We start from the raw sequence: 72,089 nt of genomic DNA on the forward strand, positions 1-72,089 counted from the left end.
CAGCAGAAAAGAAATTAGTCGACAACTTTGTGGAATCATTGACAGAAAATGTAATGACATGTTTAATATTTTAGTTGCATTATAGTTTCTTAATAGTTTGTTTGTCGTTGTTATACATATTAATAGTTTTACACTTAATCCGCAGGTAAAACCAATAAACGAGACCATGTTCGAAGTCATTGAACTAACCAGATCATGGGTCATCAACCTCAAGGAGAAAACATGCAGTTGCAACAGATTCCAACTTGATGAGTTACCGTGTGCTCATGCGCTTGCTGTTATAAAAGAGATGAACTTGAATGTTTACAACTACTGTTCGGGTTATTACACCACGCGAACATGGCTTGAAACATACAGCGGCTCAACATATCCGGTACACAATCACACAACTTGGGATGTGCAACAAAACATAAAAGATATCATTGTTCTGCCACCAAACCAAAAAATAAGATCTGGAAGACCAAGGAAACAAAGGTTTTTATCTGAATGGGATACAAAAAAACATAACAGGTGCAACAAATGTGGACAACACGGACACAATCGAAAGACATGCAACAATCAAGCAATAAAATAGATACATATGAAATATTTGAATTGTTTAATTTTATGTGCAAATTCAAACAGGTTGATCTGTGATGTTCTAAATACATGGGATTTCATTTTTATGAAATTTGAAACAGTTTTTTAATAGTTTCAAAATCGTTTTGTTACAGTTGCGACCCTTTCTAAAATATTAAGTACCGGAATGACTTCTTCTTTACAGTTTTAAAGGCAGTCAGTCAATAATTGATAAAACATAACTTGAATAAAGGGAAAAGGATTAATGGAATACGAAGAATAAAAATACATTCATAGCACAATTTAGGAAAAATAAAAACATAGTTTGTATTCAGTTGGTTAATAGTTTCTCCATAGTTGTGCGACCGTATATAAGAACTTGAAGAATTAAAAAAAACAAACAACTTTGGGACATACAAACCTATACAATAAAGATATTATAAGGAGTAAATGTGAAATATCCTAAAAGTTTTAAACCAGGTACATAGTATAAAATCAAATATAATACCTACATTGAAACAACAACACTAAAAATTATCTAATAATAGATTCAACAAATAACAGAAAAGAGCCACCAAATTAAAAGATCCTATTTCTTCAATTTAGATGCCTTAGAAGACTTGCTTTGCTTCTCATCCTCGCTGTCAATGCTTTCGTCAATTTTCCTTTGGCCGTACGAGAAGAAAAGTGAAGCAAGTCGGGTACGATAAACTTCGATGTCAAAGTCTGCAGGGACATCCTTTCCGTGGATAAAGAATTCAGCAAAGGCAGCAACATATGCCCCGCAATCACTATGAAAAACAGAAAGAAAAAGTAAACAGTTTAGAAACTAAAAAACAACATAAAAGAAACTTAAAAGAAACACTCACTTCTTCTGCTGAGACGCAAGACCACTAAGCTCCACGATTCTGAATGGAGCTGTAGGGTCAGAAACTGAGGCAGGAGCTTGTGCTCTATTCTTCCAGAACCCAAGTAAATCGAAAAACAAAGGCAGCAACACGGAATAAGCCTTCATCGCATTCCTAGCTGCGGCATTCATCTTCGCGGTCCTCAAAGAATTGTACAGAAACAACGTCCCTTCGTTCAAGTCAAGATGCCCAAAAACCCAATGACTTTCCCTTCTTAAATTGATGATGAATAGCACATGATCGGCTTCATACCAAGGCTTGGAACAGGGAATGCGCATACCTCGGATGTAATGCGCTATTGGGTGGGCAGCGTGAATGTGTGACATCTTAGTCTTCATTGACTTGGCCTTGTTATATTTGTGGTACAATGCTTGGATGGAATCATCAAACAGACAATCAGTAGTTGCGAAATTCAACGTCACAGCGGAAGAATATTTACCTTTTTTCCGAAGGTAATAGAATATGGTGTTCATATGCTGAGAAAAAAAACAACACAGAAACACAAATGAAAAGGTTGAACAACTGTAAAAAAACTGAAATGCAGTATCAAAACTAAAAAACATTTATAAAGCAACTGAAAACAAACTATCATAACTACAATATAAATTGGAAACTTTACCGAGTCGTTCATAAACATGTCGCATGTGGCCAAATGATAAAACCAAGTTTTATCCTCAACATAATCAACACCTAGCCTAAAACCCGGGGTAAATTTCTTTGCGCCGTCTTCATAACAATTATAATGCCTACAACAACAAAAAAACAGCAAAAAAATAGCATTACTACAGGAATAAAACTGAAAAAAAAACATAATACAAAAACAGATTTAATAAAAACAGTCACCTAGGATGTTTAAGCAATCCTTCACCAATCCAAGCGTCAAATTTTGCCTCAATCTCGGTAGATACGGGATCAGCAAAAGCATCATTAAGAGCATAAAGGCCCTTCACATAAGTCACCATTTTGAAATCCCTATCATCCCAAGCTGATTGAGAACCTGAGGACATAAGCTCCATTGGAGTGCTCCCGACATCAGCAGACCCGAAATCAACAAATGGAGATTTCAAGGTCGGAGCACGCTTCCTCTTATCCAACAGAGGTGTATCAGAGACAGTGTCCTCAGTTTCTTCATCAGTATGAAGGGCATCTGACTTTTCACCAACAACATCTGGATTGGGTGCGGGGACCTAAAAAAGAAAGAATGCATTAAAACAGTTGCAAAACATACTAGAAACTAATGAGCAACCAAAAAGAAACCTAGTTTTCTTGAAAACAATTAAAAGTAAACTTACATGGATTTTACCAACAGCCTCCAAGCCAGCCAACACAACTTGATCATCATCTATTTCAAGCTGGCTCAACCCATCAAAGAAATCGTCCCCCTTCAATCGAGACTCATCGCCCTTCAGCTTCTCAACATCCTTAACATTTTTATCACTCCCTCCAACAGCCTCAGATGGATTCACATCAGCAGAAGGAACAAGAAGAATGACCTTGTCAGCATCATCAGCATCCCCACCAACTTTAACCAACTCACCACCATCGTCGGAGTCGGAATCAATATTTTCTGGATCATGCAATTGCTTCTCATCATCCTCGGCATCATCATCATCATCATCATCATCAGCATCATCATTAGAATCTTGAGTTACTAATTCATCCGATGACTTTCCCTGTATCAACCAACATAAATGGAACTTAAATAAAACAGTAAAGAAACTTAAAAAAAAATATAAAAAAACCTAAACAATAAAATAAGAATAAATACCTCATCAGAAGGACGACGATGAATGGCATTAACCTTCTCCTGGATATCCTTAATTACAGTCATTACGGATTTGAAATTAAAATCAACAAAACACCTCAATGAAATGAAGTCCTCGGCCAATGATGATTGATTCGAAATGAGCATCTCCAGCTTAGATTTCATCCAATCAATATCTGCTGAATCAGACTTCTTTGAAGATGACCCACCCTCGAAGGATTGCTTCGCTACACCACGGTCATCAATAGATTCATCGAGAAATAAACCGTCAAGTTGAAGCTGCTGCCTCTCTTCATCAGTAGGACGCATGTTTTTTATCTTCAACTGAACAGAATAATCAAACATAATATGAGAAAAATTAAAACAATTGGAAAAACCAAAAAATAACAACATAAATAAAACTGAAAAGAAACAGTAAAGAAACTGTAAATTACCTTCTCCAAAGGTAAATCAAAAATCTTGCCCTTCAAGTCTCGAAGGGTTGGATTTTTGGTGACGATGGTGTTGCTCCAGTTCAGAATCCTTGGAATAGAAGATGAAACTCTCTTACAGAAAGAGTTCACCATTGCAGGACAACATTCATAAAACCAAACCGTGAAAACCCAAGGACATCCCAATGCCCTATACCAGCCATCATATTGGCCTCCCTTCTCTGCCTTTCTATTTTTCATAATGATCCCATGCTCGATCCTACCTTTGAATGAGTCAATTGTCAATTCAAATGATTCCCTACCCCAACAATACTCATCCCACCGACCGCTATCAACTACATCTAGAACAAACCTAGACACTTCTTTGTCAGGAGTATTGCTAAGAAGAAAACACTGAATGAAATACAAAACAGCCATTTTCAAACCAATAGGCTCATCCAAACCCCACCGACTACCCAAAAAAGCATCCTCGATGGCTTTGTGGTCAATAGTTTTTACACCACGGAAACATGTTTCTACCAATTGATTTGTTTCCTGTGAAAACAACAACTTGTTGCAATCACCGAAACAATCTAAACCAGAAATCAGGTAAAATTCTTCGGCACTAAACCGTATGCAACGACCAGCAACCTTAGCCCAAAACTCTTTAGGATTGGGCTGTAAAACTTCCTTTAGTAATAAACTATGTACGACTTGCGGATGAAAAACAAACTCAGGCATATCCAGAAAATGCCCAAACTGAGTTTGACGAAACAAAGAAAGCAAATTAACAGATAAAGTGTTCTTAATATTATCTATCACGGAATAAACACTGGTGCATACACACTTAGATCTGTAAAAATCAGAAGGACTAAATTTACAGTCCCAAACCTGCAACATAACGAAAATGGCCAAAATAAATTATAAATCCTGAATAAAACAGTATGAAAACTGTAATACAACTACAAACAAACTACAAACAAACTATCAATGACAAACAACCACACAGAAAAAAACAGTAAAGACCTGAAATCGTTTGGAAACATAAAAAAAACAGTAAACAACTAACCCTAAAGGAAATCGAAAAATACAGTATAAAAAGAACAATAAAACTATATAAAAACAACAAACAAACTACAAAACATATACAACTATAGAAAAATATAGAGCAAAGATTTGAAAATCGTTTTGAAACCTAAAATATAACAGCAAACAACTAAACCTAATGAAAATCGAAAACACATCAAAACATACCATTAACAAACTATTAAAAAACTGATAAGAAACTACAGACGACTGATTGAAAACACTAAAAACGAAACACAAAACACATAACCTGTAAGCACAAAAAAACACTGAAAATAAAGAAAGCAAAACCAAATTAAAGAACAACACCCAGACCAAAATCAAATGAAATGTTCAAAACCAACAATAAATAACTAAAAAATTTAAAAACATGAAACAAAATGCGCAAATGAAACCCTAAAATTACACAAAGCATAATGAACATAAAAACGCCAAAATCTGGGTAAAGTATAAATGAAGGAAAGGGGGAAACGAAAATAAAACTAAAAACCAACCTGAGTCCGATCTTCAGCATGTGCAATAGTTTTTTTCCCAGAAATTTCTGGAACCGTGTGCTCCTCCAAGTTGAGCTTCGTTTTCTTCGAAGAATGGGGTCTCCCACGCTTGGGCATTGGAGCTTCAAAATCAGAATCAAAATCTTCAATGATTGGGCGTTTACCCTTGGATTTGTTGGCCAACGATTTCTTGCCCATTTTTGATTTCTGTTTGAGAACTGGAGAAGGGGATGATGATGAACGAGTGATTGCCATCTTATAAATAAGATTGAAAAAAACTGAAACAGAGAGGGAAAAACAGTTGCTAAATCGTGGGCTAAGAGGAAGTTGAAAATTCGTGGATGAACCAAAAAGAAGAGGGAAAAACGTGATAAATTATGGGTGGTTAATGGAGGTTACTTGAATTCAAATGAACTTAGAAAACAGAAATGAAGAATCGAAAATGAAATGAAAAGAAAATGAAAAAAGAGAGGGAAGAGAGTAGGATTTGATTGACGATGGATGGGGAGAGCACACGTGTATGCATGGAATGATGAGTAAGTGGTAATTGTGTAATAAAAACAACTTTGTAAGTAAAAATGTAGTCATAGGCGTGTGTGAGTAATTTTGTAATAAATTGTGTAAAATGGATTTTTCATGTAAAAATTTCTTTAAAATTTAGTTTACTAGTTTTCAATATTAGTTTTAAAAAATTTAGTTTTCTTTCTTGTTGTTTGTCCTTTTTAGTAATGTTACTGTCATTGTTATTTTCGTATTTTTTATATTAGTTTACTATTTTAGCAATTTAACATTAGTTTAGTTTAGTTTATTTATTTAATTATTAATATTGTAGTATATTAAATTTAGTTATTTTATGTTTTTAAAAAAACTTAGGTGCCGTTTGGTAACACTTTTATTTTTTAATTTTTTAATCACAAAATGAAAGTAAAATTTTTGTTTTTAAAAAATTTATTTTTTAAAAACAAAAATGCATTCTATAACCACTTTTGTTTTTCAATTTTAAAAACAGAAAATAAAAGTGTGTTCTGTAAAGTTCATTTTTATTTTTTGATTTTATTTAAGTCGGGTCTAGGTCCGGGGTCGGATTCGGGTTCAAGTCAAAAGCCGGGTTTAGTGCCAGGGCCGTAGGGAGGGGATTTGGGTCCGGGTCTGGTCGTAATCTAAAAGATTAATTAAGAAAAAAAACTGTTTAAAAAAATATTGAAAGTAATTTTTTTTGTTTTTAAAATTTTGATTTCTAATTATAAAACTGAAAAGTAAAAACAGTTTTATAGAACATGTTTTTGAAAAATATTTTCACTTTTCTACTTTTAAAAACAAAAAACTGATTGAAAAAGTGTTACCAAACGCCATCTTAGTTTACTGTGTTTGTTGTTTTTTTATGTTAGTAATGTTAGGGTTTATTTTATTGTTTAGTATTGTGATGTGTATTTTTGGTAGATTGTAATTTTTTGTGTTAGCAATGGAAAAATTAGTTTACAAAATTTTATGTTTATGGTTTACTGTGTAGCTATTTTTTTGTTATTTATTTTATAGTTTACAGTGTTTGTTTGTTGTATATCATTTGTTGATTCAAGAATGAGATTTATATTTCAAGCCTGGTAAAAAGATTCAGTGAAAATTCATGTTATTTCCTAATCAAGATAACATTGTGGTTAAAAATATCAATTCCAAGTTGACTGAAGGTCAACGTAATATTTTAGGTTTAATGATGAGAATTTTAGATTTAATTTAGTTGAATTTGAAATTGTCTAGTTTACTGTGTGTTGGTGATTCTGATTTGAGTAAATAAACACACAGAAATAATTCTTTTGTTGATCAATATTTTTATGATCAGACATATGTACAATGTATACATTTAATGATTTAATATATTTATTCATTGTAATTGTAATAAATTAATATGAAATACTTACAAATTTATATAACATAATTTTATCATTATATTAATTTGTAGAAAAATCAACATAAAATAAATGTATTTTTATAATTTTTATTATTTAATTTATTATATTTGACCATTTTTCTAAACTTTGGAGAAAAATAACATTTATTTAACTTATTTATCTATTTGGGGTCATTTTCCACCTTATCCTATTGCATAATTGGAACTTAGAGTTTGTAGGGCCCAATTTAATATTTTTTTTGTTATTTATTTTACTAAAAAATAATTAGTTGTCCTTATTTTTTTTTTCATATGTAATCAATTGTATAAACTATTTTTAATATGAAGTAACTAAAATATAAATGAAATCATTTTTATCTTAAAAGGAGTAACTCATTTGAATCCTATTGATTTCATAAATAACTAAAATATTATTTGTTTTATGCAGAAAAGTAAAAATATATCTTTTACAAAGGTAACTCATTAGTATCTTATCAACATAATATGCAAATTATTAAATTAATATAAATAAATTTTTCTAAAGAATTATGTGGTAAGTTTCGTATGTTATCTTTTAATAATTTATCAAAGTTATTGAACCACTTTAACACTACTAAAGAATTGGGTTTTCTTGACTATTTTAAATAGTTCGCTAATGTATTGCCATCCGTCTCTATAACCGTCGCCTATTCAACCATCGCAAAATTTGGTAGAAAATGTGACTGTGGAAAATTGCCAGCAAAAATAATTATCGAAAGGTTAAATCTGTGGGTAATAGTAGAAACTATAGCCTACGGTTTAAAGTCGTTGACTATACTATAGCCGACAGTTTTAAATCATAGGCTATAGTGTTATAATACTTCGTTAATTCTTTTGTGCTCTGAACTGGTTGTGTTAATTCCATTTTTGGCATATTTAATTGACAAAAATATTTTATTATTTAATGTATATTTCGGCTGGCATATAATTGATATGGTTTCCATATTTGTGTAAATCAAACTTGAAAGGAAAGTTGTCTAGCTTTCCTATTTTTGGAAAAAAGGTAAAAATGGTAAGTTTGGTTACCCATTTCGTTTTTATCTAACCAGCTGTGTAATCTGATCTTGTGTTGAGTTTCCCATTTTCTTAGATCAGGTTTCTTGAAGAGAAAACCGGAGCTAGACTTTCCTTTTCTATAAAAGGAAAGTTGTAGTTACTGGCCACGATTCTGTATGTACAGAAACGGAAATTCCTGGACTGATTGAAGAATTATTTTAGGGAAGTTTCTAGTGGGTTGAGGTCTTGTTCAGACCGAATGTAAGCTGTCTATGAGATGTATATTCATTATAAATACATCTTATAATAGCTAGGTTTTGCATCTCTTTCATACACTTAGAATTGCTTTCATATCTTAAGGAAAGAGTGTCTTTGTTTAGTACCTCTCTTGGTACCTCTCTTGTATCTTTGAATTTCATTCATATCTTTAGAAAAGAGAGTCTTTGATTTGTAGAGAAGAGTTGTTCTACTCTTACTCTGTTTATTTGTTGTTTGTATTGTCTTGAGTCTGTATTCAAGTCTACAACGAAGAAGAACATCAGTGCACCTTCGGGAGAAGGGTATTTACAAGCTTTCGGGAGATTGCTTTTGAAGTCTTGCATCGGGAGGATACAAGCACACAACCTTCGGGAGATGGTTGTATAGGCTTTCGGGAGATAGCCTTTAAGCCTTGAATCGGGAGGATTCAAGCACTCTTCAAGGTGATCGAAGGGAGTTTGAGCTCTTGGAGTTTTATCAAGATTCGGTTAGTAGGTGGAATACATCAAGCTTGCGGCATACAATAAGAGGGAGTCTATTTATGCATAAGTCAATTACTTTGTATTTTTGATACCGATCTAATGAATCTTATCTCTGGGCGTGGCCCCGTGGACTAGTAACAATCTGAAAGGATTGTTGAAACCACGTACAAAAATCTTGTGTGTTTTTACTTTTATGCACTGTTTGTTTTTCTGGGTTTCTCTGGAGTTACAGAGTTGCATTCTGTAACTACGTAAAACCGTTTTCGATACCAGTTTTATTATTCCGCATTTAATTAATCATTTAATTAAATAATCAAACTGGGAATATTAAAATACGGAATTTCAATTGGTATCAGAGCAAGTCACTAAATTCTTAGTGAGATCTTGAGGTTATTCCGTTTAACTTGTTTTTTGTGAGATGTCTTTGTTTGCAGAAGGAAGTTCCATCTCTAGACCTCCTCTATTGAATGAGTCGAATTATCCTTATTGGAAGGTCAGGATGAGAGCTTTCATCAAATCACAAGATGAGAAAGCATGGAGAGCTATTCTTACAGGTTGGTCTCAACCTACTGAAAATGATGAAAAAGGTAATACTCAGGTAAAATCTGAACTCAGTTGGACCACTGAAGATGAAAAACTGTCTGGTTATAATAATAAGGCTTTACTGTCTGCAAAAGAAGCATGGGAAATCCTTCAAATTCAATTTGAAGGTACCGCTGATGTAAAGAGATCACGATTTACCATGCTTCAAACTAGATTTGATGAATTGAGAATGTCAGATACTGAAACTTTAAATGATTTCTATGAAAGATTATCTGACATCTCTAATGAGTTTTTTGCCTTGGGAGAAAAACTAGATGAATCTGTCTTGGTTCGAAAAATTGTTCGAGTTCTTCCTGACAGGTTTGATACAAAATTGCTTGCAATGGAAGAGGCAAAAGATTTTGGCAAAATGAAGGTTGAGGAACTTATGGGATCTTTAAGAACCTTTGAGTTGAATCAACAAATCAAGAAAAAGAGTAAGCAAAATCTCTCGAATGAGAAAAGCAAAGGTATTGCCTTTAATGCTTCTGAAAATATTGTTTCTGATGATGAAAATGATGATGAAATGGTTCTATTGGCAAAAAATTTCCAAAAATTCATGAAATCTGGTGGAAATAAAAAGTTCTTTTCAAAGAACCCAAAAGGTAACATTTCTGGTAACAATCCCTCTAAACCTTTTCCATCTAACAATAAAAAAGGTATTAAATGCAGAGAATGTGAAGGTTTTGGTCACACTCAATCTGAATGTGCTAATACCTTAAAGAAAAATAAAAAGGGATTGAATGTTACTTGGAGTGATGATTCTGAGAGTAGTGAGGATGAAAAAGAAAAAGTTGTCCTAACAAGTGTTTTGTCAAGAAATTTGCAGGAAAAAGGAAAAAGCATTTGCTTGAACAATATCCTGATCAATGACAACAAGGAAGAATCCAGATCCGAATCAGATGAGTCAGAAATTGATGAGGATTCCATGATTGAATCCTACAAGGTAATGTTTGGTAAGTGGTTGGAAACTAGTGCTGAAAATCGCTCCCTGGTTAAAGATAATAAAATTTTGTGTAACAATATTAATGAGTTGGAAGATAAACTCAAATGTTGTGAATCTGAATTGTCTTTAAAAGAATCAAAAATTATTTCTTTAACCAAGGAAATTGATAACATTAAAAAGAATGTTAAAATGTTAAATCCAGGTTCCACCATCTTTGAAAAAATTCAAAAATACGGCCAAACCAATCATGTCAATGGGTTATGTTCCAAATCAACCTGTGTCTAATACCACTAATAGTTTTGTTTCTGGAAGAACTGTTTCTACCTCGCAGGTTTCTGTCTCGACAGCAAAGCACTCTGTTGCTACAGAAAAGAAGCAGCACGGTAAGTTTTACAATTTCAAAGGGAAAGGAAGACGTTTCATTCCTATTTGCCATTTTTGTGGAGTAAAAGGTCACATTCGACCTAAATGCATAACCATGCATAACATGTTTAAATCTAATTTCATTGGAAATAAACATGTTTTACAAAAACAAAAATGGGTTGTCAAAAACAAATGCTTGGTAGGTTCTACTTGTTTTAAAACTGTTGCTTCTAACATGTGGTATTTTGATAGTGGTTGTTCCAAACACATGACAGGTGAAAAAGAATTTCTTGTGAACATAAGACCAATGCCTTCGTGGAGAAGTTACATTTGGTAACGGTCTTACTGGTAAAGTCATAGGAATGGGAAATCTCAAGTTCGAAGGGCTTCCTAAACTAAAGAATGTCATGTTGGTTGAAGGACTAAAAGCTAATCTACTTAGCATTAGTCAGATTTGTGATCAGGGTTATCTTGTGAGCTTTGATAGCAATCATTGCTATGTATATAATATTCTTGATGAAATTGTGTTACAAGGGCTGCGATCTAGTGATAATTGTTATACTCTCACTACGCATGCCACTTGTCATTCTGTCATTGAAAATGTTACTGACCTATGGCATGAAAAACTTGGGCACATTCACTTTAAAAATCTGAAAAAATTATCTGTTTCAGGGATTGTTCGAGGATTACCTAAATTAGGTAAAGAGTCATTGGGAAAATGTGGTCCATGCCGCTTAGGTAAGCAACTGAAAATTTCTCACAAGAGTGTCCCAGATGTGAATACTTCTAGAGTTCTCGAACTCTTGCACATGGACTTAATGGGTCCAATCCAGGTAGAAAGCTTAAATGGTAAAAGGTATATTTTTGTTTGTGTTGATGATTTTTCTCGATTCTCATGGGTGGATTTTTTGAGAGAAAAATCTGATAATTTTGAAGCTTTCCAATCTCTGTGTTTGAAATTACGAGTTGAAAAAGATTGTAACATTGGCAAAATTGTTAGGATTAGGAGTGATCATGGTAAGGAATTTGAAAATACCGTATATGATGAATTTTGTAAAGCTAACGGTATTTCTCATGAATTTTCTGCTCCTAAAACTCCTCCACAAAATGGAGTGGTTGAAAGAAAGAATCGTACTCTAACAGAAATGGCTAGAGTAATGTTGAATAGCAAGAAGCTCACAAAGCGCCTTTGGGCCGAAGCCATTAACACTGCTTGCTATACCATCAACAGAGTATTCTTGCGTCCAGGTACTCACAAAACACCATATGAAATCTGGAAAGGTAAGAAACCAAATGTAAGTCACTTTCATGTGTTCGGATGTAAGTGTTATATTTTACGAGATCGTGATTACATTGGTAAATTTGATTCTAAAAGTGATGAAGGTGTTTTTCTAGGATATTCCACAAATAGTAGGGCATATCGTGTGTATAACATGAGAACCCAAACTATTATGGAATCTGCTGATGTTGTTGTTGATGATCTAAAAGATTTTTCTGAGTTTTCCACAGAAGAACAGATTGAAGATTTGCTTGAAAAGCCTGCTGCTGAGGAAAAGGAACCTGACAAAACTTCAGAAGCAGTCGTCGAGGTTACTGTGCAGGAATCTGTTGCTACAGAAAATCCAACAACAAAAGAATCTGAGTATCCTTTAAATTCAATCACTGATCCAATACAGAGGGAACCATCCTCCAGGGTTAAAAAGAATCATCCTTCAGATCTCATCCTTGGAAACTTGGATGAGAGCATGGTTACAAGAAGAAAATATGCCAATATAATTCAATTTTTATGTTCTATTTCTTCTTTAGAACCTAAATCTGTAAAAGAAGCTTTAATGGATGAAGATTGGTTTTTAGCTATGCAGGATGAGCTTCATCAGTTTGTTTGAAACAAAGTCTGGAAAATGATTCCAAGACCACCGTTTGTGAACATCATTGGAACCAAGTGGATCTTCAAAAATAAGAGTGATGAGTTTGGCACTATCATTCGAAACAAGGCAAGGTTGGTTGCCCAAGGATACACTCAAGTTGAGGGTGTTGACTTTGATGAAACATTTGCTCCAGTAGCTAGACTGGAATCGATCAGGTTACTTCTTTCCATAGCTTGCATTCTTGGTATTAAATTGTATCAAATGGATGTCAAATCCGCTTTTTTGAATGAGCTGTTAAAAGAAGAAGTGTATGTGGAACAACCTAAAGGGTTTGAGGATCCACATTTTCCTGATCATGTTTATAAGTTAGACAAAGCATTGTATGGTCTAAAACAAGCACCACGTGCTTGGTATGAGCGTCTAACTGAATTCTTGCTTTCTCATGATTACAAGAGAGGAAATGTTGATAAAACACTTTTCATTAAAAACATTAATTCTGATGTGATTGTTGCTCAAATATATGTTGATGATATTGTGTTTGGCTCTACCTCTAACTCTGAAGTGCAGGTTTTTGTTTCCCAAATGCAAAAGGAGTTCGAAATGAGTATGGTAGGTGAACTCACTTATTTTCTCGGTCTTCAAGTGAAGCAATCAGATGAGGGAACTTTTGTCACTCAAAGCAAGTATGCAAAGAATTTGGTGAAAAAGTTTGGCCTTGAGAAAGCCAAACATACCAACACTCCCATGAGCACAACTTTGAAATTAAGCAAAGATGAACAAGGAGTAAAGGTAGATCAAACTTTGTATCGAAGTATGATAGGAAGTTTGCTTTATCTTACTGCTAGTCGTCCTGACATTTGCTATAGTGTTGGTGTTTGTGCACGTTATCAGGCTAATCCCATGGAATCCCATCTTTCTGCTGTGAAAAGAATCATTCGCTATGTAAATAGCACTATTGATTTTGGGATTTGGTTTTCAAAAGACACTAATTCTAACCTTGTTTGCTTTAGTGATGCTGATTGGGCAGGTAATGCTGATGATAGAAAAAGTACTAGTGGTGGATGTTTCTATCTTGGAAACAATTTGGTTTCATGGCATAGCAAGAAGCAAACTCAATCTCTCTGTCCACAGCAGAGGCTGAGTACATTGCTGCGGGTAGTTGTTGTACCCAATTGTTATGGATGAAACAAATGATGGCAGATTATGGGTTTGATTTGAAAACTTTAACCATCTTTTGTGATAACACTAGTGCTATAAACATTTCTAAGAATCCTGTTCAACACTCTCGCACTAAGCACATAGACATTCGTCATCACTTTATTAGAGAGCTTGTGGAAAATAAAATTCTTGTCTTAGAATATGTTGAAACTAGCAAACAAATTGCAGATATTTTTACTAAAGCTCTTGACTCGGTCCGATTTATTTCTCTAAGGAAATCCTTAGGGGTTTGTACTGTTTAATGCTTTTATTTTTCCATAGTCCTTGATATTTGAGTTGTCTTAGAGTTCATAATGTCTTGTCTTTGTCCTAGAAGAAAATTTCAACCTTATAAGAATTTCAGTCATTATTTTATTGCTAATGTTGTAATATTATGATGTCATACAGGTTTGTCAGGAAAATTGTCCACTCCTCACAGGAATATTCAGGTTCATCAAACAGTGTTATGTAAGCTACCATTTTCGAATGATGTTGTTCAAAAACTGTGTGTTCAAGCTCCATTGGATGAATAGAGCTACCTATCTCAATGTGTGAAAGCCATCTCTGAGTAAGTTGGAACTATGTAATTAGGAGTTATGTAGAAGATACGCTACCATTGAAAAGGGCTACCATTGAGGTAGTGTGACAGCGTCTCCTATGGGTACAATTTATCAGAAAAAGTCTTTTTGACAAATTGGGCAATGTTCCCTGCTTACACTTTCACACACTAATGCTTGACACAGTTTGTGGTAAAATTTGTTTATTCTCGAAAATGGTGTTATAAAGCTATTACATACTGTTTGATGTGCTTTAATATTCTTGGTGATGGAGTCAATTTTTCCTGTGAACCGGTATGACCTCATTCTATTACTTCATTAGTTTGATAAAATAATTTCTGATTATTCTTATGAGTTTGATTTTTTCATCAGGGACAAAGACAAATGGACATTGTGAATTCTAGTTGCAAAAATATCAAGGTTATTTTATTTTTCTGTCTTTTAATCAAAAAATTAAAAAATTAAAAAAATTAAAAAAAAAGGTTCGTGATCGAGTAGTCAAGTGAGCTTTGTTAAAAATTTTGTTATTTTTTTGTTATGTTTCATTATGTTCTTAGACACAATTTTTGCTCTTAAGTGGTGATTAGTGCTTTTGTGTCTTGGTGTGTTCTCTTGTTCCTTATTTGCAATTTTTTCTTTGGGGGGCATTTTCTGAAAAAAAATAAAAGAAAAAGGGGGGCATATTTTTTTTTTTTCGAATTCATTTTCGAATCCTTGTAAATATTTTTCCTTTTATTTTTTTTTTCATTTTATGGAAACATGTTTTAATTGTATTTATTTATTTAGAATGTTTCCTTTATTTGTGGAGATTCGGTCTTTTTGGTGTGTATAGGAAACTTGTACTTAAATAATTAATTATTTTTTGTTTCCTTTTTGGTGGCAATTTCGGATTTGGTGGGGTTTTTATTTCTTAGATTTTGTGGGAATATTTGGTTTCCTTTTTCCATTTAAGGAAACTTTGACTATATTTGAAAAACCTTTTTTGGTTTCCTCCTTTTCTTCTTCCCACGTGGTAAGTAAGGTAAGTAAGTTACTTTCCTTTTTACAATTTTTTTCTTATTGGGTAATTAATATTGAAATGTTATATATGCTTAACCACCCATTCACCCACGATCACCACTCTCTTCTTCCTTCATTCTTTTTTTTCTCTCAAAGGTCTAATTTTTTCTTCAAAGTGAAAGAGTGTTGTGTTCTAGGGTTTCAAAGAAAAATGGCCAAAACTAAGAATGCTCAACCGTCCAAAAAGCCCTCTCGTGGCTCTGCCTCTGCTTCTCCGGTCACCCCGCCTGCGCCGCCTGCACCAGCAACCGGAGCTTCTGGTTCGTCTTCTGCTCCGACGAAGTCTGCCAAGAAATCGAAGACCCAAGCTCGAAAATCAGTGGCAAATTTCTCATCTCCTCTTGTTGGTGCCTCTCCTATTGCTTCTCCAACACCTGGGTTGGGTGATCATGATGAATCCCATTCATCCGATCACACATTGTCGAAGTCCTCTTCTTCGAATGGTGCTCCTAATGTCGACCAAGCTTTGGTGACTTTGCCCACGGTGAGTTCTCGAACAAGGTCCAAGGTTTCCACTCCTAAAAAGCCTGAAGTGGTTAAATCTAAAATTGCATCCAAAGGGAAAAAGGTGGTTTCTTCATCTTCAAAAGGCAAAAATCTCAAGGAGAATCCCCCTTCGGTCTCTTCCTCGGATTCTGAACCAGAAGAAAGTGAGGGGGATCATGATTCAGAGGGCTTGTCCGATTCAAGTGAAGAATTTGTGCCCAAAGATCTTCCTGTTGTTGATGATTCTGGATCCGAGAGTGAAGAACCAGAAACTGAACCTGTCACTACAGAATCTGCTCCAATGCCTCCTGCTGTTCCAAAGAAGGACAAAGGAAAAAGGCCCATTGTCTCTAATCCTGTTCTTCCACAGAAAAGAAAGAGGCCCTCTGGTATTTCTCTTGATAACTTCAAGCCTCACTCTCATTATTTTTGTTATAATGATCATGCTAGAGATATGAAATTCTATGAGAATAGGAATTTTACTGTGGAGAAAAATTTTAATGTTATTGCTCATAAGCCTTTTGGAATGTATAACATGTTGAAAGAAAGACAATGGGTAGATACCTTGATCGGTTTTGATGGGTATGTGGATAGAATTGTGAAGGAATTTTATGCTAACATCACTGATGAGTTTCTCGATGAGGACTCTTTCATGTTTGGCAAAGTTTTTGTCAGAGGACACTGGTATTCCTTCACTGTGAAGGATGTTGCTGAGGCTCTCAATTTGCCTATGGGAATTGAGCCAACTGATGTGGAGTTTGATCGTCAAAAGGTGTTCGGTTATCTCTCTGGTGATAATGAAATTGAACTCTCCGACACCATGCATATGTCTCAACTCACCTATCAACATGCTGCTCTCATGAGGTTTGCCCTATCCAATTGGTTTCCTTGCTCCAATCCGGTAAATGTTTCAAATGAACTTGCTTTCTTTTTATATAAAGTTTCAATTGGTGCTAAAATTGATTTGGCTGACATGATTTGGGAGCAAATTGTCTCTCTTCGAAAGGGTAAGAAACCTAGGCTCAATCTCATTTTTCCTCACTTAATCTATAAAATTTTATCTGATCAAGAGGAATTGATTCTTGAGAATGAATCAATTGAGATGCCTGCTGTTGGAACCACTTTCAAAATTCCTGAGAAGCCTCCTCAAGGAAAAGTTGCTCAAAGAAAGGCTCGGTACGCCTCCCCGGTCTTACAATTGATCTCGCCGTTTGGATCTGCTTCCACTTCTGCTCCTACAAAAATGGCAGAATTCAACTTGCGTTTGGGAAGAATGGAGACAAGTCAGGCCTTGCTTCTTAGGAAGATGGACAGCATCATGAAATACTTCCGACCCAATGATGATGAATAAGTGGTTCAATCTTTTATCTTTTGCTTTTTATTAATGTTTATTTGAATTTATGACTTTGTTCTTGTTTGTTTTTGTTATCTTTGGCTCCTTGATAGACAAAAAGGGGGAGTAGTCATATTTTTTGGATTCATTGAACTCTTTGTTACAACTCTGGACCCTTGGTTTTAGGGGGAGTTGCTTGGTTGTGGTTTAACACTTTTCCGTTTAAAAAGTTGTTTGTGGTTTAACACTTTTCCGTTTAAAAAGTTGTTTGTGGTTTAACACTTTTCCATTTAAAAAGTTGTGTTCTTCGGTTTGCAAGCTTTTCCGTCCAAAAAAAGTTCTATGTTTTATGTGTTAGAGAGCTTTCATGCAGGGGGAGTATTTTCTATACTCTTGTATCTTTAAAAAGCTATTTGCTTTGGTTTCTAACACTTGATGCAGGTTTTCTCATAATAAAATGTTTTGTCAATCAAAGTGCCAAAGGGGGAGATTGTTAATTCAATTTTTGGCATATTTAATTGACAAAAATATTTTATTATTTAATGTATATTTCGGCTGGCATATAATTGATATGGTTTCCATATTTGTGTAAATCAAACTTGAAAGGAAAGTTGTCTAGCTTTCCTATTTTTGGAAAAAAGGTAAAAATGGTAAGTTTGGTTACCCATTTCGTTTTTATCTAACCAGCTGTGTAATCTGATCTTGTGTTGAGTTTCCCATTTTCTTAGATCAGGTCTCTTGAAGAGAAAACCGGAGCTAGACTTTCCTTTTCTATAAAAGGAAAGTTGTAGTTACTGCCCACGATTCTGTATGTACAGAAACGGAAATTCCTGGACTGATTGAAGAATTATTTTAGGGAAGTTTCTAGTGGGTTGAGGTCTTGTTCAGACCGAATGTAAGCTGTCTATGAGATGTATATTCATTATAAATACATCTTATAGTAGCTAGGTTTTGCATCTCTTTCATACACTTAGAATTGCTTTCATATCTTAAGGAAAGAGTGTCTTTGTTTAGTACCTCTCTTGGTACCTCTCTTGTATCTTTGAATTTCATTCATATCTTTAGAAAAGAGAGTCTTTGATTTGTAGAGAAGAGTTGTTCTACTCTTACTCTGTTTATTTGTTGTTTGTATTGTCTTGAGTCTGTATTCAAGTCTACAACGAAGAAGAACATCAGTGCACCTTCGGGAGAAGGGTATTTACAAGCTTTCGGGAGATTGCTTTTGAAGTCTTGCATCGGGAGGATACAAGCACACAACCTTCGGGAGATGGTTGTATAGGCTTTCGGGAGATAGCCTTTAAGCCTTGAATCGGGAGGATTCAAGCACTCTTCAAGGTGATCGAAGGGAGTTCGAGCTCTTGGAGTTTTATCAAGATTCGGTTAGTAGGTGGAATACATCAAGCTTGCGGCATACAATAAGAGGGAGTCTATTTATGCATAAGTCAATTACTTTGTATTTTTGATACCGATCTAATGAATCTTATCTCTGGGCGTGGCCCCGTGGACTAGTAACAATCTGAAAGGATTGTTGAAACCACGTACAAAAATCTTGTGTGTTTTTACTTTTATGCACTGTTTGTTTTTCTGGGTTTCTCTGGAGTTACAGAGTTGCATTCTGTAACTACAGAAAACTGTTTTCAGTACCAGTTTTATTATTCCGCATTTAATTAATCATTTAATTAAATAATCAAACTGGGAATATTAAAATACGGAATTTCAGGTTGATTTTGAAGAGTATACGTACATGTCAAAAAGATTACAAATAATGTGCCTAATTTAATAGTTGGTAAATATTTTTCTATTTCCTTTTCCAACTCTTACAAAACTAAATCAAAATAGACACATACTCATCTTCTTCCCTGCCATAATTAAATGTAAACATCCAGATATATATATGTATGTATATGCATCTTAAACGATTCCAAACAAGGAAAAGATATTTATAATTAAACAATCTTGTATCATCATAGATATATACCATGAGCATGCACCACATCTAAAATAATTACCTCCATAGATTAAGCGAACAGAAACCAAAAAAAGTAAAAAAGAAATGAAGAGAAAAAAAGAGTGAGTGCCTTGAACGTAAGGGTTCGAAAGTGTAAAAGAGAGAGCTTGAGAGAGTCAGAGTAAGAAGTAGGATTTGGAACCAAAGAAAGGTAGTTGAATCGGAGTGAAGAAGTAGGGGTTCGTCTAAATGGAGGCTCGAACGCAGGAAATGAAGTCGTTGCCGAACGAGAGAGGGGGAGAGAGTGGATGGAGAGAACGAGGAGCGGTTGCTCATGGTGGCTCGGTCACGGAGGAGGACGAGGCACAACTGTAAAGAGAGAGAAAGACATTTGAAATTAAAGAAACATCTGAAATGAGATCTGAGTGAGATTGGAGTTATATAGTATGCCCCCTTTAGCCGACGGTTAATAACTGTAGACTAAAGTATAGCCGACGGTTCTAACCTTCGATAATTCCAAGCTATGTGACGGTGTAGAATTACTGGTAATACATAGCGACATTTATAAGCTATCGAAAAGTCCAAACTATAGTTGATAGTTTTACACACTCCGTGATTTTATTAGCGATGGTCCCCCAAGAAAGTATTTTTAAGATTGACATGAATAGTGGTTTTAGTAGTAGTGTAAACATATCTGTCCCTAAGAATGTCTACTGCCAATGAAGCTTCAATTGTGTTTTAAAATCTGATGTTTTATTTTTTCCAAAATCAAAAGTATTTGAAAGAAGACCTTCCCAATCTTATTTTGACAGATGGTATTATTGTGCTATTGTAATACCCATAGATTAAGAATCGGATTAGCAAATCCTAACTAGTTAAATGTGTATTTATTATGGAATTATATTATTATATAATTTATTATAGGGAGTTTTCAATAATATACTTAAAATTAATTTTATTTATAAAAATACCTTTAAGAAAATTATTTGCATAAATACCGTTGTGCCACGTCAGCATACATACCGAAATTTAAAATAATTACCGAAAATGAAAAAAAAAACTAGAAAAATCGCGTTTCTAAAAATTTTCGCTTTTTGAGAGTTTTAAAAAAAGTAACCATTTAGTTACTTTTGTTGTGAATAAGATATTAATTAGTTACTTTTTCATTAAAAAATTTATTTCAGAATTTTATACATATATAATAAAATAATCATTTTAATACGTGAGAAACATATATTTTTCTGTCTCTAAAAAGAATGACTAATATTAAAAGTAAGTTTTTTGTTTCTTTTTTATACTTTTAGGCTATATTATGTTATTTTATTGCTTAAGATACCTTAAGGTTCCTTTTCCAAAAAAAAAAAAAATGCCTTAAGGTTACTTTTTTTTTAATGTAACTCATATGAAGTTTACTATTCAATTTATTTACATTTTTTTTTATTAATTTATTAAAATAATTTTATAAAAATAAATTTATTTTTATTTAATATTATAATGTCTAAATATAATAAGAATAAAATATATTTTTGTGGAAATGGGGTTTTGGGGTTTCTCCGAATTTTTCAGAAAAACATTACATTTACTTTGGTTCTCCTTGGACTTGGAGGGTTTGGAAGTGGGCAACAAGGGAGCCGATTTGTGGGTTCCAGAATGACTTAAGGGGCCACGAACATGCATTTTTGACGAAGCAGCAGAAGAATGAGATAGGAAAAACTTGAGACAGCCTCGGGGAGCTTCGATGGAGATAGAAGAAGATGGCTCAACAGTGGTTTTGAAGATGGCGGCATTGAGATTCTACAACGGATTCCGAATACTCTGCTTCTGCTCATTCTTTTTCTTCCTCCGATGAGTCTTGGTCGTCGCCGCGGACGATGACGATGCCGGTGAAGGAGAAGGTTTCGTTGGGAGCTTGGATGATGAGAATGGTCGGCTCATTAATGCGAAGTGGAACAATTGAAACGGTATAGGTGGAACGGTATAAAACCCTATTTATTAAAACAACGTCAAATTCTTAATTAAAATGAAAACAACGGTTCCTGATGCAAATAACTCTTTATTATATGTGAATTAAATTGGAAAATGACATGATAAGACCCCGTTGGTGAGCCAAGGGCATTTTTGTAATTTTGACCCGAGAGGGGTAAAACTGTAAATTGAATTTAATTGCATGCTTATGGACTATATTATTATATAGTATACTTGTTGTGTCCTTTTTCAGGTGTTTTCTGACAAGTCGGTGCGGTATAGTCACAATCGGGTATTTCGGGCCGAACCGGGTTCGAGGCCGAAATACATTTTTGGGATTTTATATTGGCATTTTATGGTTGAGTGAATAACTTGAAATTTATTTGAGTATGTATGTGATGAAAATGACATTTTTTCCCTTGATTTATGTATATGTCATATATAGGCCCTAGGGGCATTTTGGTCTTTTGACCCATTAGTTAATTATCATCAAAAAGGGAATTTTGACAAAATGAGAAATTCATTTTTTGGTTTTTTTAGCCCTAGCCAAACCCCCTTTGCTCTTCCTAGTTCATCATTTTCAATTTTTGCTTTAATCTTGAAATCTTGCTTGGATTGGAGTTAATTGTTGGTGATGGAAGCTTGTGGGTGATGGTAAGCTTCAAACTTTGCTACTCTTGAGTTTAATTCTAAGTTTTGTTTCTGAAATTCATGATTAGAAAAGCATGTCTTTGGGTATTGAGTGTTCTTGGATGCATGTGAAGTGGATTGGAGTTTATAAATGATTATTTTGTTGTTTGAACTTGTTTAATTATGGGCTATGCATCTTTATTTATTAGTGAGTTTTTAAGGTTGTTTTCAGAGGTATAAATTCAGATATTTTTAGCCCTATTTATTGTTGTTTGGATTAGTAAAGCTTGTTGTGATATTCAAGCTCTTGATTATGTAGTTGAGTTGAATTTTGCTCAAGTGTTGAGCTTGTTTGGATTATTGTTAATCTGATTATAGAATGCTTATTTTGTTGAAGATTTAGACCTGATTGAGCTATTGTTATTGTTTAATTGTGTGGATGAGCAAGTTTGAGTTCAAGAACTCAAAGCTTGCTCAACAATGGCACTTTTTGATTCTTGGTACAATTATTGTATTTGAGCTGTAAAATATGTTTAATATGTTATATGTTGATGCTCTGGAAAGTTTTGTGGTGATTGGGGAAGATTTGAGTAGGTTATGGAGGCTTAAAAGTTAAGATTTGTCGTGTTTTTTTGCTCAGACAACCGGAATTCCAGTTTGTTCAAGGCTGTTCCAACTGGAATTTCGGTTGGACTATATCGGGGAAGGCTGAATTTTGTTTCGGCCATAACTTTTGACTCAGGACTCCATTTTGGACGTTCTTTATATCGTTGGAAAGATCGCTTTGAGCTCTATATGTTTATTTATATTTTGAATGCCAATTTTATATTATGTGAAAGTGGATTTAGGGATTAACCCTATACTTGTGAATCCCGGAAATTGTGACTAGGATTATCGGCACTTGGTCAGGAACACCCGGGGATTTTGAATCTCCACGTTTGCAGGACATCAGGTAAGACAGTAGTTGCACGTAGAGATATGCGCAGTGGCACTTATATTGAATATTATATTTATGATAAATTACAAAACCGAGATTAGGGTTATTACCCTAAAGTGAGCGGTTTAATGGCCTAGGGTTATTACCCTAGTAATTATTAATGTGTAAATGCTATGCCATGCTAAATATATTGTAATAAAGAATTATGCACTCAAGGCATAATTAAGTTAGACTCGGTAAATTAGTACCTTGAGTTTGATAATAATGCGGTCTAGGGTTATTACCCTAGAATATATATGAAGGTAAGAAAGCGATGATGTACAATAATATTGCTAATCAAGTGAAAGCATGAATTAAGGTTATTAATCTCTATAAGTGTTATTTTGAGCATGCAATAATATGTTATATGAGTGATTATTTGGTATGCAAGTTAGGGTTATTACCCTAAGATTTTATATGTTATAGTGTATATTGAATGTATGTATATATATCAAGAGTTATGTGTATAAGACATAACTTGGTTAGACCTGGTATATATCATCAGGATAAACCACTCAAAGAACGTAATGTATGAATTATGTATATATGAATAGGGTTATGCGAGCAAGGCATAATCAAGTTAGACTTAGTAACTATAACCGAGATAAACCCTACTAAGGCCTTATTGTAAATAAACGTGTGAGCGTAACACGTGGATCTATGTGTTGGGTTTTGTGCCCTAAATAAAACCTATTTCAATATAATCAGATTTACTTATTAATAAAGATCAGAAATAACATTTTATGTTGCATGGTTCACATGATTTATTTCATGATTATATGCATATAATGTATGAATTCTATTTAAGTACAGAACATATGAATTTGTTAATGATTATAGTGTTGTCAGCACAGTGGAATATAATCTTAATTATATGTTCGAAAGTTTATTCCCTGATTTGTCAGTTCACTGGATTTAGACTGGCATGATAATCAACGATAGGTATTCTTACACCTTGGATAAGTGTTATGTCCTTTCTAGTGCACTGGAAAAGTTTACCAGTATCGGATGTATGGAGTATACATCGGAAGGGACCGATATTGAACTTTGATTAGATATATTAAAATTTACCGTAATATCTATTCAATTCAATATCACCTGTGGATCCAAGATCAAATGATCTTAATCCTGATATGGTTAGGTTCGATCTCAAGAGTATTATACACGTTCTTTGATTTGTTAATTAAGCCTACTTTTGGGTCAGGGTGATACGTACATTTTGGGAACATGATAGTATAATTGAGTGGGAGCACTAACATAAATATGGAGTCTATAACTTCTATAGGAATTTAGAAGTGAAACGATGATATCCTTCGAGCTTAGCTAAACAGAGATAAATGGTTGAGATCTCATTTCACTTCGCTGAAATATCATTTATACAGAGCTAAGTGTTTTAAGGATAAAATACATTGAAGGTGTAACGGTAATTTAGTTCCTATTCAATGTAGATCATCTATTAGAGGGTCATTGATCAAATTAGGATTATAACAATGGATAACTAATAGCGTATCTATATCTTGGAACATATAGAGCGTTCTATATGACTGAGAGTGCAATTCCAAGTTATAAGTGTGGATTCAATAAGGAATTAATAATTTAGGGAATTTACTTGGTAAATTCGGTTCAACTTATTGGAAGCTCGGTTAAATAGGCCCATGGTCCCCATACTAGTTGAGACCGTACTGCTTGTAAGACTCAGTTAATTGATTTTGATTAATCAATTATAATTCTAAAGTTAGACTATGTCTACTTTATGAATTTTCACTAAGCAAGGGCGAAATCGTAAAGAAAAGAGATTCTAGGTTTATTTATTAATTAAGAGACTTTATATGTCTAAATTAATAAATATATTAAATGACAATATTATTTAATAATGATTTTTAGTTATTAAATAATTGGAATTGACATTTAAATGGTTAAAATTGGAAAATTGGCATTTTTGAGAAAATGGGATTGAAAAATAACAAAATGGCAAAATTGAAAAGTGAGGCCCATTATCCCTTATATGGCCGACCACTTTGTATAAGATTTACCATTTATATTTTTTATTATTTTAATGCCATACAATTCTAGCCTAAACCTAGATGGCATTCTATAAATAGAAAGTGTTGGCTTCAGGAAACTATGCACAAGCATCTCATTCCTTTCAGAGAAAACTTTCTAGCCACCACTTCCCTTCTCTTTTCCTCTTCAATTTCGAACCCTAGTGATAGAGTAGTGCCCACACACATCAAGTGGTATCTCAATCATAGTGTGGAAGATTGTGTAGAATCCAATCAACAAGAAGGAGAATCAACATCAAAGAAGGAGAGAAAGAGATCCAGGTTCAGATCTTGATTATGTTCTGCTACAGAAAGGAATCAAGGGCTAGAGATCTGAACGGAAGGAGTCATTATATTCCGCTGCACCCAATGTAAGGTTTACTGAACTTTATATGTGTTCATTTTGTTGTTTTAGAATTCATATTAGGATGTTAATGAAACATACATGGTAGTAAATCTAGATGCTGGTAAAATATTTCCAACAACTGGCACCAGAGCCATGGTAAATATTGTTAGACAAACATTAGACAAACATAATAGTGTTAGATCTCGAATGATAAATATTGTAAATGCAACATCTAGCTGTTCATCAATTGATGACACCTTAGACTAGTATTTACAATATGAAACAAGAAGATTGTATAAATAAGATTACTTTGACTCTCGCTAATCGGAGCATCGTTGGATTCTTATGTCAATACGAATTTATCCTAATTCCTCTTAGCTTATTCATTTCGAATTAGCTCAATAACATATCATTGGATGAATGGTTTATAAATCATTTCATGTCATTCTATATTTTCTCTTAAGAAATGAAATGACGCATATGATTATATTCCCGAAATTCTATCCCAAAATGATATAAATCCTTAATCTTACGTACTTGTATGGGCAAATCAGACTTAGAGTTAAATTAGTAGTGGTGGTCCAAGAAAGAATTACTCATTATATTTGGTATAAATTTAAGTCTTTCACTTTAAATTTTAGATTCTAAATAATTTTTTTTAATACAATACAGTTTCACTTTCACAAGTGTTTAATAACCAGTTTCTATCAATGGATTCAAACTGCATGTTAGTAAGGAATATGAGTTTAGTATTCTGTGACCAGGATCCACTTGCACTATTCTAAGAACTCTTTGATTAACTAAACCTAAGTCATCAAAGACTACAACCACATTTTTTTTTAAATCTATGGCATTTGTATCTTGTTCATAGTGGTTTTGACAAGATCAATCTCTGCAAAGAGTTAATATGCCTATATCCACTGAAAGTAAGTTCATCTCATACGCAGATGGATGTACATTCAGGGGTGGATATGAGTTTTTTGTTATATTCTTAAAACAATCACTCTAGATTTTACCTTAAGCAAAAGAAATTTGAAATGTTTGAAAAATTTCATGAATTTCTAGCAATGGTAAAAAACCATCAAGGTAAGTGGTTAAAGATCTTGCAAACTGATAGGGGTGGAGAAATAGTTAGTAGATATGCAGTTCAAAGATCATTAAATTGATTTTTAAATTATATCCAAACTTACCTCCCCAGAAGAAATTCTTTTTGCATATTGATGATTAGTTACTAGTCGTTGCCTAAGTCCTTCTATGGTAATACAATTTCAGAATGATGCAATGGTTGGGTATTTAGTGAAAACCATTACTAGATTCATGGATGACCTAATCGAAATCTTATGAAAAGCTAGAACTGTTAACCATGGTTTGCATGTTTGTTAGCTATTCTAAGTGATTAGGGGTGGACCATCCCATAGTCATTAGATAAGAAAGTGTTTGTTTATACAAATACTACTTTTCTAAGAAAATGACTAAGTCTGAAAAACAAAGTAGCAAATAAAGGAGATATTTTTTTTTTGATTCCATAAGTGTTCTATCATCTTATTCGATACAAGATGATCCCACTGCCTCTGTTGTCTTGACACAACTGAAGAGGTCAATACCATTTAGTTTTCTTAGACATAATTCACGGTACCTTGTCGTAGTGGGAGGGTTTCATGGAACTCACTCTTCTTATGACTTGGAAGACACTAGTGATTAAAATCCATTGTGAGTTTCAATAAGTAATGGATTGTCAAGATAAGAAACTAAGAAGAAAAGCCATTAGATTTATGGTTTGATCCATTCACATGGAGTAACCTAAAGTTTTCTTTTACAAGGACATAAAAGGAAATTTTCATTAATAAGTCTATTCAATGGACTTAACAAAACTTCTTGTTCCTAGTATTATAGGTTTGAGTTTATCTAAACCTATGGCTTATGGTATACCTGGTAATTACTTACTCTAATGCAAGCAACTTACTTTAGTAAGATGCTGAAGCATTCTCTTTTTAATGGAAATTTATAGAAGCCTCTCGACTTCTAGGCATAGATTTTATTTATCTAAGGAAAAGTCTAAACTATTCCAGAAAAGATAAAGCCATGAAAGAATTTCTTAAATTAACAGTGAGAGGTCTCAGATATGCTTTAGTATGCCTTAGACCAGAAACCTGCTGTTGAGTGGGAGTAATGAGTAGGTATCAGATTAATCCAGGAGAGGAACATTGGAAGACAATCAAGTAAATCTTAAGATTAAGAAGAGGAACTATATGTTAGTCGATAAGGGTGTTTTTAAAACTCTTAGACTACACCACATCAGATTTCGAGACTTGCCTTTGTGCTAAAAAGTCTACTGATGAGATGGTGATTACTCTTGGGGTGGAGTACTGATTTTGGAGAAGTGTAAAAACCTACCTGAAGTCTCTAGGTCTACCAGAGAGAGACTGAATGTTAAAGATGCAGGAAAGGTACTTATTCAGTCTAAGAAAAGTTCTATACATATGTGGCACCGTTCCAACTTGTCTTAACTACTAGTGTTATTTCCTGATTAACCAAAACGTAGTTGCCAAAAGTATAGAATCCAGTATCCCAAGAGAGTAGACATATAGAGAGGAATTTCACAATATCAAGGATTTTGTTATTAAGGAAGAGTAATGGTGGAGAAAAAGGTTGTGGTTAATTCAACCTGTCAGATACTATTACGGGGAGTATACTACTACTACACTTGATTTGTATATCAAGGTGTTGAGATTATTTGAAATGAACATTTTGTTTTATATTAGTGCAAGTGGGAGTTTGTTGGGTTTTGTGCCCTAAATAAAACCCATTTCAATATAATCAGATTTACTTATTAATAAAGATCAGAAATAACATTTTATGTTGCATGGTTCACATGATTTATTTCATGATTATATGCATATAATGTATGAATTCTATTTAAGTACAGAACATATGAATTTGTTAATGATTATAGTGTTGTCAGCACAGTGGAATATAATCTTAATTATATGTTCGAAAGTTTATTCCCTGATTTGTCAGTTCACTGGATTTAGACTGGCATGATAATTAGCGATATGTATTCTTACACCTTGGATAAGTGTTATGTCCTTTCCAGGGCATTGGCAAAGTTTACCAGTATCGGATGTATGGAGTATACATCGGAAGGGACCGATATTGAACTTTTATTAGATATATTAAAATTTACCGTAATATCTATTCAATTCAATATCACCTGTTGATCCTAGATCAAATGATCTTAATCCTGATATGGTTAGGTTCGATCTCAAGAGTATTATACACGTTCTTTGATTTGTTAATTAAGCCTACTTTTGGGTCAGGGTGATACGTACATTTTGGGAACATGATAGTATAATTGAGTGGGAGCGCTAACATAAATATGGAGTCTATAACTTCTATAGGAATTTAGAAGTGAAACGATGATATCCTTCGAGCTTAGCTAAACAGAGATAAATGGTTGAGATCTCATTTCACTTCGCTGAAATATCATTTATACAGAGCTAAGTGTTTTAAGGATAAAATACATTGAAGGTGTAACGGTAATTTAGTTCCTATTCAATGTAGATCATCTATTAGAGGGTCATTGATCAAATTAGAATTATAACAATAGATAACTAATAGTGTATCTATATCGTGGAACATATAGAGCGTTCTATATGATTGAGAGTGCAATTCCAAGTTCTAAGTGTGGATTCAATAAGGAATTAATAAGTTAAGGAATTTACTTGGTAAATTCGGTTCAACTTATTGGAAGCTCGGTTATATAGGCCTATGGTCCCCATACTAGTTGAGACCATACTGCTTGTAAGACTCAGTTAATTGATTTTGATTAATCAATTATAATTCTAAAGTTAGACTATGTCTACTTTATGAATTTTCACTAAGCAAGGGCAAAATTGTAAAGAAAAGAGATTCTAGGTTTATTTATTAATTAAGAGACTTTATATGTCTAAATTAATAAATATATTACATGACAATATTATTTAATAATTAATTTTTAGTTATTAAATAATTGGAATTGACATTTAAATGGTTAAAATTTGAAAATTTGTATTTTTGAGAAAATGGGATTGAAAAATAACAAAATGGCAAAATTGCAAAGTGAGGCCCATTATCCCTTATATGGCCGACCACTTTGTATAAGATTTACCATTTATATTTTTCATTATTTTAATGCCATACAATTCTAACCTAAACCTAGATGGCATTCTATAAATAGAAAGTGTTGGCTTCAGGAAACTATGCACAAGCATCTCATTCCTTTCAGATAAAACTTTCTAGCCACCACTTCCCTTATCTTTTCCTCTTCAATTTCAAACCCTAGTGCCTAGTGATAGAGTAGTGCCCACACACATCAAGTGGTATCTCAATCATAGTGTGGAAGATTGTGTAGAATCCAATCAACAAGAAGGAGAATCAGCATCAAAGAAGGAGAGAAAGAGATCCAGGTTCAGATCTTGATTATGTTCTGCTACAGAAAGGAATCAAGGGCTAGAGATCTGAACGGAAGGAGTCATTATATTCCGCTGCACCCAATGTAAGGTTTACTAAACTGTATATGTGTTTATTTTATTATTTTAGAATTCATATTAGGATGTTAATGAAACATACATGGTAGTAAATCTAGATCCTGGTGAAGTATTTCCAACACTATGCTACATAGACATAAATAGACGTGTGAGCGTAACACGTGGGTGTATGCTATCTAGACCTAAATAGACGTGTGAGCGTAACACGCTGGTCTATGCCACATAGACATATATAGGCGTGTGAGCGTAACACGCAGGTCTATATTAAATAGACAAATAGTGCTGTGGCATCATTAATTATGTGTTATATATTTATTGTGTACATGGTTATTTATACTGTCTTGCTGGGCTTGGCTCACGGGTGCTCTACTGTGCAGGAAAGGGTAAATCAGTCCGTGATGCCATGAGTGCGAGACCTTGGCGATGCTTGTACATGTTCGGGCCACACTAAACCAAGCGGGTTAGGGTCCACCGGTGATGCTTTTTGTAACTCTAATTTTGCCGCTTAGGTCGGCTCGTAAAATGAACTTGTAATATTTTTATGAAAATATTTACAAGATCTCGAAACATGTATCTTTTGGTTGTAAAGTTTAAAGTTGTTACAAGTTTAATTTTCATTCAGTTTCAAATAAAGTTTAAATTTTCCGCGCTTATCTTTCTAGTAATAATCCGATTTAGGGGATTAGGGTGTCTTAATCGGTTGGTGTAGCGTGCCTAATTTTTAGGGCGTTATAGCTATGATCAAAACAACCTTCAGTGAGAAAACCACTTTGACTGCTTGAAACTTCAATAACCATTCCTCATTTGCCATAACTCGATCAATTTGTGAAAAAGATCTTTCCTCATTGCCTTGCTTATTATTCCAGGTATAAAAAGACCTAGAATATTTGATGTCTTTCATTTTACCTTTTTTCACATAATTCTTGAAAGCTTCCAAGAAACTCATCTTGAATCTCTTACTAACTCTCTTATTAGAATGGAGAATATCATTAAAACCGCCAAGCATAATCCATGGTTCATTTATCTTTACAGCTAGCTCTTTTAAATCTTGCCATAATATAAATCTTCCTTGCTCTTCATTAAAGCCATAAAAAAACGGTACGAAAAGATTTCTTTTCCAGAAGTTGTTAGAACTTACAAGTGAATTAGTTTGATAGAACACCAAATTATATTATCTGAAATATTTGAGGATTTCCGCTAACTATAATTTGACCTCCAGCATACCATGCATTATTCGAAGTAAAAAACTATCCTCCAATTATATTTACATATAAGTCGCACAACTTTGATACCTTTCTCTCGTCTCGAGAAAACTAACCGACCCTATGTTCATTTTATAGATTAAAAGTTTAAACTCTATTTATTTTTTTGTGGTTATTGATCCCTCGGATGTTCTAACTCATAATCTTATCCCTTCGAAATAGGAGGCTCTCCCTTCTTTTGTACTAGAAAAATTTTCTCCACTTTTTGTGCATTCGCCAATTTCATCTAGTGCCTGAAAAGCATTTAAAATATGAGGAGGATGAAGCACTATAGCAGTTTGTTTCCTGCCCTGTTTCACTTGTTGGAACTCTTTTGAATCAACCACTATCTTTGGTGCTACAACCGAGTCTTCCACTAACAATTTCTTCTTTTCAACCCATATCTTCTTTTGCTTCATACCTTTTGGCTCTTCCTTTTCTCTACAAACGTTCACTTTGTGCCCCTTAGCCTTACAATGATTACAAACTATAGGAATCGATTCATATTTCACTTGAAATTTAATATCCTGATTGATTTCATTAGTGAAAGAAATTGTATAGGGAAAGTCTTGATACATGTGTACTTCAGTAAGGATCCTTGGGAAGTTAAGTCTCTCCTTATTCTTAGTAATCTCATCAAGCATAATAATAGGAGTCCCTAAATTATATTCAAGAACAAGTAGATCATATTTGCCTTTCTTAGGCTTAGAGAGATACTCGTTACATTTTCTCTTCTAGTGTCCCATTACGCCATAATAGAAATACTTGCCTTTTTCCTTTTTGTCCTTAGACTTAGGATTGGCTTTGTTCTTTTTGGCTTTAGGTTCCTTTTTGTCTTTAGGCTTGCCACTGTTGTTGTCCTTACTGTTCTATTTCCTTTTCTTATTAGAAGAAGAAGAAGAAGGAGAAGAAGAAGAAGGAGAACTCGATTTTGCTTCAACAATATTTGATTAACCTTTCTCGGACTTATCCTTGTTAAGGTTCTCAATCAACTTTCCTATTTTTTCCCGGGATCCCGCTACTAAGATAGATGTTTATTTCTTAAAATATACCATATATCTAGGCACGAACAGAGGAAGGGGTCAAATTTATTCTAATGGGATCAATAGTAAAAATAATGTTTATAATGCTACAACGACGAGTATAGTAAGCAAAATCATATGAAAAGAAAAAGAAGGATACAAAATAATTATAGTGGAGGCATTTGATGGATGTCAAGTGATTGATATTATTCCTCCAAGATCACCACTTAAATAGACATAATGACTAAAAATAACAAAACCTTTGTACTTTGATCAAAATAAGTAAAAAAGTGAGTCCACTCATGAGGTCTGAATATTAAGTTAAGAATGAATCATAGTTGTAATACTTTAGTAAGATATTTCATATAGTCCTCCTATATGAATGATTGATCGAACGATGAACTTGGATGACTAGGAGAGAGGCGCATCTGTCTAAATAATGAATGAGTAGCAGGCACTCTGTGCTTCATTTTGTCAAATTTGAAATACCTTTATCAAGATAGAATGAGTCAATGCCCATTCCCTGGTAAGATGTAGGCTGATGGCACAGTTGGTGCGTTAGGTAGGTTGACAATGCTGGGTTATTACCGTTGTTTATGCCTTGATCGCCCAATTGAGGATCACGAGGCTTTTCGCAGTTTCAGGGCGTTTGGGACTGCGCCGTAAAAATTGCATTGAGGTGATCATGAGGATCACCTCTGTGAACTTGGTACCTTCCTCCTCGCGGTGTTTCCACAGAGCCAGACCTAGTATATACACGAGGAGTACGACTTTGTGAGGATGAAGAACGAGATTCAACATCGTTTACCTCATTACGCGGTTGGGCCCTGCTATGAGGGTTGCGTCGCTCGGGGTCCTCCTCTTGTGGCACTTCACGGTTGGAGTTTCGTGCGACTTGATCCCTCTGTGTTGGTTGATTCAAGTCTAGTCCCTCTTGTCCAGTCCTGCGTTCTCTGCGAGTGCAAGTAGTTCGTCGCCTAGTATTCGTTACCTGGGGGTTATCTGAACGTGTGGTTGGTACTCGTGGAGGACGTCGGGTTTTGACCCTTCCATTGATTTCAGCCTGCATTTGGTCTTGTAAGGCCGTATACTGGGTCGTGGTCAATTGGATGACTCCTTCAGACACCACAGTAGGTGTAATAGGCGGGAATTGCCCCACAATGGCTGCCGGTGTAGATGTTTCTCCAACATGAGCGGCAGTTTCAGGGAATAAGTTGAGAGGAGTAATGGTTGTCTGTCCCACTCCTCCGTTGATGGTGTGGACAGGTGCTGTTCCATTACTTGTGAGTAGAATATTCATCATTCCAACATTGATTGATCCAGTGTTGTTATCTCCATTCGTCTGGTTTCCAGCCATGATGATTTTCCTCCGAAATCAACAGAAAATTTCTTTCCCACAAACGACACCAAATGTTGTTGGAGGAATTTAGACAACACCAAAATAAATAATATATTAAAAATATAAACAGAAAATGTGCAAGTACTCAACTTAGTACGTCTGTACATCCATAGCTTGAATACTCGCCGCTCTAGGTTGAGTACTCGCACATTTTCTGTTTATATTTTTAAAATATTATTTATTTTGGTGTCGTCTAAATTCCTCCAACAACAGTAATTTGCGACTCAGTACGTTTTTCATCAAGTAGATCTAAGGATAATTTTAAGAGCTTTTGGTTTTCTTCTTGATTATAAAACTCTCGTCTGTGAGTCACAATATTTACTTCTGCTGGTAGCATTGCCTCCGAGCCAAATGCTAGCGAGAATGGAGTATGTCCCGCTGCTGTCTTCTCAGTTGTCCTATGAGCCCAAAGTACTTGAGGTAATTCATCGACCCATCTACCTTTGGCAGCGTCTAATTTCTTTTTGATAGTATCTTTCAAGGTCTTATTTACAGCTTCTACTTGCCCATTCGCTTGAGGCGTGGAGACTGACGAGAAGCTTTTGATAATCTTGTTCCTTTTACAGAACTCAGTGAATAATTCACCATCGAACTGAAATCTGTTATCTGATACTATCTTAATGGGTATTTCGAACCTAAAAATTATGTTCTTGACTACAAGGTCAAGAACTTTTTTGCAGGTTATGGACACCAGAGGTTCAACCTCCGTCCATTTTGTAAAGAAGTCAACAGCCACCACTTCGTACTTTGCTCCTCCTCGCCCTGTGGGTGGTGCCCCAATCAAATTTATCCCCCATATTGCAAATGGGTAAGGCGAGGTCATCATCCTTAGTTCCGTTGGTGTTACGCGAGGTATATGTGAGAATCTCTAACATTTATCGCATTTCTTGACAAATTTGTGGGTGTCCTCATTTATGGTTGGCCAGTATTATCCTTGTCGAATAATCCTTTTTGACAAGCTTTGCCAACCTACATGGTCCCCATAAAAGCCTTCATGGATTTCTCTGATGATCTCGTTTGCTTCTACAGGAAGAACACACTGTAGGAGAGGCATCAAATAGCCCCTTCTATATAATTTGCCCTCTACTATCGTGTAGCGAGGCACTGAGTACAAGAGTTTTCGTGCCTCGTTTTTGTCAGCTAGAAGTTGTCCATTGAGAAGATAGTTGATTATGAGTGTCATCCACGTGGGTGAGCTATCTATCATCTCGACATCTTCCTTTTCACATATAATTGGTTCGTTTAACATCTCCACTGAAACCAAGTTCAATTCATCCAATTCATTCTGCGAGGCCATTTTTGCTAAGGCATCGACATTAGAGTTTTGTTCTCTTGGTATTTGCTCGATTTTGAAATAATCAAACTTTTTCAAGTTCTTCTGAACTTTCTCTAGGTACTTTGACATTTTAAGCCCTTAGTCTGTTATTTCCCGAGAACTTGATTTATAATCAGTTGTGAATCACTATGGCATATGAGGTTTTTAACCTTCAACACTTCAGCTATCTTCAAAACAGTGATCAAGGCTTCATACTCAGCCTCGGTATTTGACGTGTTGAATTGAAATCTTAAGGCATAGTGAAACTTGAAGCCTTCTAGCGAAATTAATATCACCTCTGTACATGAGCCATGCTCATTGGATGCACCATCCACATATAATTTCCAAGTATCTACGTCTTGTTGAACAAGCAAATTTTCCTATCGAGTTACTCCTTCTATCAAGAAATCTGCCAAGGCTTGGCCCTTGATGGACGTTTGTGGGTGATACGTTATGTCAAACTGCCCCAGTTCAATTGTCTATTTTATCAATCTTCCAAAAGCATCTGGTTTTGACAAAACTTGTCTCAGGGGTTGATTAGTTAACACCTTAATCAGATGTGCCTGAAAGTAAGGTCGTAACTTACGAGATGCATGGATTAGGCATAAGGCAAGTTTTTCAAGAGGGGGATACCTCGATTTTTCCCCCAGTAACCTCTTACTAACATAGTAAACAGGTTGCTGGTACTTTCCCTCTTCTCGCACTATTGTTGCACTAATCACATTTTCTGGGACAGCTAAGTAGAGGAGAAATGTCTCTCCAGTTATTGGTTTCGCCAAAACTGGAGGTGTCGACAATAATCTTTTTATGCTCTTAAAGGCCTCCTCGCACTCTTCTGTCCATTCAAACTTTTTGTTGTCTCGCAATACATTGAAAGATGGTAGACAGTTATCAGTTGACTTTGAAATGAATCTGTTAAGAGCTGCCATTCTTCCTGTTAGGGCCTGAACTTCCTTCGGTTTAGTTGGTGATGACATATCTATCAAAGCCTTAATCTTTTTAGGTTTTCGCTTCAATACCCCTCGCGTTGACTATGAATCCCAGAAATTTTCCCGAGGAAACTCCAAAGGAATATTTTTTCGGGTTAAGCTTCATATTCTAAGATTTTGATATTTCAAAGCACTCCGCGAGGTCTGTTGTATGATCTCCACTCTTTATCGACTTCACCAACATATCATCGACGTAGACTTCCATGTTTCTTCCAATTTTTCTCGCAAACATTTTATTCATAAGTTGCTGATATGTTGCCCCAGCGTTTTTCAAACCAAACGGCATGACTTTATAACAATAAAGTCCCATCTTGGTTAGGAAGCTTGTATGCTCTTGGTCAGGGACATGCATTTTTATCTGGTTATATCCATAGTATGCGTCCATGAACGACATAAGCTCGTGTCAGTAGTTGCATCCACTAATTGGTCAATCTTGGGTAGTGGAAAGCAATCCTTTGGACACGACTTATTCAAATTTGAAAAGTCAATACAAGTTCTCCAATTTCCATTTGATTTTGGGACGAGAACAGGGTTGGATAGCCACGAGGGATAAAATGCCTTGCGTATAAAGTCATTAACCAACAACTTATCCACTTCCTGCTTGAGTGCCCTTTGTCTCTCGGAATCCAAGGGTCGTCTCTTCTGTCTCTTGGCTGGGTAATTTGGGTCGACATTCAAGTAATGGTAGATAATCTTAGGGTCAATCCCTATCATATCTGCGTGGCTCCAAGCGAAGTGATCCTGGTTTGCCTTAAAAAAACTTGTTAGTTTCTATTTCAATTGTTCATCCAGGTTCTTCCCAATGAATACACACTTTGTGGGATTTCCTGGATTTAGAACAACCACTTCCAATTCCTCAATAGGTTTCAATAAATTCCTTTCATCTTCAATCTGAGGATCAAGATCCTCACTCTTTTTCTCACCTTCTTCAGTTACGACTGCCATTAGCTGGTGACCGACCATTCTATTCTGCAGCCCTATGCGGTAGCATTTGCGAGCCAGCATTTGGTCACCTCGCACTACTCCCACACCTATCGGTGTTTGAAACTTCAGGGATAATTAATTGAACTAATTGCCCCTAGTCCAATTAACACTGGTCGACCCAGCAATATGTTGTAAGCCGACAACAAGTCGACAACTAAAAAGTCTTGCATTATTGTGGTGGATAAAGGTGCTTTGCCCACTATTAATGGGAGCTCAATTATTCCTTGACTGGCAACGTTGTCACCTGTAAATCCACACAGATTTACCATGCAAGGTTTTAATTTGGCTTTTTCAAGTCCCATTTTCTTCAGTGTATCCTTATAAAGGATATTCACTGAACTTTCGTTGTCCACTAGCACCCTTTTTATCCTTTTGTTGGCGAGCTGGATAATAATTACTAGTGGGCCGATGTGAGGATATCTCACGTGTTTTTCATCTATCTCTGAGAATACAATCGGAGGTTCCTCAGTCTTAGCTTTCTTAAAAGGTTCTGGAGCAAAAGCAGACTGCTCGTTCTTCACTTCCTTTACATATCTCTTTTGGGCATTATTACTTTCCCCTACAATATGTAGCCTTCCCAAGATAACCAGAATATCCTCTCCTTGTAGAGGAGGAGGTTGTAATCCTTGGTTGCCTGGGTTATTAGGCAAATTTGGCTAGTTTTGTCCATTGCCTTGTCTTTTCACATATTGCTGGAAGTGACCTCGCGCGATGAGACTCTCTATCTCGTCTTTCAGTTGATGGCACTCCTCTATCGTATGCCCAATGTCCTTGTGATACTTACAAAGTTTGGTTGCATCGCTCTTATGTCTTGCATGCCTTATGGCTCAGGTTTACGGAATGCGACCCAGTGCTCATGTGCGAGATAGATCTTTTCCCGAGTTTCATTAGGCTAAGTGTAAATAGTGTAGATTAGCACGTATTTGTCGTGCTTCTTTTGTTTTTTCTTGTCCTTAGCTGACTCCTTAGAGTTATCTTTCCTCTTTGAACTAGAGGCTTCTGGGTTGTCAGCCTTGGTCAAGACGGTGCTTGTCGAGACAGTGTTGGGTTTACTTCCTGAGCCGGTCTTTAAAAACTTCATCTCTTTTCTTGCTTCCTCTTTTCGAACAAACACTTGAGCTCTTTCATTGAACTCGCTGATGTTTTTCACTGGGGGACCCTGCAGGTCATCCCATAGCTCGCCTCCAGCAGTGGAAAGATCAGTTGTGATCTCTGCCTGAAGAGTAGTGAGCTGGGTACTATCGTCCAAGTTTTTAACCATTGCAGCAACTGTGCTAAAACGGCTTAAGTAGGCCTTAAGCGTCTCGCCCGACTGCTGCTTTATGTTAGTGAGGGAGGATGCCTCAGGTCGCCTGTCCCTTGCTGCTTTAAACTGTTTCTTGAAGTCCTTAGACAACTGTTCCCAAGAGGTAATTGGATGATGGGTAAATTTGTTGAACCAGCTGCTCGCTGCCCCAACTAGCGAGGTAGGGAATAAAATACAACGTAGATTATTCGTCACATTGCTGGCTCTCATGATGGTATTAAAATTATTCAAGTGCGCGACCAGATCTGTAGTCCCATCATATGACGAGACGTGAGCGTTCTTGAATCCCTAGGGGAATTCGATATTCATAATGTCTGGATGGAAAGGCTTGAGTTTCTCGTCCGAGTCATATCTAGACTGTTTTCCATGTTCCCCAACTTGATACCTCTTGAATTGGTCTTCCAACTCATTAATTCGCAATTGGATAGGATCCTCTTGCTTTTGATTGAGTTGTTGGCGAAGGTAAGGTTTTTTTTGGTTTAAGTGATTACGAAGATCGGGCTGTTGCTGGTCATAGTTACTCATGGACCTCGTCCTACTCATGGACCTCTTCCTCGAGTAACTTTCAGTTCTACTTGTGCCTGTACTCTCTCGATCAGTACCGCGACGGGTTCCATCCCCTCCTCGCGTTGATCGACTACGAGTTCTTGTGCGTCCCGAGCTGGCACTCGCCTCGTCACGTACATGCCTTCTCCCTTGGGTATGGATTGTTGCATGCCCCCAGCTGGGGTTTGTACGTGCCCCTTCCCTATTTGTTCAAGAAGGACATTGATGAAACCTCGATGGCAACCCACCCGTCCTAGGTTGAGTCCAGGATTTCCCTTGTTCTCACGGGGGATTTCTTGTTCCCTAGTCTCGGGTCACCTTCCATTCTCATTTCTGTGAGAAGGCTCCGATTGGTCATTTGGTTGTTCATTTTCAGGGGGACCCTCAGTTTCCCCAGGTTGTTATTTCTGAGCGTTCTCCTGAGCCGTCTCTTGCGTCCTAGTTCGTGAGCGAGGTCTGCCTCGTGGTCTCCTCACTCCAAGATCAAGTTGGTTTTGTGCGTTGTTTTTCTGTGCCGCCATGGCTGCGGCTGCCCCCCGTTCCAACTCAGCATTTCGTCGATTTGCCTCCTCCAGACGTCGCCTGAGGTTACAATTTTCCAACTCGACAATCGGTATGTATCTCGTGGGATCATAGGCACCATCATCCATGGGTTGAGCACCACCAACACTTATGTTAGGTTCTTCACTCCCTATTTTTGGGTTTTGGCCACGTTGGGTCCTCCTTGAACGTGTGGACAGTGTAGATTCTGGGTTTTGGCCACCTTTATGTTGGGTCCTTCTTAAACGTGTGGACCATGTTATTCGTGATTTGGGAGGCCTCCGTGAGCCCATTGGCTCTTTTCCAGGATGGTGAGTAGTCTCTACAAGATGAGTATCAACATTTTCTCTGTTATCAACCATGGTGAAAGGTTTTTTTTTTGGTTAGGAGGGTTTTTTCTGAGCTTTTTTTACGTAGGCTCTCAATGAAAGCACCAAACTGTTGACGTAGATTTTTGTTAACGATAATAAGCCTATTTTCGTGATAAGTTTGCACAGAAATTATAGAAAATAAAAGAAGAAAATATAACACAAACTTTTTTCGTGATTTTGCAGTTAAAATTCTGCATAGTCCACAAGTCAATCTTATTCAGATTATTCTCATAAAAACTAGGGTTCTTTTTCTCAAAGATTTTTCGTCTCTTTTTCAGTACATTCTGCCCCTATATATTGTAACATAGGGTGGCAGTTAATTACAATCAGATACGAATCCCATAATAATATTTCCCGAAATGGTGGGCTTTAATTACGCACCACGTAAATAAATACGATTATTAATTGAAAATCATACAGTTGTGATTTATTCACTTTTAATGGGTCAATGCTGACGTGAATTTAGATACACTGCAAAGTGCAGCTCGCTGGGAACTTGAATAGAAACAATAATCCTGGCAGCAAGCTGGAGCTTTTTCCATGTCTTTCCGAGGTTAATAATGGAAATCCCGTCATTTCTATGATTGAAGACATAACGGTTCATTTGAGAATTGCAGTTCTTTGTGACAAGGTGAACTTCAGTAGTCAACATCATTTGGATGTCAGATTCTATTTGACAGAGCTGACTCGACGGAGTAGTGGATCTCATTGAAAGATGTCTGGAGCTGATTAGTGAAGGTACCATGAGTATGCCTTCCTATAGCGAGATGGATCCCTCGCTATCCGTCACTTAGGTTCTTCTAGCTGTGATACTTAGTTATAGTACAATGTATATTATACGCTAAGTGTTCTAACAGTCAACATGTCTTGTCATCACCATTTTATACGTAGCGAGGTTGGTGCCTTGCTTTGTATTACTGATGTCGTCCTTATGATTGTGTCTTCTGACGCGAAATGGTTTCTCGTCAAAGCATGAATCAATAGTTTGTACATCCTTGTCTCGCTTAAGACTTTACAGTGAGCGAGTTATAAATATACTCTATCAACTCTGCATTTAATGAGTTATTCTATTTTAATATCATTTAATATAATTGCCATTATATTCGTTGATTCGTATTCTCTAAGGTTGACACGTGTCATCCTCTAAAGTGCCAACCGAATTTCGGGTATAACAAATGTCACATTTTTTAATATTTTTTAATTAAGATATTTAAAAAACAATAATAACTTTTTAAAACATATTAATTGATGATAACCGAACAAACTAATGACTTTTTTCTAATGTCTTAAAAATATTTAAAATTCGAGATGAAATTTAAGATTAAGATGTAGACACAAAAAATTGCTATTTTTAGTGACAACTTTTTAGTCACAACATATTTTTTTTGTGACTAAATGTGACTTTTAGTCACAACAAAATACTACTTGTGACTAAAACATATAGTATTTATTTACAAGTTGTCTCTAATTTAGTTTTAGTCATAACAAGTATTGTGACCAAAAATACATTTAGTCACAACAAATTGTAATTTTCGTGACTAATACCTTAGCCACGGACCTTTTAGTCACAACATAATAATAATTTATAATTAGTCATAATAATATTTTCACTTTTAGTCACAAGTTTTGGATTGACTAAAAGTAAGATTTTTTGTAGTGAGATTTGGAAAATACAACAATGACGACTACAAGTAAATTACGGTAATGACAAGAGATGAGATACAGTGATGACAATGTGGGTGAGATACAGTGATAAAAATAAGCGAGATACAATGAGACAACAAGTGCGATACAATAATAACAATAGTTATGAATGATCGAGATATGAAAATAATGTATTATGGGGAACAACGTAATTTTTTTCTACACCACTCTATTTATTTATTTTTATAAAAATAATTTTTCTAATCAAGCAATTTAAAATACTACACATAATATAGAAATTTTGAACTTCTTAATAAATAATTCCAAATAATTATTAATAAAGTTATACATTTAGTTTCTAATAAATAAAATCATTAATAATAATATGAAATAAGATAATATATTTATAATTTTACTATATATTAAAATTATATTTTTAAGTAATTATTTATTATAATATTAAAAATGATTAAATTAACAGCGCGAAGAGTTGCTATATTGTTTAGTTTCTAATAACGTTTGAAACCAGTTGGTACAATAAGTTTTGTTTAAATCATTTAGTTGCTCTTTGAATATTCTAAAAAAAATCTTTTGGGTTAATTAAATACAAAAGAAATTAAAATGATATTTTTATTTATTTATTTTAATAATAAAAAAATATCATCATAAAGAGTAGGTTGAGATAGGTTTTTTATTTTTTTATTAATTTTTTTAGTGAAAAATAATGAGATTTTATTTTAAAAAAAGTATTAAGAGTGAGAAAGAATAATTTATTTATTTATTTTTTTTTAAAAAAAAGGCTGTTGAAAAAAAAAATTAAAATCAAACAAAAAAAGTGCACGGACGTGTAACGTTTTTAACGTTAGTATTTGTGGGGTTTAAGTGTAAAAATATTAGAGAAATTATAGTAAATGGCCCCAAATAATAGGACTTGGTTAGTTTATGTCCTCATTTCAAAAAAATATAGCAAATAACCCTAAATCATAAGACTATATTAGTAAATATCCTCATTTCAAAATCATTAGTTTTTTTTTTTATTGTTTTAGAATTAGAATCAAATTATTTAAATATTATGGTACATCTATATTAGTTTTGTTAAAATCTTTTTTATTTTAAAGTTATGTCAATTTTTTTAATTTTTTATGAGTTGTTTTGGGTTGTTGGTATATAGATTTTGTTGTACGGTATATTTTTATTTTGTTGTATGGTATATTATTATTCTTAGATGATATTTAATTTTTATTATGATATGCATAATAGTGGTATATAATTTTATTAGCATAATAAAAATATTTTAATGTATGTATATAATTTTATTGTCATGGTACATATATTTAATTATTATTTTTATAGTTTTTGATTATACGATTATTTATTTTAAATAATATTTAATTAGTTTTTATTTTATTATATACAATGGTACTCATGGTATATATATTTAATTGTGGTATATAATTTGGTTACTATAGTATACATACATATATATGTATTAGTAATCTATATATTTTTATTATTCTTATTTTTTGTATATATGTTTTGGTGTATGGTATATGTATTTTTTGTTATACGGTATATAATTTTTTTTAAGTAATATTTAAGTTCTATTTTCTATTGTACTTTTGTTGACATGATATATAATTATATTAGCATCCTATATATTTTTATTTTTATTTATTGTTATTATTATATATATTTCTATTGTAAGGTATATATTTTATGTTATATGGTATATAAATTTTATTGTATAATATATCATTTTATTTTAGATAATGCATGTTTAGTTTTTATTTTAGTATACATAAAAGTGGTCATTACTACGAAAACCCCCTTTAGAGGCAGTTTTTAAGCCCTTTCAGCGTCAGTTTTGGCAAAATTCGCTACCGACGCTGATCAGGGCGTCGCTAAAGGGTTTTGAGGAACCGACGCCATAGGTACCCCTATGGCGTCAGTTATTAACTAGGAACTCACGCCATAGGAGTACATATGGCGTCGGTTTCTAGCCAATAACCGATGCTGTATGTGGCGTAGCAACCGACGCCAAAAGTGGGCAGATTTGAATTAATTTTAAAATTGGCTAAAATACATAATTTTATTTCATAAATGTAATTAAATATTACACAAACACTAATGTAAAATTAGTCAAAAATATTAATAAGTTAATAAATCTAACTACAAGTTAATCTAAAAAAATTACATAATGAAGAAAAATTCTTGGGCCTTTCAACCTCAATCGTCATCGTGAATCAACGCCATCAATCGTTCTATCCACTTTCGCTGTAATGGTAACAATTCAGTTTTTAGATCGTATTGCTTCTTACCCCCAAACTGTTAAAAAAATTAAAAATTTATATTAGTTTATATATATGTATATTATATATTTGTTATTATAATAAATACTATAATCAATAATTAAAACTTACAGCTTTTTGATCTTGTATGTAACAGTTGGGGTTTGCATGTGCGACGATGTCAGTGATATATTTCAAAACATAAAAACCACATTCTTGGCTTTTAGGTTGTCTTGGACAGTTTGCTTGTGAAATTCCTTGCCATGGGCCAAGATACTCATGTGCGTCTCCTATATATCTGAATGTACTGTTTTGAAAAATTATATTAGCATTTCAATTCATTAGTTAATTTAAATTTGTTACATAAGAAGTCATTAAATTATTACCTTTTGATCATTTGAGTAATTTCTTCGGGAATTGGGCGGCCATGTACAGGGTCTAAATGGATAATTTTCTTTGGCATAACCACCACTAGCGTCCAATGCGCACTAGAAAATTATATTGGAATATAAGTAAGATAGTATAAAAATAATTTGAAGTCATAATATATAAATGAACAATTAGCACTAAAGAATTAAATAGAGTTTACCCGATATTCCAAGGAATAAAGAACATTTGGTGGTTGTTATTCATTAATGATAACCAATCAGCCAATCGTCTTGCCGCATCGTCAAAAGACTGACTCTTTTCTTCATCGGTTTTCTCATGCACTACGAGAAGCTCTGGGTCGTAAAACTCAAAAAATTTTCTCATACCGTTGATGCTCTCCCAGATGTGCCTGCCAAAAAAAGTGTTAGTGTCTTATAATAATTTGAATAGAATTTGATATATAAGGTTAATTAGATTAAAGAAGAGTATACATCATTCCAAACAGCATTCCCTGGTTGCCGATGAAGTCACACGTAGCAACCTGCTGGAAATCCTCTCTAGATAACGTGATTTGGGTACGCGGTGCTATGAATCCTCGGGGTACAGGAATTGTGATTATATCACGTTTATCTTAACCATCCATTTTAGCGATTTAGGAATCAAGGCCATCTTCTTTTTCGAGAACAATTTATCTTCCCGTGCACCACCGCCTTGTGGAGAAAGCATCGGAGCTTTCCCCTTCGACGTATCACGTCTTGAAGGCGGTTGAGCGAGTCGACCCTAAACAAAACGGAACATAATATATCAAATTTTATCCAAATTCTACCGAAATTTCGGCAGCATAACTGTAACACCCTAACTAACATAGGCGTATTACGTGATTTTTAAACATGCTGTGCAGCTCGTTGCTAATCAACGAGGTTTATGGAAAAACGTGATTAATTAATTTTTTTTTGCTTTTTTAATTAAACTTATAAAACAATATTACAAAAGACTCGGGATCCCGATTATAAAATCATTTACAAAAAGATTTAACTGTTTAACTGATATACAAAATAAATGTGGTCTAGCGACCAGTTATAAAATCAACCTCGCTGTCCCGAGGATCGTACTCTCCAGGCCTAACTGCCCCGACATGTACAATCTTCACAAGCTCGCGCACGGTCCATCAGCTTTAGCCTTGCCTTTACCTACACATAAACGTAAAACTGTGAGTCGACAGACTCAGTAAGAAAAGCATAATAATACTCATACATAAATCCCGGTCATGATCAGACGCCCATACCCTTGATCATAACCCTAACTGCCGTGTCCAACACGATGCCGAGTCCGCCTTGCCGTGTCCAACACGGTACTAAGCCACTACTGCCATGTCCAACATGGTGCCGAGTTCGAACGTTCATAGGGACGAGTACTATTGACACGTAACGGCTGATCGGTCGAGCCGGTCATACTCCGCCGCTGGTCATACTCCGGCTGTACCGACGTGTTACTATATCCTCACGATCGGTCGAGCCGGTCATACTCCGGCTGCTTGTCATACTCCGGCTGTACCGACGGGATACGTCAATAGTACGGAACCACCAACCAAGTTTCGGCACGATCGGTCGAGCCGGTCATACTCCGCTGCCGGGTCATACTCCAGCCTGTACCGACGTGACAGGGTTGGATGGTTCGAAGCCAACATACATAACTAATGTAATCTAACAGGCTTCCTACATGCACGCTAAACATGTAATCTACATATGCATCTTGTTATACTAATCTTACTCGGATTCCGAATTCGAGTGTCTTGGCCAACCCGATTTGGAACTTTAGCCGAGCGGATTACAGGCTCCTAAACCATAAAAATCACAACACTATAAGTGACACGCTAAATCACTTCCCGGGGACTTAAACTAGGAACTAAAAGTTTCCCTATCGATAAAAAGCATGGCAATACCCCCTAAAACATAAAAACGAGGAAAACTAGGGTTTCTGAAAATTCCCCAACCGGAATTCCGGTTCTGGGAATTATTGGACCCCCATCCGGAATTCCGGTTGCACAACCGGAATTCCGGTTCCTCGCAGGAAACACACAAAATTCCATAACTCAACCAAATCAAACCCAATTCATACCAAACCTTCCAGACCTGCTCTAAATACCCCAAAGAGTATTTTCAAAGCACTAAAACAACCCAGAATTCACAGATATGAAAAACACCATTAAAGCTCAAGCTTTGAGTTCTAAACTCAAACTTGAGCAAACCCCTCTAACATGCAATCAAACCTGATTAAATCTACTAAAACAAGCATATTACAACCTCTGAAAATAACTAAAACATCAAGCAACAACCCAGCAGCAGATTCACAACATTTTCTTCAAAAATCACATTTTTGCATAGAAAAATCATAATTTTAAATAATCTAACAATCAAGCATTACAAGAAGCTTAATTAAACTCTAATCAACATGCTTACATCTCAGAAAACAACAACAAAATCACAGCAGCAACAATATTACAAATTCATGCATGCATCATATCATTTTCATCATTTTTTCAACAAATTAAAGAAGGAAATAACAAGAGCTAACCTAGCTTGAAATGGACCTTAAAAGGAGATGAATTCACAATCAAAACTTCAAGGGAGAAGACCAATTCCTTGCTGCTCCAAGGTGGCCGAAAGAGGAGAGAGAGCTTGAGAGAGTTTTTGAAAATTTTCTCTTTTTTAAACTTTGTATTTTTTGTAAAATGAAGGGAATGAAATAAAAGCCACTTATAACATTTCATTTCAGCCAATAAACAATAAAATAAATATTTATTTTTCAAATAACAAATTCACTAAAAGACAAAATACTAATGGGGCAAAAAGACCATTTTGCCCCTCCACACTAAAACCACATAAATCACACTAAAGGGGTATTTTTGGGAAATTCTAAATTCCCGGCCATTCCCGACATTCCCAATGTCTAATAAACCGTCCCAAACTACTAACATACTAAGTTGTGATTTCTACTGAGCCCAACACCGAGTTCCAAAATACCGGGCACCAGAAATGCAAAATATGAAAACTACTGAATGACATAGCAATGCATTTCTGAATTCCATAAATAACAGTATAATAAATTATTTAAATAGCTATAAATAATTTCATAATTAATCAAGATTAACTGCTAATTTCCAAATTAACTAAGCGGGCTTTACAACTATCCCCCCTTAAAAGGATTTCGTCCTCGAAATCTAACCTGAATAACTCTGGATATTGAGCTCTCATATCTGACTCTAGCTCCCAGGTGGCTTCCTCCACCTTGCTGTTTCTCCAGAGAACCTTGACCAATGCTATGGTCTTATTCCGAAGGACTTTATCCTTTCTATCCAGGATCTGCACTGGCTGTTCCTCATAAGTCATGTCTGGCTGTAGCTCAAGACTCTCATAACTGAGTATATGAGAGGGATCTGAAACGTATTTTCTCAACATTGAGACATGGAATATGTTGTCAACTGCTGATAAGGCTGGAGGCAATGCTAACCGATATGCCACTTGACCTATCTTCTCGAGAATCTCGAAAGGTCCTGTAAATCTAGGGCATAACTTGCCTCTTTTCCCGAAACGTTTAATCCCCTTCATCGGAGATACCCGTAAAAACACATGGTCCCCTACTTGGAACTCAACATCTCTGCATTTCGGATCTGCGTAACTCTTCTGTCTGCTCTGTGAGGCAAGCATTCTAGCTTTTATCTTCTCTATTGCCTCATTGGTCCGCTGCACTAACTCTGGACCTAGGTATTTCCTCTCCCCTGTCTCATCCCAGTGGATGGGAGATCTACATTTCCTACCGTATAACAGTTCATAGGGAGCCATCCCTATCGTCCTCTGATAACTGTTGTTGTAAGAAAATTCTATCAACGGTAGATATTTATTCCATGAGCCTTCAAAGTCCATAACACAGGCTCTCAACATGTCCTCCAATATCTGAATTGTCCTTTCGGACTGACCATCTCTCTGAGGATGGAATGCTGTACTAAATTTCAGCCTTGTACCCATTGCCCGTTGCAAACTTTGCCAAAATTTGGAGGTGAACTTCGGATCCCTGTCCGAAACTATAGACTTCGGTACTCCGTGAAGTCTTACGATCTCCCTAACATACAATTCTGCCAACTGATCTACTGTAAATGTTGTTCTAACCGGCAGAAAATGAGCAGATTTCGTAAATCGATCCACCACTACCCAGATGGAATCATACAAACCCGTGGTCCTAGGTAACCCGACCACAAAATCCATCGTGATATCTTCCCATTTCCATTCTGGTAGGGTTAGAGGCTGCAACACCCCTGCTGGTCTCTGATGTTCAGCCTTAATCTGCTGACAAGTGAGGCATCTCGATACGAATTCTACCAAATTCTTCTTCATACCGATCCACCAGAAGTACGGTTTCAAATCTTGGTACATCTTAGTGGTGCCGGGATGCAGAGAATACGGGGTAGAATGAGCCTCCTCAAAGATCTCATTCCTAAGTTCCACACTATTCGGAACACAAACCCTGGCTTTATACAAAAGCATCCCACTGTCTGACACTGAAAAATCCTTGGCTTGACCAGCCAACACCTCATCTCTGACCTTTACTAAATCTGGATCCGTCATTTGAGCAACTTTTATTCTTTCCAACAGGTCAGATTGCAGCGTTAAGTTGTGAAGCTGACCCACCACAAACTCAATGCTGGATCTAACCATATCCTCTGCTAGCTGAGGTGAGATCTGAACCATACTAGCTACTTGCCCGGGACCCTTTATGCTCAGGGCATCGGCCACTACATTGGCTTTTCCGGGATGATAGAGGATCTCACAATCGTAATCTTTCACTAATTCCAACCAACGCCTTTGTCTCATATTCAAATCCTTCTGAGTAAAGAAATATTTGAGACTTTTATGGTCGGTATAGATCTCACACTTTTCCCCGTAAAGATAATGCCGCCAAATCTTCAATGCGAAAACCACCGCGGCCAACTCTAGATCATGAGTCGGGTATCGCTGTTCATAATCCTTTAACTGACGGGAGGCATAAGCGATAACCCGATCGACTTGCATCAACACACACCCCAAACCCTGTTTGGATGCGTCACAATAAACTACGAATTTCTCCTTGTCTGAAGGCAAAGCTAGCACTGGAGCTGTAATCAACCTCCGCTTTAGCTCCTGAAAACTAGCTTCGCACTTATCTGACCAGATAAATCGCTGATTCTTCTTTGTAAGCTCGGTTAGGGGCATTGAAATTTTAGAAAACCCTTCCACGAACCTACGGCAGTACCCAGCTAAACCCAAGAAGCTTCTGATCTCAGTCACTGTCTTCGGTCTCGGCCAATCCCTGATGAATTCGATCTTCCCGGGATCCACCTTGATCCCATCTTTGCTCACAATGTGCCCCAGGAAAGACACCTGAGATAGCCAGAACTCACATTTCTTGAACTTGGCATAAAGCTTATGTTCTCGAAGCCGTTGCAGTACCATTTGAAGATGTAACTCATGCTCCTCTTCTGATTGAGAGTACACGAGGATGTCGTCGATAAACACAATCACACAGATATCGAGGAAATCCTTGAATACTCTATTCATCAGGTCCATGAATGCTGCAGGAGCATTGGTTAGTCCGAATGACATAACCAAAAATTCGTAATGTCCATACCTAGTGCGGAAAGCCGTCTTCGGAATGTCCTCCTCTCGGATTCTCAACTGATGATAACCCGAACGGAGATCAATCTTAGAAAAGACCGTCTTCCCCTGAAGCTGATCGAACAAATCATCGATCCTAGGTAATGGATATTTATTCTTCACCGTCAGCTTGTTCAATTCTCTGTAGTCGATGCACATCCTCATAGATCCATCTTTCTTCTTGACGAATAAAACCGGGGCTCCCCAGGGTGACACACTGGGCCGAATAAACCCTATGTCAAGCAACCCTTGGAGCTGAATCTTTAATTCTTTAAGTTCAGCTAGAGCCATTCTATACGGGGCTTTGGAAACCGGTTCCACCCCTGGTGCCAAGTCTATCACGAAGTCAATCTCCCGCTGAGGTGGTAACCTTGGAAGTTCTTCGGGAAAAACATCCAAAAATTCCCGAACCACCCTGATGTCCTCTGGCTGAATGGTATCTGGCCGAGTGATGTCCACCACCACGACCAGAAACCCTAAACAACCGCCATGCAATAAATCTCTAGCTGACATGGCCGAAATCACCGGGATCCGGGATCCCTGAACTGAACCAACAAACACAAATGGTTCTTCACCTTCCGGTTGGAAGATCACCATCTTCCTTTTACAATCTTTGCTCGCCGAATATTTAGATAGGAAATCCATTCCTAAAATAATGTCGAATTCGACTAGACTCATCTCTATCAGATCAGCACTTAACTCTCTACCATCTATCCTGATCGGCATAGACCTAATCCACCTATTGGAGATAACCAATTCTCCGCCAGGTAATAGGGTTCCAAACCCTGATTCATATCTATCATACGGTCTATCTAATTTACTAAAGACTCTGGCCGCCACATAAGAATGCGTAGCCCCAGAATCAAACAGCACTGAATATAGCGAGTTACTAATAGAAAGCTGACCTGTGACAACTGATGGGCTGGCATCTGCATCAGCCTGAGTGATAGCGAACACCCTGGCTGGAGTGGGTATCGCTGGAGCTCTCGGTGCCTCTGATCGGAGCTAGGGACAGTCCCTCTTGAAGTGTCTGGGCATGCCACAGTGAAAGCATCCCTGACCTTTGCACTCACCCCGATGGTGCCTCTTGCAGCTAGGGCACTCGGGATAGGAGAATCGGGTCTCAGTACCCCCAGGACGACTCCCTCTGTTCTGGTTCCCCCGGAACCTCTTGTTCTGACTCGAGCCACCAGAAGCAGTGGGTGCTCTCTTCCTCTGATCAATGGCCGAACCACTACTCCCCCTGCTAAAACCTGATGCAGGAGGGGTAGGAGCCCTGCCACTCACCGGCGTACTAGCTGACTCCGAAATACACCCAACTGCGCCCTCAGCTCGCAGTGCCTTCTCCACCATCTGAGCATAGGTGGTGCTGTCGTCTGTGGTGATCATCAAATCATGTTTGATCTTGGCATTCAACCCGTCCAGATACTTCTCTTTCTTGCTGAAGTCGGTCGGCACAATTCCCGAGGCTAACCTCGCCAACCGGTCAAACTGGGTAGTATACTCAGTGACGCTCATATTCTCACGCTGGGTTAGGTGAGCGAACTCTTTCCTCTTGGCGCTTCTGACCGCCTCATTATAGTACTTAGCGTTGAAGAGTTCCTGGAACCTTTCCCAGGTCATGGTGGTGACGTCATGGATCTGAGACACCATGTCCCACCAGACCAGAGTGTCCTCCTGGAACTGGAAAGTGGCACACACCACTCTGTCGTTACCGGTGACACCCATGAAATTCAGGATCTTAGTAATCACCGTCAGCCACTGCTCGGCTTTCATTACGTCCGGACCTCCCAGGAAAACCGGAAGTGCTTGCTTCCGGAACCGTTCGTGCAGAGGTTCCAATCTATTGGCCGCCACCACTATCTCGGCTTGGGCAGCAGGGGCAGGTGCCACTGGAACTATGGGCACTGGAACTGCAGGAGCACCCTGCTGTCTCAACCTCTGAATCTCGAGGTCTTGCTCTTCAATCCGGGCTTGCATTTCCGCAAACCGAACCTCCCAGTTCTGGGCTCCCTGATCGGCTGAGGGAGCCTGGGCAGCCTGTGGCGGGTTCTCATCACCCCGACCACGAGCCCTGCCTCGGGGACTTCTACCTCGGCCCTTAGCAGGTGGGGGAAACTGAGCTCCCTGTCCTTGGTTCGACCCCACTGAGTTGCCCTGACTCCTGGTAGTCCGCCTGGCGTCCATCTGATTAGAACCGCCTGCGAAACCAAGAGTTGTCATATCAGGTCGTATTCAAGGAGAGCTTACTAATGCCGCTTAATTTGGAAATTAAAAACAAAACATGCGCCTATTCTACTATCAGGCTACTAACATGCTTCCTAATAGGCTTTTCTTTTTCATAACTGAATAAAATAAACTACTAAAGCAATAAAGGCTTACTGAACCGTGAAACGAGCTAACTGCTGATGATGATTGTACATGTCGTGACGATCTTCGGAAGACAACCTGGCAGCTCTGATACAAAATTTGTAACACCCTAACTAACATAGGCGTATTACGTGATTTTTAAACATGCTGTGCAGCTCGTTGCTAATCAACGAGATTTATGGAAAAACGTGATTAATTAAAATTTTTTTGCTTTTTAATTAAACTTATAAAACAATATTACAAAAGACTCGGGATCCCGATTATAAAATCATTTACAAAAAGATTTAACTGACTGATATACAAAATAAATGTCGCCTAGCGACCAGTTACAAAATCAGCCTCGCTGTCCCGAGGATCGTACTCTCCAGGCCTAACCGCCCCGACATGTACAATCTTCACAAGCTCGCTCACGGTCCATCAGCTTTAGCCTTGCCTTTACACACACATAAACGTAAAACTGTGAGTCGACAGACTCAGTAAGAAAAGTATAATAATACTCATACATAAATCCCGGTCCTGATCAGACGCCCATACCCCTGATCATAACCCTAACTGCCGTGTCCAACACGATACTGAGTCCCGCTACTACCGTGTCCAACACGATACTGAGCCACTACTGCCATGTCCAACATGGTACTGAGTTCTGAACGTTCATAGGGACGGTACTATTGACACGTAACAGCCTGATCGGTCGAACCGGTCATACTCCGACTGCTGGTCATACTCCAGCCTCTACCGACGTGTTACTATATCCTCCTGATCAGTCAAACCGGTCATACTCCGGCTGCTGGTCATACTCCAGCCTGTACCAACGGGATACGTCAATAGTACGGAACCACCAACCAAGTGTCAGCCTGATCGGTCGAACCGGTCATACTCATTCTTGGTCATACTCCAGCCTGTACCGACGTGACAGGGTTGGATGGTTCGAAGCCAACATACATAACTAATGTAATCTAACGGGCTTCCTACATGCACGCTAAACATGTAATCTACATATGCATCTTGTTATACTAATCTTACCGGATTCCGAATTCGGGTGTGCTTAGGTCAACTTATTTGGAACTTTAGTGACGGCGGATTACAGGCTCCTAAACCATAAAAATCACAACACTATAAGTGACACGCTAAATCACTTCCCGGGGACTTAAACTAGGAACTAAAAGTTTCCCTATCGATAAAAAGCATGGCAATACCCCCTAAAACATAAAAACGAGGAAAACTAGGGTTTCTGAAAATTCCCCAACCGGTAGACCGGTTCTGGGAATTATTGGACCCCCATCCGGAATTCCGGTTGCACAACCGGAATTCCGGTTCCTCGCAGGAAACACACAAAATTCCATAACTCAACCAAATCAAACCCAATTCATACCAAACCTTCCAGACCTGCTCTAAATACCCCAAAGAGTATTTTCAAAGCACTAAAACAACCCAGAATTCACAGATATGAAAAACACCATTAAAGCTCAAGCTTTGAGTTCTAAACTCAAACTTGAGCAAACCCCTCTAACATGCAATCAAACCTGATTAAATCTACTAAAACAAGCATATTACAACCTCTGAAAACAACTAAAACATCAAGCAACAACCCAACAACAGATTCACAACATTTTCTTCAAAAATCACATTTTTGCATAGAAAAATCATAATTTTAAATAATCTAACAATCAAGCATTACAAGAAGCTTAATTAAACTCTAATCAGCATGCTTACATCTCAGAAAACAACAACAAAATCACAACAGCAACAATATTACAAATTCATGCATGCATCATATCATTTTCATCATTTTTTCAACAAATTAAAGAAGGAAATAACAAGAGCTAACCTAGCTTGAAATGGACCTTAAAAGGAGATGAACTCACAATCAAAACTTCAAGGGAGAAGACCAATTCCTTGCTGCTCCAAGGTGGCCGAAAGAGGAGAGAGAGCTTGAGAGAGTTTTTGAAAATTTTCTCTTTTTTAAACTTTGTATTTTTTGTAAAATGAAGGGAATGAAATAAAAGCCACTTATAACATTTCATTTCAGCCAATAAACAATAAAATAAATATTTATTTTTCAAATAACAAATTCACTAAAAGACAAAATACTAATGGGGCAAAAAGACCATTTTTCCCCTCCACACTAAAACCACATAAATCACACTAAAGGGGTATTTTTGGGAAATTCTAAATTCCCGGCCATTCCCGACATTCCCAATGTCTAATAAACCGTCTCAAACTACTAACATACTAAGTTGTGATTTCTACTGAGCCCAACACCAAGTTCCAATACCGGGCACCGGAAATACAAAATATGAAAACTACTGAATGACATAGCAATGCATTTCTGAATTCCATAAATAACAGTATAATAAATTATTTAAATAGCTATAAATAATTTCATAATTAATCAAGATTAACTGCTAATTTCCAAATTAACTAAGCGGGATTTACAATAACGGTTGTAATTGAATGCCCCCAAAAATTTTAAACATGCGTGTATAACGACAAATAACACATATATAACAGTAGTTTGTTCATCCATCCCACCGAAGCACATATATTCGCAGAACCTACTTCACTATGGTTGCATATTGAAGATATTCAAACTCCACTAATCATTAATAGTTAATTTATAAGAGAAGTTACCTCGGTTGTTAGGATTAAGTGTTTAGGCCAAGGAAGGAACATCTGTGATACGTCCCTAACATATCTGCACCCTTCAATTGGGATTGGGCCTGATATCATTAAAGAAAGCATGTTAAATTTCCTCTTCATCACTAACCAGGGAGGAAGATTGTACATAACTAGGAAGACAGGCCATGAACTATGACGACTACTTAGAGATCTATGTGGATTTACTCCATCCGCAGACAGACCGAGACGAATGTGTCTTGGTTCAGATTTGAATTCAGGATTTATGTAGTTTACTTTTTTCCAAGCTTGGGAATCTCCAGGATGTCTGAGTTTTCCATCTTTCACTCTCTTGGTCTCATGCCAAATCAAATTTTCAGAATGTTCTGCACTACGATATAATCATTTCAGTCGCGGAATCAAAGGCATGTACCACATCACTTTTTGGGGAATAAGTTTCCTATTCTCCTTACTCTTGTTTACTTTATGGCGGGATAAACCGCAAGTCGAGCAATAATTCATGTCTGCATATTCCTTACGATATAAAATGCAATCATTCGGACATGCATGAATTTTTTCATACTTCAATCCTATAGAATTTAACTTTTTTTTCACTTCATAAGTAGATTCCGGAAAGCAGTTGGAAAATGGTAAGATATCTTTAAAAGCAGCTAAAAATTGAGTAAAAACATTTATCGCTCACTCCATTTTCTGCTTTTATGTTGTAAAACTTTACCATTGTTGGTAATCTTAGTTTTTTACAACCATCGAACAGGGGTTTACCAGCATCACTAAGAAAATTATCGAATTTCTCAAGATCATTAAGAAATTCCTCCTGTGCTTCGTTAAGCAAGTCCAATGGATAATCATCGAAACCATTACCCTCGATATCATCTACGTCCCACTTTCCTAATGGATATGGATCATCAGGTAAATGTTCGCCACGGTAATACCAATTAGTATAACTTCTATTGAAACCTCGTAAATACACTGTTGGGTTTTATGCCCTAAATAAAACTCCAATTCAATGTAATCCATTTTATTCAATATCAATAAAGAAACAGAAGTATTTTTCATTCATTTGTGTATGTTTTGGTTCATCTTATCAATTGCTTGTCTATTTGATTTATAAATTTATCTAAAACCCTTTTCACATACTTGATCATGTTTATTGTGTTGTCAACACATTGGAAAGTAAACATGACTATGTGAATAAAGATTCCTAGATTTATCAGACACGGGGTTTCACTGATATGACAATCTACAACAGAGTTTACTTGCATTTGGAGAAGTGCTATGTTCTTTCCAGAGCATTGGTTAAAGTAAAGCTCAGGTTGGGTGCATGGAGTATGCATCGGAAGGGACCGATATTGAACTTTGACATAGATTTAATTAAACTTACCGTAATATCTATTCAAGTCAATATCGCCTAGTTGATCCTAGATCAAATGATCTTAATCCTGATATGATTAGGTTCAATCTCAAGAGTGTTATTCGTGTTCTTTGATTTGTTAGTTAAGCCTACTTTTGGGTCAGGGTGATACGTACATTTTGGGAACACGGTAGTGCAATTGAGTGGGAGCGCTAACATAAATATGGAATCTATAGCTTCTATCTGGCGGATAGAAAGTAAAGGATGATTTCCTTCGAGCTTGACCAAACGAAAATAAATGGTGGAGTACTCATTTCACATAGCTGAAATATTATTAATACGGGGTTAAGTGTTTTAAGGATAAAATACATTGTAGGGTGTTACGGTAATCTAATCCCTTTACAGTGTAGATCATTCATATAGAGGATCATTGATCAAATTAGGATTATAACAATGGATAACTAATGAGGTGTCTATATGGTGGAACATATAGAGCGTTCTATATACTGAAAGTGCAATTCTAAGTTCTATGCGTGGATTCAACGAAGAATTAATAAGTCAGTGAATTTAGGTTATAAGTTCTTGATCTGCTTATTGGAAGCTCGGTTATATAGACCCATGGTCCTCCCACTAGTTGAGATAATATTACTTGTAAGACTCATTTAATTGGTTTTGATTAATCAATTATAATTCTCAAATTAGACTATGTCTATTTGTGAATTTTTCACTAAGTAAGGGCGAAATTGTAAAGAAAGGGTTTTTAGGGCATATTTGTTAATTAAGATACTTTGTATGGTTCAATTAATAAATATGATAAATGACAATATTATTTAATAATTATTTATAGTTATTAAATAGTTAGAATTTGCATTTAAATGGTTGACTTTGAAAATTGGCATTTTTGAGAAAGTAAGATGCAGAATTGATAAAATTGCAAAATTTGCAAAATCCATATAGCCTTGGCCGACCACTGTTATAGGATTTATCATTTGATATTTTCATTATTTTAATGCCAAATAATTCAAACCTAACCCTATGTGGTATGCTATAAATAGATAGTGAAGGCTTCAGGAAATAAAAACTTTCACATCTGGTTTCCTTCAGAGAAAAACCTGAGCCTTCTCTCTCTAAACCTAGCCGCCACCTTCACCCTCTTCTTCTTCCTTGAATAATTTCGAACCTCTTAGTGATAGAGTAGTGCCCACACACAGCAAGTGATACCTCAATCATAGTGAAGAAGATCGTGAAGAAAGACATTCAAGAAGAAGGAGATTTAACACTAAAGAAAGGAGAGAAAGAGATCCAGGTTCAGATCTTGATAATACTCTACGACAGAAAGGATACAAGGGTTAGAGATCTGAACGGAAGGAGACATTTTATTCCGCTGCACCCATTGTAAGGTTTTGTTGGGTTTTATGCCCTAAATAAAACTCATTTCAATATAATCAGATTTACTTATTAATATAGATCAGAAATAACATTTAATGTTCCATGGTTCACATGATTTATTTCATGATTATATGTACATAATGTATAAATTCATCTGAAACCCTTTTCACATACTTGATCCTGTTTATTGTGTCGTCAACACATTGGAAAGTAAACATGACTATGTGAATAAAGTTTCCTAGATTTATCAGACATAGGGTTTTACTGATATGATAATCTACAACAGAGTTTACTTGCATTTGGAGAAGTGCTATGTTCTTTCCAGAGCATTGATTAAAGTAAAGCTCAGGTTGGATGCATGGAGTATGCATCGGAAGGGACCGATATTGAACTTTGACTTAGATTTAATTAAACTTACCGTAAAATCTATTCAAGTCAATATCGCCTAGTTGATCCTAGATCAAATGATCTTAATCCTGATATGATTAGGCTCAATCTCGAGAGGCTCTTCGTGTTCTTTGATTTGTTAGTTAAGCCTACTTTTAGGTCAGGGTGATACGTACATTTTGGGAACACGGTAGTTCAATTGAGTGGGAGCGCTATCATAAACATGGAATCTATAGCTTCTATCTGGCGAATAGTAAGCAAAGGATGATCTCCTTCGAGCTTGACCAAACGAACATAAATGGTGGAGTACTCATTTCACATAAGCTGAAATATCATTTATACGGAGTCAAGTGTTTTAAGGAATAAATACATTGTAGGGTGTAACGGTAATTTAATCCCTTTACAGTGTAGATCATTCATATAGAGGATCATTGATCAAATTAGGATTATAACAATGGATAACTAATGATGTGTCTATATGGTGGAACATATAGAGCATTCTATATACTGAGAGTGCAATTCTAAGTTCTATGCGTGGATTCAACAAAGAATTAATAAGTTAGTGAATTTTAGTGCTAAATTCTTGATCTACTTATTGGAAGCTCGGTTATATAGACCCATGGTCCCCCCACTAGTTGAGATAATATTGCTTGTAAGACTCATGTAATTGGTTTTGATTAATCAATTATAATTCTCAAATTAGACTATGTCTATTTGTGAATTTTTCACTAAGTAAGGGCGAAATTGTAAAGAAAGAGTTTATAGGGGCATATTTGTTAATTATGATACTTTGTATGGTTCAATTAATAAATATGATAAATGACAATATTATTTAATAATTATTTATAGTTATTAAATAGTTAGAATTGGCATTTAAATGGTTGAATTAGGAAATTGGCGTTTTTAAGAAAATCAGATACAAAAGGTGTTAAAATTGCAAAATTGCAAAAAGCAAGGCCCAATCCACTAAGTGTAGGGCCAGCCACTTTTGTAGGAAATTTAAACTGATTTTTTCATTATTTTAATGCCAAATAATTCAAACCTAACCCTAGTGGAATGCTATAAATAGATAGTGAAGGCTTCAGGAAATTTACACTTAAATTTCTACACTTTTCTTCTGACTTTTTCTATTCAGAAAAACTGAGCCTTCTCTCTCCCTATCTTTAGCTGACCACTCTCTCTCTTCTTCCTTGATAATTTCGAAATCCTTAGTGTATGAGTAGTGCCCACACACATCAAGTGATACCTCAATCATAGTGAGGAAGATCGTGAAGAAAGATCATCAGCATCAAAGATTCAGAGAAAGAGATCCAGGTTCAGATATTGATAATGCTCTGCTACAGAAAGGAATCAAGGGCTAGATATCTGAACGGAAGGAGTCATTATATTCCGCTGCACCCAATGTAAGGTTTCTTAAACTTTATATGTGTTTATTTCATCGTTTTAGAAAGTTCATATTTAGGATGTTAATAAACATACTTGTGAGTAGATCTAAGATCCTGGTAAAATAATTTCCAACAACTGGCCTCAGAGCCATGGTAATTGATTTACTTACATGTAATTTGGACTTTAAAACGATTGTTTGTATGTTCTTTGGATGGTATCATGTTGTATTGAGTGTTATTTGATGATTGATTGATGTTTGTGAAATTTTCGTGAAAAATAATTGTGATTTCGTTTTTGGAATTATTTTTATTGGATAGTATGGAAAAAATTAAGCAAGTTAGCCTTTTACAGAACTCAATTTGGATTTTATTTGAATTAGTTATGATTTTTTGAAGATTTGACAAAATCGGGGCTGTGCTGATATTTTCCTGCGATCGCAGAACTGTCCGTACAGTTTCGAATTTTTTCTTTTTTCTTCAATTTTTCATACTTTTTCATGGAATTAACTTCCAATTTTTTGTATGGTTTTGTATATATACTATTACTATTCCTAATTCAATTCTAATTATCATTTTGAATTAATTTAATTTTTTTTAATTTAATTCAAGATATTAGTGTAATTTGAATTTGAATAGAATTAGTATTTATCTTTTTGCTTAAAAATCTATCTTATTTTTAAATTTGATTATATTTTTTTTTAAATTTAAGGTCAGATTTTATAAGATATTTATAATATCATTTAAGATATTTATAATATCTTTTAAGATATTTTAAAAATATCTTATCTTTTAAGATATTTTTTTTAATAATATCTTATCTTTTAAGATTTTTTAATTAAATCTTTTTAGATATTTTGACCATATTTAAATTTAAAATAAGATATTTATAATCATGTAATTTTAAATAGATATAAGATATTTTGCTAATTTTTTAAATTTTGTTATTTTATTTATTTGAATTAAATTTAAAAATCTGAAAAGATATTTTATTTATCTTTTCTATTTTTTTTATTTAATTTTTATTTGTAAAATAATATTTAAAATTTAAAAGTAGTTAGCAAATTTTTGAAAAGATATTTAGGTTGGTTGAAACCTAATTTTTTAAAATTGTAGGTTTAATTTTAAATTTAAATATTTAATTAATTTTCGAAATTTTTTTTAAATTTTTTTTATTTTTTTTCGAAAATCTTTTTTAATAATATTTCGAAATTAATTATTTAATTTAAAATTAAATAAATCCTACATCCAACTATCCAGCTAACCTTGTTGCAGGAGTATGTGTTTTAGCTTATGTGTAAGTTTTTAAAACCTATTATTACTTGATTGCAAATAGCCATGGTTACTTTTTGCCAGATCTAATGATCTGATGGCTCCCTTGGTCAAGATAATAATTTGTAACAGGTATATTTACAATCTTCTTTCATCTGTGTATGACCTAGCAACATGATAGGACCCATCCAAAGTGTGCCTGTGTGAGCCTATGTGTTTAATTTTATTATAGATGCATATAGGTTAATGTTGCTAAAATAAATTATCATAGTTATTGATAGAATTTATTTAGGCCCATTTAGTTTTTGGGCCTATTCAATTAATAACAGTTGTTCTTATTAAGGTTAAATTCCTCTCTTTTGGGCCTTGTGTGAGAGTTGGGAGCCATAGAAGTGGGTACGACATACTGAACCCAGCACCCCCTCACACAAACTACCCCAATTGTGAAGGCCCATTTGCCTGATTTGAATGACTGTACTAGGTTAATTACACTAGTTTAACCTAATAAAATTGATTAGCAACATAATTAATTTCATTTATTTTGAAATTAATTTAAGAAAATTATAGTTTAAAGAATTCTTTATTCTAAGCTAAACTATATGTATTTTCTTGTATTTAATTAAATATAGAATTATAACCATCTAGATTCTTTCTGGAACTTAATTTAAATTTTTCATTAAATATTCTTATTTAAGTTGATATTTAGTTATCTACAACTAACCAACTTAAATCTGAATATCTTTTGAATTTCAAATTTCAAAATTAAGTTGAGGAATTTTAGGCATTGGTTATTAAGATTCTTTAGATATTTTTTAAGTTAATATCTTTTCGAATATTGACTTAAAATGGAATATTTTCAAATTAAGTGGTTACAACTTAATTTTTGATATTTAATTAAATTTAAATTTGAAAAATATTTAAGTTCTAGATTTTTTCTAATACAACTTAAATTAGATATTTTTTCAAATTTTGTGGAAAAGATACTTAGTCAAATAAGATATTTTCTAGATAGTTATTTCTAGACTACTTATTATTTCTAATATTAAATAGGAAATATTATACATTGTGAAATTAATTATTTATTAATTAATTTTGGTACAATTGAATTTAAGTATATTTTTCCTAGTATTAAACTAGAGATTAATAATTAAGCCTTCTCTACACTTAATTATTTATTTCTTGAATTTAATACATTTAATTGATTTGAAAATTAAATATCTAAGTTGATTTTTATCATGATACTTAAATATTTCTTTTTCATGACATTTAATTAAATAGAAAACTATTTTTAGTTGAAATTTATTTTTTCAACTAAATTTAAATAATTTTCAAAATATATTTTTTCTTTATTTTATTAATCAATTTTTGAAATTGCATTTCTTAAATGCTAGAATTTCGAATTTTATCTTGAAAAATAGATTAAGTTGTAAATTAATTATTTATTTTAATTAATTCTTGGATCAACTTAAATCAATGATTTTTTCATTTATTGATTAATTTAAAATAAATTGAATTAAAGTATATTATTAGAAATTAAATTAATTAGTCAAAGGAAAATCTAGATAGGTGATATTTTTGCTTGAAGTATTTTTCTAGTGTATTTAATTAAATAGAAAATTAATATTTAAGTTGATTTTCATCATCATACTTAAATATTTGAAATTTTTCTTATATATTTAATTAAATAGGAAAATTATATTTTTTGTTGTAAATTAATTTTATTAATTAATTTTGGGCCAACATTAAATTAGAATAATTTTTCCAGGATTTATTTTTTATTTTAATATGCATTTTTCGAAAATTGTATTCTTATATACTTTAATTTTTCGAAATGCAATATATATTTATAGAAAATTAAATTTGAGTTGTAAATTAATTTAAATTAATTTTGTAACAACTTAAATATTTTTTCTAAATATTTATTGGAAATTATTACTAAGATGGAAATAATTCATATTATTTTCATATCCATCTAAGTAAAATTTATAAATATTAAATTAAAATTTATATTTAGAATTTTTCATTCTAAATTGGAAATTTTAATTAAATAAATATATATTTAAAATAAATAGAATAAATAAAGAGAATCAAAGAAAATACAACTCTTTTTAAATAATGAGCTTTATTAATAAGACATTCGATCTCCATTGTGGGTTTTACACCGCGTTTGTTTTAGTGAGTAATCCTCCCTAATGGAGGAACGTTCATTAGCAATTTCGCACCGTTTAACCTCGCATGATAAGTAGTTTGTAAGTGTTTTGTATGGTATGGATCACCCTAATGGTGGCGACCATACTTGACTTGCAAATTGTGAAACAATGGTGGAAGCTCATAAGATAGAATTGCCTTGACTCTCGCCTAAACGGGACAACGCTGAATTCCAATCTTGATCGAATAAAAGGTTGCTAGAATGTTTAACATTTTAGACGAGCTGACAACTCTATTCAATGAATGGTAGCTTTGACTCTCGCCTAAACGGGACACTGATATCAGTTTGTTGAAAACCTTGGAAATTATTTAGGATTATAAGTTTTAGTATTTTCACTTGTCATTCCTACTTGCTATATGTTTATAATTTCTGAATTGTGTATGAATTTATATTGAACCATGTTATTTTCTGTTATTAAGTTGTAGTTTAATTTCGAATCTTCATTGTTGGTCTAACATGTTTGTTTATCTAATGAGATAAATCCCTAGTGGATTTTCACCATTAGACATACATAATAGTGTTAGATCTCGAAAGATAAATATTGTATATGCGACATCTAGCTGTTCATCAATTGATGACACCTTAGACTAGTATTTTTATGATATGAAACAAGAAGATTACATAAATAAGATTACTTTGTCTTTCGCTAATCGAAGCATCGTTGGATTCTTATTTATAAACGAAATTATCCTAATTGCTCTTAGCTTATTCATTTCGAATTAGCTTCAAAACATATCATTGGATGAATGGTCTATAAATCATTTCATGTCATTATATTTTCTCTTAAGAAATTAAATGATGTATATGATTATAATCCCCAAATTCTATTCCCAATTGATATAAATCCTCAATCTTAGAAATCTCCTACTTGTATGGGCAAATCTGACTTAGAGTTTGTATTAGTAGTGGTGGTCCAAGAAAGAATTACTCATTATATTTGGTTGAATTTAAGTCTTTGACTTTAATTTTAGAATCCAAACAGAAATTTTCTTATATTTCTAATTCCAGATACAATACAGTTACACTTTCTCAAGTGTTTAAATGTCCATCTTTTATTAATGGATTCAAACTGTATGGAATATGAGTTAGGTATTCTGTGACCAGGATCCACTTGCACTATTCTAAGAACTCTTTGATGTAACTAAACCTATGTCATCAAAAGACACTACCATATTTTTTTTAATCTATGGCATTTGTATCTTGTTCATAGTGAATTTGACATGATCAATCTCTGCAAAGAGATAATATGCCTATATCCACTGAAAGTAGTTCATCTCATTCGCAGATGGATGTACATTCAGGGGTGGATATGAGTTTTTCGTTGTATTCTTAAGACGATAACTCTAGATTATACCTTTTAGCAAAGAAATTTGAAATGTTTGAAAAATTTCATTAATTTCTAGCAATGGTTAAAACCATTAAGGTAAGTGGTTAAAGATCTTGCGAACTGATAGGGGTGGAGAAATAGTTAGTAGATATGCAGTTCAAAGATCATTAAATTGATTTTTGAATTATATCCAAACTTACCTCCCCAGAAATTTCGAGTTGCATGTTGATGATTAGTTACTAGTCGTTGCCTAAATCCTACTATGGTAATACAATTTCAAAATGATGTAATGGTTGTATACTTAATGTAAATCATTACTAGATTCATGGATGACCTAATCAAAATCTTAAGAAAAGCTAGAACTGTTAACCATGGTTTCTTAGCTATTCTAAGTGATTAGGGGTGGACCATCCCATTGTCAATAGATAAGAAAGTGTTTGTTCAAACAAATACTATTTTTCTAAGAAAATGACTAAGTCTGAAAAACAAGTAGCAAATAAAGGAGAAATTTATTTCTTGATTCCAAAAGTGTTCAATCATCTTATATAACATATGATGATCCCACTGCCTCTGTTGTCTTGTCACAACCGAAGAGATCAATACCATTTAGTTTTCTTAGACATAATTCACGGTGCCTTGTCGTAGTGGGAGAGTTTCTAGGAACTCACCTTCTTATGACTTGGGAGACACTAGTGATTAAAATCCATTGTGAGTTTAAACAAGTAATGGATTGTCAAGATAAGAAACTAAGAAGAAAGCCAATAGAACTATGGTTTAATCCATTCACATGGAGTAACCTAAAGTTTTCTATTACAAGGACATAAAAGGAAATTTTAGTTAATAAGTCCATTCAATGGACTTAACAAAACTTCCTGTTCCTAGTATTATAGGTTTGAGTTTATCTAAACCTATGGCTTGTGGTATACCTGGTAATTACTTACTCTAATGCAAGCAACTTACTTTAGTAAGATGCTGATGCATTTTCTTTCTAATGGCAATCTATAGAAGCTTCACAACTTCTTAGACATAGATTTTATTTATCTAAGGAAAAGTCTCAACTATTCCAGAAAAGATAAAGCCATGAAAGAATTTCTTATATCAACGGTGAGAGGTCTTAGATATGCTTTTGTATGCCTTAGACCAGACACTCTTGTTGAGTGGGAGTAATGAGTAGGTATCGAGATTAATCCGGGAGAAGAACATTGGAAGACAATCAAGTAAATTTTAAGATTAAGAAGAGGAACTATATGTTAGTCTATAAGGGTGTGTTTAAAACTCTTAGACTACACCATATCAGATTTCGAAATTTGCCTTTGTGCTAGTAAATCTTTCTGATAAGATGGTGGTTACTCTGGGGGTGGAATAGTGATTTTGGAGAAGTGTAAAAACCTATCTGAAGTCTCTAGGTCTACCAGAGAGGGACTGAATGTTAAAGTTGCAGGAAAGGTACTTATTCAGTCTAAGGAAAGTTCTATACATCTTTGGCACCATTCCAAATTGCCTTAAACTACTAGTGTTAATTTCCTGATTAACCAAAAGTAGTTGCCAAAGGTATAGAATCCAGTATCCTAAGAGAGTAAGACATATAGAGAGGAATTTCACATTATCAATGATTTTGTGATTAAGGAAGAGTAATGGTGGAGAAAAGGTTGTGGTTAATTCAACCTTTCAGATCCTATTACGAGGAGTTTACTACTACTACACTTGATTTGTATATCAAGGTGTTGAGATTATTTGAAACGCACTTTTTGTTTTATATTAGTGCAAGTGGGAGTTTGTTGGGTTTTATGCCCTAAATAAAACTCATTTCAATATAATCAGATTTACTTATTAATATAGATCAGAAATAACATTTAATGTTGCATGGTTCACATGATTTATTTCATGATTATATGTACATAATGTATAAATTCATCTGAAACCCTTTTCACATACTTGATCCTGTTTATTGTGTCGTCAACACATTGGAAAGTAAACATGACTATGTGAATAAAGTTTCCTAGATTTATCAGACATAGGGTTTTACTGATATGATAATCTACAACAGAGTTTACTTGCATTTGGAGAAGTGCTATGTTCTTTCCAGAGCATTGGTTAAAGTAAAGCTCAGGTTGGATGCATGGAGTATGCATCGGAAGGGACCGATATTGAACTTTGACTTAGATTTAATTAAACTTACCGTAAAATCTATTCAAGTCAATATCGCCTAGTTGATCCTTAGATCAAATGATCTTAATCCCGATATGATTAGGCTCAATCTCGAGAGGCTATTCGTGTTCTTTGATTTGTTAGTTAAGCCTACTTTTAGGTCAGGGTGATACGTACATTTTGGGAACACGGTAGTTCAATTGAGTGGGAGCGCTATCATAAACATGGAATCTATAGCTTCTATCTGGCGAATAGTAAGCAAAGGATGATCTCCTTCGAGCTTGACCAAACGAACATAAATGGTGGAGTACTCATTTCACATAAGCTGAAATATCATTTATACGGAGTCAAGTGTTTTAAGGAATAAATACATTGTAGGGTGTAACGGTAATTTAATCCCTTTACAGTGTAGATCATTCATATAGAGGATCATTGATCAAATTAGGATTATAACAATGGATAACTAATGATGTGTCTATATGGTGGAACATATAGAGCATTCTATATACTGAGAGTGCAATTCTAAGTTCTATGCGTGGATTCAACAAAGAATTAATAAGTTAGTGAATTTTAGTGCTAAATTCTTGATCTACTTATTGGAAGCTCGGTTATATAGACCCATGGTCCCCCCACTAGTTGAGATAATATTGCTTGTAAGACTCATGTAATTGGTTTTGATTAATCAATTATAATTCTCAAATTAGACTATGTCTATTTGTGAATTTTTCACTAAGTAAGGGCGAAATTGTAAAGAAAGAGTTTATAGGGGCATATTTGTTAATTATGATACTTTGTATGGTTCAATTAATAAATATGATAAATGACAATATTATTTAATAATTATTTATAGTTATTAAATAGTTAGAATTGGCATTTAAATGGTTGAATTAGGAAATTGGCGTTTTTAAGAAAATCAGATACAAAAGGTGTTAAAATTGCAAAATTGCAAAAAGCAAGGCCCAATCCACTAAGTGTAGGGCCAGCCACTTTTGTAGGAAATTTAAACTGATTTTTTCATTATTTTAATGCCAAATAATTCAAACCTAACCCTAGTGGAATGCTATAAATAGATAGTGAAGGCTTCAGGAAATTTACACTTAAATTTCTACACTTTTCTTCTGACTTTTTCTATTCAGAAAAACTGAGCCTTCTCTCTCCCTATCTTTAGCTGACCACTCTCTCTCTTCTTCCTTGATAATTTCGAAATCCTTAGTGTATGAGTAGTGCCCACACACATCAAGTGATACCTCAATCATAGTGAGGAAGATCGTGAAGAAAGATCATCAGCATCAAAGATTCAGAGAAAGAGATCCAGGTTCAGATATTGATAATGCTCTGCTACAGAAAGGAATCAAGGGCTAGATATCTGAACGGAAGGAGTCATTATATTCCGCTGCACCCAATGTAAGGTTTCTTAAACTTTATATGTGTTTATTTCATCGTTTTAGAAAGTTCATATTTAGGATGTTAATAAACATACTTGTGAGTAGATCTAAGATCCTGGTAAAATAATTTCCAACAGGTTTGTCATACTTTATATGTGTTTAATTTATAATCGTTTTAGAAGTTCATATTTAGGGTGTTAATCAACATACTTGTGAGTAGATCTAAGATCCTGGTAAAATAATTTCCAACATACACATGGTCCTTAATCATTGTAATATTCCCTTTAGATACATTACAACAACCTACACACGGACAATGAATATGATCGTGATTTTTAGAATTCTTTAAGGGAAACTCTAAAAATGCATCGAACCCTACTTGAAATCGTAGTGTGTCTCTCTCCTCACGCATCCATGATTTATCCATAACGAAAATTCTATCCAAAAAAATTCAGTATTTAGTAACTAATTATAGCTAATTACTAATTACACAATGTAACTAACTAAGTTTCTCCCAATTTATTCATATTAATTTATAAATTACTCAAATTCTTGTTTTAGTTTAGTTCATGTTATTAGGTTGTTTAGTTGATTAAAATGTTGGTAAAATGGAAAAATTTATATAAATGTGCATATAATTATTTTTTATGTGACCTAACTTCTTATTACTATGTTATAATTAACTAGTTATTTGGGTTATGTAAATATTAATATTTTTTTTAGTAACATTTATCCTAATTCTACCGAAATTTTGGCAGCATAACGGTTGTAATTGGACATTCTCAAAAATTTTAAAAGTGCCTAAAATAACAAACAAAATAGATAAACAATACAAAATTTATCCACCCATCCGACACATGTATTCGCAGAACCTACTTCACTACGGATAAATATTTAAGATATTCAAACTCAACTAACATGCATTGATAATTAATTATATAATAAGAAAAAGTTAGTTAAAGTATATACCTATAAATGCAAGCTCAAATACGCTACACACAAAATTATGCTGAACCTACAATATAAAGAAATACAACGAAATTGCAAAATTAATTATTTCATTACTTATAACTAGTTATAAAAAATAGTAACAAGTTACTTAGTTACTAAATTATACATACATATATATAATCAATTATATCTCACACTATTATCTCAAAAAAAAAAAAAATTATATCCCACACTAATTCAATTTTAAAATTTTTATTCCTAAACTAATTAAATACCTCCAATGTCATTCTCAATATTCACAATAAATATATATATATACATATATTACAAAGAATATATACAATACAATTATTAATTTTATTTACATAAAAAATATACACACACTATATACACATAATATATACACACATTATATACACATATTCAATAAAAAATACAAATACATATATATACTATATATTGAGGTTTAAATTTTTACCTAATAAACGTAATCCGACGAGGAATTCCGTAAAAAATCCGGGCACTATACACATACAACACAACAATATTACTAATAAAATGAAAAAACCCAAAAAATAATTTACAAAAACAAAAAATAAAACAATGTACATTATAAAAATGAATAGAAACTATATTTACACCTTAAAGGAGGTTGAGATTCAAGGATTTCTCAAGAAAAAATGGTGGCCGGATTTCAAACCCAAACTTTTCTATTTGGGTTCGGATGACACTCAAAGAGAGTAAAAAATAAAAACTTTTTAAGTGTATGTGATTAAGTATCGAAAATGGAAGATTTAAAAAAAAATGGGCTCAAATGGTTGAGAAATGGGGGAGAAAATGGTGGGAAGGCGGTGGGAAGGCGAGAGGGTTTCGAGCTCTCTGGTTTGGCTGGGCTACTGTTTGGTTCGAGTGAGGAAGATGAGGAAATGATCAGACACATAGGGTTTTCTTATATAACCCTATGGCGTCGGTTCCTTTATAGGAACCGACAGTATAGGGTACACGTGTCAACTAACCGTGTACCCTATGTCGTCGGTTCCTATAAAGGAACCGACGCAATAGGGCTTAGCATAAAAAAAAAAAAATTCCCAACCGCCTGTAAATGGTATAATGCAATTTTATACCTACGGTTTTTATCAAAAAACTGCCTCTAAATGTCCATTTCGAACAAAGCGGGTATTTTCACACCCTTTAGCTTCCCTTTTTATAAATGGGGGTGAAAAAATAGCCTCTAAAGGCCAATATTGTAGTAGTGGATATATAATTTTGTTAATATGATATATATAATTTTTTTAATAATATTATATTATTTTGTTTTATTTTTTATTGTAAGTATATACGTTTTCTTGTATAGTATATGGTTTTTGTTGTCTATAATATATCATTTATTTAATATGATATTTAGTTTCTATTTTATTATCTATAAATTTTTTAATATGTATTCATATTTTAATAGTGGTATATATAATTTTGTTAGCATGATATATATATATTTTGAGTATTAATTTAGTATTGTTATAATTTCTTTGTGGTATATAATTTTATTACTACGGTATATTAATTTTCAGTACTACGATATATCTAATACTGCTGTATATATTTAAATGATCTAATATATTTATTTATTTTTATTACAATATAATAATATGCAATACTAAAAAAATTATGTAACTTAATTTTATTATTATTATATATATTTTTTTTTAAAAAAAATATGTAATAAATGTATTTTTATAATTTTTATTAGCTAACTTATTAGATTTGACCATTTTCTTAATTTTTTAAAAAAGTAGACATTTACTAACTTAGTTTCCAAATTTAAAGTTATTTTGCATCTCAACCCAAAATATTATGATTATAAACATTACTTAGTCGTTTCATATATTTTCTCATAAGGTGCCAAATTAGGATCTCCTCGCCTAATATAAAAAAAAAGTGTAAGATTATTCTTATATGTAATTTATTAATTATATATATTGATATTAATTGAAAAATTCCTTGGCCCCTCTAAAGTTTGAGATGGCCTATATTATATGTATTAATATATATTTTTAATTTTGCAGCATTATTTTCACTCTAATTAATGTATACATACCACTTCAAAAACTTGATCAGCCCGATCAGAAACACACATTTAATCTAGGAAGAATGAAATAATGAATATTCATTGAAGGGAAACAAAACTAAATTAAAATAATAAGAAAGAATAAGAAAAAGAATATATAACAGAAGAGCAACAAACAATGATTTGGTGAAAGAAATATATTTCAAGTAAGATCATTAATTGTTGACCATATATATCTCGATCAATCATGATCATGTGGTAATATTATTAGTAGTACTATTTTTTTGGTTGATCATCTTCATCATCAGCACCAGTACTACTCTTTATTGTCTTTGTCTCTTCTTTTTCGGCTTCATCTTCTTGGACAGACCCTTCTAGGAAAGATTCCACCTTCTCCTCCACTTCTTCTACCTGCAATATTAATGGTAATTAATACTTAATTAGCATTTAATTTTCCCTAATCTATTATTTATATATTTGTACACAACATTTATTATATACATACATGTATATGTGCTACACTTGAATATTTTTATTTAAAAAGAATTCCACACTCTACCTACTTTTTCCTCGTGCTTATTTTATTAATAGACAAATTTACATTGATATATAATTGAGAAAGTATATACCTTAAATGTAGTTAGTTATACAAATATAATATATTTCATCATTTTTATTTATATAATATGAAAATAGACAGTTAGCTAAATATATGAGTCAAGCACAGCTATATTGGTTGCTTAAACGTGGTGAAGGGGCATGAAATTTCAGTAGGCTTGGGCATGCATGACGATGACATGATTTCATTTGTTGGTCAAACCCATTACCTTTTTAGGTTATGTATTGACTTTTTCTTATATTTCCTCACGTAATTATTAACATTTTCTTATATTTCTTATCTATTGACTTTTTCTTGTTAGATAGTTTTAATGGTAGAAAGATAATAGAGTATATAAGAGGAATAGACTATTCTTCTTATTGCTAATTAATGTTGAGATTAAACCCTATTCGGCCAATCAAATACAAATTATTATTATTATTATTATTATTATTATTATTATTATTATTATTATATAAGGTGTGTTCGATAATCTATACATAATATATTAACAATGCGTAGCACATGGATGATGGATCTATGAATATGCTGGTTATTGGACTTATAATAATCTCTTAATTAATAATCCATTTTTTTTTTAATTATGATATATAACATTATATTGAAAGTTAGATGGCGAAATGAAACTGAAAGCAATTGTAATGCATAGCAATATTATAAATAACATAGTATTTATATATATATAATACCTTTTCAATAAAGTCGTCCAGAAGGTGAGCGTCCTTGGCTGTTTCGTGGGCAACTTTTTCAATAAAAAGAACAGCATCCTTCAACTTTCCGTTGTCGGGAAGGTTATCGGCGATATCGTCGGCGATGTCTTCCACTTTCTCGGCGACCTTTTCTACAGCCTCAGCCACCGCTTCCACTGTGTTTACAGCCATGTCCACCTTCCCTGCTCAAAATATTTATATATATATATTATTAATTAAGCTTGAATTAAAGAATTAATGTACATATAAATTAATTTCTTACTTTTGATTGATAGTAGAGGACCCCATTTATTCCTATAAAATGGTAGAATCAGACTTATCACCAGTCCCAAAACCCAACCTTGGCTGCAGTTTTATTAATTAATTAATTAATAAATAATCTCCGAAATTAAAATGTACAAATAATATCAAAATATATGTAACAAGAGATATTCTGAATAATATATAATCAATTAACTTACAAAGAGTTCCAAGGAGCACC

The 72,089-nt window shown here is 34.4% G+C and overlaps 4 protein-coding genes across 4 annotated transcripts in view; all 4 read right to left on the minus strand.

The window, feature by feature from the left end:
* Nucleotides 1-394: 394 nt before the first annotated feature.
* LOC133037302 (uncharacterized) lies at nucleotides 395-2,931 on the minus strand. The gene is made up of 4 exons (XM_061114313.1): nucleotides 2,310-2,931; nucleotides 2,086-2,212; nucleotides 1,428-1,942; nucleotides 395-1,349 (listed from the first exon to the last, which is right to left on the minus strand). The coding sequence occupies exons 1-4, from the start codon at nucleotides 2,480-2,482 to the stop codon at nucleotides 1,148-1,150; spliced, it is 1,017 nt and encodes a 338-aa protein (XP_060970296.1). The 5' UTR covers nucleotides 2,483-2,931; the 3' UTR covers nucleotides 395-1,147.
* Nucleotides 2,701-5,874, minus strand: LOC133037071 (uncharacterized). Its single transcript, XM_061113883.1, has 5 exons — nucleotides 5,222-5,874; nucleotides 3,666-4,532; nucleotides 3,235-3,555; nucleotides 2,770-3,139; nucleotides 2,701-2,723 (listed from the first exon to the last, which is right to left on the minus strand). Exons 1-5 carry the CDS (start codon nucleotides 5,474-5,476, stop codon nucleotides 2,701-2,703), a joined length of 1,836 nt encoding a protein of 611 aa, XP_060969866.1. The 5' UTR covers nucleotides 5,477-5,874.
* A 30,568-nt stretch (nucleotides 5,875-36,442) lies between these two features.
* LOC115713608 (uncharacterized) lies at nucleotides 36,443-38,171 on the minus strand. Its single transcript, XM_061113884.1, has 3 exons — nucleotides 37,575-38,171; nucleotides 36,900-37,311; nucleotides 36,443-36,702 (listed from the first exon to the last, which is right to left on the minus strand). The coding sequence occupies exons 1-3, from the start codon at nucleotides 38,169-38,171 to the stop codon at nucleotides 36,443-36,445; spliced, it is 1,269 nt and encodes a 422-aa protein (XP_060969867.1).
* Nucleotides 38,172-70,363: 32,192 nt separating this feature from the next.
* The window catches only part of LOC115714701 (uncharacterized), a 2,478-nt gene continuing 752 nt past the window's right edge, over nucleotides 70,364-72,089 (minus strand). Inside the window, exons 2-5 of the mRNA XM_030643458.2 lie at nucleotides 72,070-72,089; nucleotides 71,871-71,953; nucleotides 71,588-71,790; nucleotides 70,364-70,690 (exon numbers count right to left, since the gene is read on the minus strand). The exon at nucleotides 72,070-72,089 is cut by the window's right edge and continues 58 nt beyond it. Coding sequence (XP_030499318.2) covers nucleotides 70,556-70,690; nucleotides 71,588-71,790; nucleotides 71,871-71,953; nucleotides 72,070-72,089 — 441 coding nt within the window. The 3' untranslated portion in view covers nucleotides 70,364-70,555. The remainder of the gene's footprint in view (nucleotides 70,691-71,587; nucleotides 71,791-71,870; nucleotides 71,954-72,069) is intronic.

This window comes from Cannabis sativa, chromosome 4, assembly GCF_029168945.1.
Source record: "Cannabis sativa cultivar Pink pepper isolate KNU-18-1 chromosome 4, ASM2916894v1, whole genome shotgun sequence".
In the NCBI taxonomy this organism is placed as follows: Eukaryota; Viridiplantae; Streptophyta; class Magnoliopsida; order Rosales; family Cannabaceae; genus Cannabis; species Cannabis sativa.

Coding starts and splice junctions, on each gene's coding strand:
- LOC133037302 (XM_061114313.1), bottom strand. CDS start 2,482: ATGGAGCTTATGTCCTCAGGTTCTCAATCAGCTTGGGATGATAGGGAT. Junction 1,943..2,085: donor ACATGTTTATGAACGACTCG/GTAAAGTTTCCA, acceptor TTTTTTTCTCAG/CATATGAACACCATATTCTA. Junction 1,350..1,427: donor CTTGCGTCTCAGCAGAAGAA/GTGAGTGTTTCT, acceptor TGTTTTTCATAG/TGATTGCGGGGCATATGTTG.
- LOC115713608 (XM_061113884.1), bottom strand. CDS start 38,171: ATGAGAGCCAGCAATGTGACGAATAATCTACGTTGTATTTTATTCCCT. Junction 37,312..37,574: donor AAAAGAAGCACGACAAATAC/GTGCTAATCTAC, acceptor GGACAAAACTAG/CCAAATTTGCCTAATAACCC. Junction 36,703..36,899: donor AAATCTGTGTGGATTTACAG/GTGACAACGTTG, acceptor AAACACCGATAG/GTGTGGGAGTAGTGCGAGGT.
- LOC133037071 (XM_061113883.1), bottom strand. CDS start 5,476: ATGGCAATCACTCGTTCATCATCATCCCCTTCTCCAGTTCTCAAACAG. Junction 4,533..5,221: donor ATGCTGAAGATCGGACTCAG/GTTGGTTTTTAG, acceptor GTTATGTTGCAG/GTTTGGGACTGTAAATTTAG. Junction 3,556..3,665: donor TTGATTTACCTTTGGAGAAG/GTAATTTACAGT, acceptor TATTCTGTTCAG/TTGAAGATAAAAAACATGCG.